Source organism: Chelonia mydas, chromosome 13 (assembly GCF_015237465.2).
Source record: "Chelonia mydas isolate rCheMyd1 chromosome 13, rCheMyd1.pri.v2, whole genome shotgun sequence".
Lineage (NCBI taxonomy): Eukaryota > Metazoa > Chordata > Testudines > Cheloniidae > Chelonia > Chelonia mydas.
In genome coordinates this window covers 21,545,588-21,617,676 of record NC_051253.2, presented here as the reverse complement: position 1 = coordinate 21,617,676, position 72,089 = coordinate 21,545,588, and the positions used below count along the sequence as shown (strand labels likewise).

At 43.5% G+C, this 72,089-nt stretch overlaps 1 long non-coding RNA gene across 1 annotated transcript; it reads left to right on the top strand.

The window, feature by feature from the left end:
* The first annotated feature begins 17,829 nt into the window (after positions 1-17,829).
* On the top strand, positions 17,830-43,112 carry LOC122462621. The gene is made up of 3 exons (XR_006285311.1): positions 17,830-18,258; positions 40,778-40,900; positions 42,927-43,112. It is a non-coding gene; the product is annotated as an uncharacterized LOC122462621 (long non-coding RNA).
* The last annotated feature ends 28,977 nt before the right edge of the window (positions 43,113-72,089 follow it).

Below are 72,089 nucleotides of genomic sequence, written 5' to 3'. Positions count from 1 at the left end.
TGATCTGGGAGCCATCTGGAGGGAATAAATAGAAAAGCCTACACCTCTTCTTCTAACATTTTACATTTTAAGTAAACTAATCAAAAGGGCAATAATAACCAATTGCAAACAAACAAAAATGTAATATACATGAATCTTAAAGGGTGTCACAGGTATAAAGAAAATTTAATGACATTAGCACAACAGGCCTGGGGTATTAGCTGGCCCAATGGGAGTTCTGGCATTGACTTCAATGGGGCTAGTATTTCTTCCAAGGTGATTAAATATCATGCTATTTACATTGTAATTAATGATGTTTGGTGGGTTAGTTAAGTAAGTTCCTGAAGATGCAATGTGTGAAGTAATAGGAAGAAAGTAGAGAGTGAGGAAAGAAGCAGGAGAAGAAAAGAAAACATCAGTTGAATTTCAGTCATTTTTCTGATTATAGCCTCCCTCTAATATCTGGTCTGTGTGTGACACCCCTACATCTTTCAGCAGTAAGATTGAATCAGATCAGGTTCTCTCATTCTTCTCTATTGCAAAATGGAAGTCAAAGAACCACATCCCAAACTCAGAGGTGACCAAAAGAAGACGTACTGTCCTCATAGAGGGAGTCTGGACTTTCCTCATGAGATTAGTTCCTTCCTTTTCTCAGTAACAGAAACTATTTCATTCTTCAAGAAGTGAAAATGAAATAGGGCACCATTGCTAAAGGGATTTTGCAGGATTCTTGGGGGGAAGGTCATTTATTTATGTGTTTATTTTGCAGGGTGTATGTGTGTGCACGCATGTGTGCACGTATAGTGAGGAAAATATTGAATTTCTCTTACATTTTTCTTTTTCTCTTTTGTACATCCAACTTTCCTGTCTTCCTCCAGTGAGAGAGAGTGAAAAAAAGAAAAGGGGAAGAACCTCAATGTCTCTTTCAAAATATCTCATGATGAGCAACAAATAAAATCCCCATAAAACAAAAGTGCCAGCTTACACCCAAATGAGCCGGCAGGGCGTAATGCACAGAGCTGTCAAAGTATCTCCAACTGCCTCCCATTTGCTAGATTTCCATGTTACAGCAGAGAGCACACCTTTATTAGGTATTACCAAATGTCTCACCTGGATACACTTTGGATCAGATACAAAGACCAATGAAGCCAATGAAAAGACTCTTGATGGCTTCGGTAATCTTTGGATCAGGCCTGTCTCTGCACATGTTACTTGTCCCTTATAACTTCCAGTGTTTGCATTACACAGATTTAGATGATGTGCCCAAACTGTCTAGGAGGGGGATCCAGCTTTCTATATCCCTTCCTCTCCCCACCCCTGAGATTTCTGGTGCTCAACTGCATCCCAGGAAGGTCCTATTGCTCTTAGCCCTTATCTTATAAAGAAAAATGTTATCTCCATCTTTCCCAGCCCTGTTGCTTTGACCATCAAGGGATGTGCGACAGAGCTCAAGACTCACCACTGTGGTGCCTCCTGCTGGCCATTCTGGAATTAGCTCAAGTTCTTCCTCAGGGCACCCTCCTCCAGTGGTGTCTTGCTCGCCATTACTCCTGCTTTGCTATCTCCACCACTCTGGGACCCGCAGCGCTTCCCAGACCATGGCATCCTCCAACTCTGCCCTGCTCTGCTGTCTCCTCACCTTTTAGGGGAACCGGCAGTCTATAGTCCAGCCACTAACCAAGTGGCCTGCTGCAGTCACCAGTCTAGTCTCTTGCTCCAGGGCAAACTGCATCCTGTGTTGGCCACTTCCAGCAAAGCAAGTGGGGGCAGCCCTAGAACCTTGTCTGCCCTTCCTCCAGGGCCTCAGTCTGGCAGTGGTCGGTCAGCCAGAAGCTCCTTCTGCTCTGCTACCCTGCCCAGCACTGCTCTAGCCATGGTGCTCCTCGGCAGCCAGTCCTTCCCCCTCACAGGCCAAGGAGAGACTCCCTCTGCTCTGTTGAGCCTCCCTTTACATATGGCCCCTGCTGGCCCTGATTGGCCGCTGCAACAAGCCACCTCCTGATTGGCTCGCATAGTGAGCCCTCCTCTAATTGGAGGGTTCTGCGCAGTCTCCCTCTGGACTGCTTTAACCCTTCCTCTTCCTGGTGTGGGACAAACACCCCACTACAGGATGCCATGGACTAAAGGACAGTACATGTTATCACACTTCACATGACATGAACCTACCATCTACTCTGCTAAATGCCCGTTTCAGAGTCCTGATTTGAGATTTGGACCCCCATTAATGTACCATGTTGATTAAAGACTACAGAGACAGAGAGTAAACTAAGCAGGTTGTCTGGCATTTTAGTGCATATAAATATGATTTATTATTTAAATTGCAGTAGCATGTAGTAGCTCCAGTCAGGGATCAGGACTCCATTGTGCTAGGTGCTGTACAAACACAGAACAAAAAGATGATTTTGCCTCAAAGAGCTTAGGCCCAGATCCACAAAGGATTTAGGCTCCTAACTGCCACTAAAATCAATTACTCTTTCCAAGATGCTGATGCCAATCGGTATTCAGAATTAGGGGGTGGGGCTGAGGGACAGGGTGGGAGCTGGCTCTGATAGTTGATCAGAAATGAGACAATCAGTTGACTCTAGTGGATACGTGATTAATTGTCAGGTTCCAAAACGGCATTAAAAGCTGCAAATGATGTGAAAATTTGAAGTGAATTTTAAACAAGTACACATTTCCTGACTTGAAGACACTATAGCATTACAGTCTAGAGACATCTATCTGGCTTTCCTCCTTCAATCAATACCATTAAAGCCCTTTAAAAAAACCCTTTCTCCATACAGTTATAAAATATCAATTACATACATTTTCATTAGCTGAATGCAGTGATCAGAGATGATTCATTAGTTGTTTGTTTCTGCGAGAGATATTGTTGGCTTCCTACCAGCCACAGAAAATTAACCAAAGGGAGCATCCTTCTAATCATGTTCAGGGGGACCTGAAACTGGCAAGAGACAAATACACCAATCCTCTGCCTATAGCATTATCACAAGTGGTTAGCCACAGAGTTTCCAAATGGGGATAGCTGAGCTCAGGTCTCTTCTGTGGATCAGCTATTCAGTACAGTAATAATCAGCACATATAGTACCAGCTATTGGAGGATTTCAAAGCTGTTTATAGATATGATGGGATGAAGCCACTAAACACTCGAGTGTGGTAACTACTTTAGTCTCCATTTTACTGATGTGGAAATTGGGGCACAGAAAAGGGACACAGTGAGTCAGTGTTAGAGGCCAATTAGACCGGTGAAGTCTCCTGGCTCTCAGTTCTGTGTTTGGATCACACCACCCTCCATCTTCTGCTGTAAGACAATTTCATTGCATCACTACGTTGAATTTGTAATCTCTTCTGTATTTAACCACTCACATGTCTTTAGCTATTATCTCTATGTCAACAGCACACAAATCTACTTCTCCATTCCACACCTGCCACCCTTCCTCCAGGCCTGTTTTTCACCCTGTCTCAGTTCTCCTCCAGGACGTATCTCTATCCACTTAAAGTTAACATGGCCTAACCTCAACTCCTGGTGTTTCCTCAAAAACTTTGGAAGAAAATCCCCCATATCTGTAAGTTTGAAATCCTTTCTAAACTGTAAACCTGACATAAATATTCACGGCCATATTGAATATGTGTAATAGTGTCCATGGAGGGACATAGCGTTGTGTTTCCATTCAGCGCTGCTTACTGTCAGGGAACGAAACAAGAAAGGTACTCAAATGTCTTTTATCCTTTGGACTGAGCACTTCAATGAAACCATTGATTTTTTTTTACTTTTGTCTTCCTCATCGCACACTAACTGCTAGTGAGATGCTCCGTGAGTGGCTTGAGATTTCTGGTCTTCTTTTTCCCAGAGTTCTTTCTAAAACAGAAACCACCTACCATGACCCTGATATTTTTGAATGGATTTATCAAAGAAAAAAGAGGAGGAAGAGGAGGGGGAAAGAAAGAAATATCCTGTAGAATTTAATAGGGATGAAAACAAACGAGACTGTATGCAAATTAAATAGAATGCTATAGAAATACTCTAAAAAGTCATAGGTCCGATCGTTCGTCCCCCAATCCAGCTGCTTAGTGTTGGCAAGCTCTTGTGTGCCAGCCCTTTTTCACAAAGTCTTTCCAAATCCTCTATGGCTCTGGAGGACTTCAGGGTCCTTCACCATTATCGGAAATAACATCCAGCAAACTACACTAGTGCTATTTATTTCTGGCCCCCAGCCACCTGATCTGGATCAGAGTTACAAATGATCAATACCTGTGTTACATGGCAGAAGGAAGTGGACACTGACTCCAGAGGCTACTGTGATATCTTTAAGGGTACCAAAAGCTAGCCTGCTGTATGGCATGATCTTACCTGGGAGGGATCTAGTTTGGGTTCCTAAATGAAATCCCAGAGTATTCCTGAGCCTTATGCATATTTCCCAGGCCTTATGGAAAGTAACAGATTCTATCTATCTATCTAATTGTAGCTGTGATGTGTGCCCCTCAGCTCCATCTCCCCCTACCTGTGACATATCTCAGACTATGGCAAACTCCTTGCCCTCCCCCGCCCCCCTTTTCACCTCTCTAGGTCCTCTGTTCATTAACTCCCCTCTTCCGTGATTTGGGAAGCCAGGAGGTGGAGCCAAAGGGCAAATTTCCAAGTGGGGAACTGAAGAAGACCACTGAGAGAAGCAGTCAGATAATATTGGGGGATGGGGAATAGCAGCTAGCAGGTTAAGAGTGTTTGCTTGACGTGAGGGAGAGCTCATTGGGATTTCTTTTTTCACTGTGAAAAATGTCTATGAAAACAAAACAAATCAAAAAAGGTTTTCGTGGAAAATGTTCTTTTTTTTTGTTGGCGTTGACATTTTTTCAGACAGCCAGAAACAGTTTGGCCGAGAGGGCTAGCAAACATGTTTGGTGTTGCAGAATACTTTTTGCCTGGCTGGCTGAAATTTTTCAGTTTTCAGTTGCCCAAAAACAAAACAAAACAAAATGGAGGAAAAAAAATAATTTTCAGCAGCTGAAACTAAACAGTTTTAACAACCCCTTCCCCTCCTACTCCCCAGAATAAAAAGGGACATTTTCATGTTGATGATAAAGCCAATTTTTGATAAAAGAAATCGAATGAAAAATTTCAACCAGTTCTAGTGTAGGCCCTTTTGTGGTTCCATAGATCCCATCGCTGTCAAGCCAAGTCGGAGAGAGCTGATCCCAGTAGGCCCCTGGGGTGCTTTCTCCCTTTGACACTGAATATCAGAACATCTGTGTAAGCATGTATGTGCCAGTGTGCCTGTGTTTGGGACATGCACAGTTCAGATTTAGGAGGGCACAGTGCCTGGGGTTCATGCACGACAGCTCAGAGGAATCCATTTTATGACACACCTGGGACCAATGCCCTAAAAGGAACTGTGGGGTATTTTAGCAATTGTATGACTTTGTGCTTTGAGGCAGCAAGCAGGAGGCAGGTAGTAATTATGCAGCAGTTTTTAAAAATTACATGCTGGAGGAAGGTGCTGGGTTGACAGTCCTGGAGACACAAGTTCTCCGTTCACTCACTGCATATGGATGACATAAGCAGGGGTAGAACATCCCTACCCTCAGCACCACTGCCTCTGTGCCTCAACTTTGTCAGCTTCTTTCAAGAGGAGAGAGTGCAGCTCAGTCTCCTTCATTTCTTGACCTCATTTTTGAGACTGCCAGCAAGTGCACATGTCTTGGTTATATTCACACCGACCAAGTATTATAAACATTTATAGGCAAGCCCGGTGCCTGCAGTCATACAGGAGAGTGACTCAGCTTTGTTCATTGGGTCTCACCTATCACTAGAAGGCTTGGAAGTCCTTCCAGGCCCAGGTCTCAATGGGGCTTTTTTGGCCAGCTCGGAAAAAGTCGATATTATAGTTATGAAAATGACACCATTTTTGATTAAGAAAATGTTAAAATTTCTCCCCAGAGCAAATATCTGTAAATTCTCCTGAAATAAATATCTCCAAGGTTAGAAATTTGCACAACATCAACCGGAGTTTTACAGAACTCTGTTTATCCAAGAACTACGCGGATGTTACTCATCTGCTCTCTCTGGGCCAAATTCTGGTTGATGTGTAGAAACAGGCAAACTCCTCCCCCTGGACACACTCATAAGATGCAATAGAAATGTTACTGTGGGTGCATACGAGCAACAATTTGTACGGGGGGGGGGCTGTGTTTTAGGGCCATTGCCTGGTCTGAGCAGCCACATCCATAAAGTTATACAGATGCTGATGATATCCCAACGTCACTGGCCATTTCAACCCTGTGTATACCTTTCTAGATCTGAGTCTTGAAGAACCTGCCACTTTTCACAGGAAACTGAACTCAGAGGGCTAACTGCAACCTTGCATTCCTGCCGCTGGTGGCAATTTTTCTGGTATGTGCATGTATTAATTATTATTTTGTTACATTTACCCTCACAGTCACAACTGGCCTCCTGGTGTTCCTGGGAGGGGTGTTGTTTGAGGGTGGAGGATGAAGGCATGTCCTACTCCAGGTCTGTACCTGGCATGTTGGAGAAGCAGAGCCAAGTCTCTGCCCCCTCCCCACCCTGTCCTATCCACTCCCTGCCTATTTGCATGGGGGAAATAGGGGAACAGATAAACTCCATGATGGCCATTCTCTTCCATGTTACTCCATGAGCTCTGGGTAGTAGGTACCTTATGCTTCCTTATTCCCTTACACAGCCACGCAACCTGGCCCTGAATCCAGCAGTTACAGCCTGGAAACAGAAGAGTTCCCAAGAGAAACAGAAATTACTCCTTGAGAAATGAGCAACTATGGCCCAACATATGGCAGGCTTAAACTGGAAAAGGGACTTTGCAGCCATTTCAGCAGCAAACCCAGATCCAGATCCTACAATGCCATATTTTTCAAATAATTTATCATGATTATGATTATTATTTTATAATTAGGAACAAATGTTTCATCAGCACGGAACCTTTTTTTAAATAGACTTAACCACAGAATTTTTAGTTGATCTTTGTGCTTTTGTGTTTCATGTTGCAAATGAGAAAATGCTTGTAAACTAAAGCCAGATATGTTTGAAAGATGAGTCAAAACAATAGTGATAATAATTAATAACAATATCACAAAACTTATATTTTTATCATGTTCATTTTTTATTTATGTAAATTTTGCCACACGTTGCCATGTATTCTCTTGCAAGTAGTTCTTGGCAATTTAAACATACAATAGATGCTGGACTATGGCTCGAAAGCAGCCTGATTCCCTAACATGACTGTAAGGTTAAAAGAAACGTAAAGCTTTTCCCATATGGTGAAAAATCCTGTTTCCTGTTACTTGTGTCACTTGTACATATATTTTACTCATAGCATAAGACACAGTTACAAAATTGTCATAAGGCTTGTCTACTCGGCACTGCAGTACACTCTACCTAGTTCGCATTGATGCATTCCCCTTTCAAACAATACTATGTTAATGTGCACTAGGCACCTTTTAGTTCGTACCAGCAGCGTCTACATGAGGCTGTTGAAGCACAACACTGTAGAGCAGTGCTACTCAAAGTGGTGGACCGTGGACCAGTGCCAGTCCGCGAGCCATCAGCTGCCGGTCTGTGCGCACATTGGAAAAAAAAAATGCCAGTCCCCCACATCAGATAGCTTGAGACGCACTGCTGTAGAGCACGCTGCAATTCATATCCTTGTAGAGCTCACTGCGGCTCCAGCTAGACAAGCCCTAAGGGCCATGGCTAGCTATGTTCCAGTGCAAAGGAGTGAAGGGGTGTAAGGAGATCCATTACACCCTTGCCAGGGATACCTGTATTGTAATGCAGGTGCAGAGCAGCCACCACTGGGTCACTTCTTCTCTTCTTGTGTAAGTGGGCAGGGAGTCATGGGCAGGGGTGGGGAGTAAGCAGAATTTTGGCTTCATCCCCCTGCCCCAAAATGTGCTAATCAAAATAGCTGAACTGACACAAAGGAGGAAGTGATCTCTGTCCAGTCACAATTCCGTCCCTGCTCTATTCCCGAGTCAATGCAACTGAATGCTGTTTTCCATCTTTGATTGCCGGGGGCCAATCCAGCTCATAATGAAGGATAGTTTAAAGCAATGTAATGGGACAAATTCTGTTCTTGTTTATACCAGTGTAAACCGGCAGGTTACTCTGGATTTACACTGGTGTAGATAAGAAGAGAATTTGGCCCATTGTGGACAATTTTATACCAGGTACAGACTGGTCCACATATGTAACCTGTGGACACGCAGGTGCAACCTCCCTGAAACACAGGCAACATTTAAACCATTCTGAGTAAGGGCAGCCAGACTGGGCCCTGAACATCATGTTTTACATAACTCTGCTTTGTTTTTGAAGCAATGTACATATGAGCCAAGTTCAAAGGGGAGGTATATGGTAATATAACTTCATAAGCGAGTGCAACTTAAATGCCAAGGGGGTGGAAGGTTGGAATTATAGCACTAAAAGCAACCAATACTAGGGTGTAAGAAGACAGAAGCTAAAGCAGAATAAAAAGGACAGGTATAAATAGTCACTTAAATTTACAGATCTGCTCCATAAGGTGCTTCACTGATGTTATATAAGAAATACATTCTATAAGGATCTCGTCACTCACTTGATGTAATGCAACCACCTTTCAGATTGCAAGCTCGTCAGAGCAGGGACTGTCTCTTACTTTGTGTTTGTACAAGACCCAGCACAATGAGGCCTCTGGGTTGTACCATAAATACAAACAGTATTTTCAGATAGGAGGGTTGCAAAATATAAGCAAAAAATTTCTGTTGGAAAATTTTAATTTCCAAAACAAAAGATCATTTTTTTCATTTGAAAATATTTTTCCACTGAAAACATAGACCAGCTCTTGTAAAAGTTACTTTCACAAGGAGAATATACATATATTGTAACATAAAATGATATATTTACTATATGATATCAAATACATTGTATGTGTCTGTGCATGAGTACATATTGTAGTGTGGCTTGAGCATCTATGTAAATGGACATTCGACATACAGATATTCACACAAACTATCCACTTAGCACAGGAATACCCATATCTGAATCCCACCCTGGCCAGGTCAACAATGGGGAATTGGCAGGTATTCATTCTGCTACAGAAATCCTGCCAGCCAATTTAGTATTCCATAAGTAAAGCCAAGCCACTGTACTGCAAATTACATACGGCTATTCTCCTGAACAAGAGAAATATATATCCCCGGTTAGTGTGTGAAGGCAGCATGTGTGCTAGCTAGATGAGGGAGTTGAGGTGTTGCCCACACAGCAGACTATGCCCTTTTAGGGACACAGGCCCTATTTAAGGTAAGAACTTTTGCATGTTCTGTCTTCACACATGGATAGTCCATTGACATCAGTGAGACTACTTAAATGTTTAAAGACAAGCACACACTTAAATACCTTTCTAAACGAGGGCCCATGTTGGACAGGCTGGTGCATTAGCTGGACCGGAGGCTGTCTCTTGAGAACAATGAAGGGCTCTTACCTAACCTCTTGAATGAGGAACATAGGTTCCTCTCCTGCAGTCTTGACAATGGCAGGTGAGGATTATAGCTGCAAAGAACCTTCCTCTTGAGAACAAACAAGTTCAGCACCTTCCTGACACTTGCGTGTATTTTTTTTCTCCCCACCCTGATGATGTGCAGACCACTTTCATGGAGGCAACAGATTCCACTTTAGCTGGTTACTGTGTGGATAATCTGAGGAAGCTCTCATCTTTAGAGTTTACTTTGGCCTCTGAAGGAGGGGCAGATGATGTTTTTGCATTTGACTCAGGCTCTCAATGGTCAGGTTTTGGTGACTCCAGAAGAAAAAAATCACTGATGGAGCAGTCGCTTGAATGGTGTAAAATTGTGTCCACTCTGCCATATTTATTCCTCTTTGCTTCCAAGGAGGCTTTTGCAGTCTGAATGCCTTGCGATGAGGAGTCCTGCCAGCTGTGACCCAGGAAAAGAATTTAAATTTGATGGCCTCAGCCTAGTCCTTGGTGAGATATTTGTCCACATAATAAAATAACCGGACATGATATGGAAATACAATTGACATTAAACCAAATGATATAATCCTGCCTAATGATATTATAATGAATCCCAAGTGAGCTAAACATGATTGGGAAACTATTTCAAAGTGTTACTGAAATAGTATTTATAGAGTAAAGATTTATGTTTTCCAATCAGTGGCCAGACACAGAAGAGACTTAAATCAATTGTCTAATTCTCACCCCCTAAATCTGTGATTCTTTCTCAGCTAAACATCTTTTTTTCATTAGTGTTTTTACTTTTTCAAGAATACAAAAGGAGTTTTCTGAAGTATGTTTTATTTTTAAATTAATCACCCTTACCCACAATTAACTATTTTCTAATTCTAGAAAAATTCCCTGGCGAGTAGAAAGAGGATTTCATTTCTGTAAATCAACAGTTTATGAACTTGTCGGTTGCTAAATGCAGCTGACCTCAGATCTCGTGCCTCATTGCACCCAAGGTGTCTGTATATATCTCCCCACCATTTACTCAGTCACATGTTGTTATAGTTGCTAACATCACGGAAGGTACATTTCTGGCAATGTTCTAAAAATCTGATCTAACTGGCACATGAACATTGGTAACCCTCTACTTCTTTGAACACCTTCCAAGCACAACTTTCACAGCACTGCCTTTCCTCTGGAGAAACAGAAAAAAAAAACCCAGGTCTTTCCTAGAACTGGCAATTCCTAAAATACTGATTTCACTTCTGCTTTTAACTGGCTAGTCCATCCCGACCTAAGCCCAAATCACCTCCTGTCCTCATATTGCTGGTATCTTGATTTTGTTTAGCCAATGTTGTGCCTTGCAAGTCTAGATCATAATTCACTGGCTGCTCCTGAAATCATCTCAGGGCCCATGAGACATCAGCATTTGAGGCCTGTTTCTTTATTGAACTGCACCTTGTGTTGACATTGCCAGAAGTACAAAGTACAAAAGGTTACTATTCTGACTGGGTAGCATTTTACACCTACTTTGCACTGATGTAAATGGCTGCACACTAGTATGTGGAGAATCAGGCCCTTTGTTTTGTATATAATACAGTATCATTGATTTTTTTAAAAAATTCATTATTATACTTATTTTTTAGAATTTGTCTAGGGATACTGATTGTCCAAAGCCACGTGGTGATTGACTGAGAAGGCATTTTTAATAATGTCACAGGCATATGCCAGCTTACAATAGTGAATATCTAGGATCTTGTCACTTACACACAGAAACTCAAGTCCCTGTGCCCATTAAGTTCATAAGGACAGAGAGCGCAAATGGGAGGTGATTGTTGGGGAAAAGTTGAGGTTTCCCACATGGACGTGTGGCTGCAACAATGTTTTTTTGATACACCATCATTACCTTGAAATGGAACATGCTACATCAACTTTGTGATGTCACAAGGTAAGTATCCCGAGAGCATAAGGCAGGAGTGTCCCATGAGACAAAGTAACAAAAACTCGAAACCTTTATCGTAGAAATTTTCACCAGCACAGTGAAAGTTTCAGGATTCTCAATTCAAAGAAAAGATGCAAAGAAAAGCACTTCCTCTCCTTGTCATGCTGGGAGGCAGAGACGCTTTAACATCCTTGACGTGTGAGCAGAGGCAGCTAGAAGCCTGGAACGCTGCCGCCACGTGACTTAATACTGAGGCCCTTAGGCAGTGCTAGTGGGTAGTTCCTGTTTCCAATCTGAGGGGTTAAAAAGTAACTAGGGGCTTTTCTGTGGGAGACATAAAAGCCTAGAGCATCTTTTCCTCCTGCGAGTACCCCCTTCAGCCTTGTCTCCCTGGAGAGCTGCTTACTGCTGTGGCTCCAAAGGCTAATCTCCCCCAGTTCATTTGTCCTCATCCCAAACGCCTTGAAATCCATTGTTATAATTCGTAGGCATTATTGGCTTATTCATGTTTAATAGAATTTTTTCAGCATTTTATAGCCTTCATATTAAGTTGTTTCTCTCTGCAGTCTGCTATTGCTTTCGGTTTGTCCATTGTCTCCAAAACCTCTCCCACTTTGGTATCTATGTGCTGTGACTATTGCAGTCATTGTTGTATTTGTCTATGAAACTATTTAGGGTTCGTCTACACTAGAAACAGATGCAGCTGTACCTCTGTAGCGCGTCTGGTGAAGATGCTCTATGCCAACGGAAGGGAGTTCTACTGTCGGCATAATTACTCCACCTCCATGAGAGGCAGCAGCTATGTTGGTGGGATAGGGTCTCCTGCCAAATTTGCTCAGTCCACACCGGCACTTAGGTCAGTGTAACTTGCGTCGCTCGGAGGGGGGGAGGGAGGCTTTTTCACACACTTGAGCAACGTAAGGTATATCAACAAAAGTGGTAGTGTAGACCTGCCCTGAGACTTTCAGAGCAAAGGAACAGATAGCAAAGAAGTTGCCTCAGCTACTTAGCAATTGTTTTTATCAGCTCACATATTTTGTACAGTGCTTCAGCCTTCTACCCCACCCCAAACATGACCCGTGACTTGGGAGAAAGGGGTTTGTGAAGATACGGGGTAACGTTCAAAAGTGCCTCCGTGACTTTTGAGCCTCCATGCCATAGACTTTAATGGGACTAAAGCATCACAGGCACATCGGTGCTTTTGAAATTTTTACCCAAAATGATTTAAGGCTGTAAAAGTTTATTGTTTATTAAAGCACTTCAGACCCAGTTCATTCCTGGCTGAACACTGTCTTCTGCTAAAGTAAACAAGGGGCAGGGCCCCAGTGATTCTGAGTCTGCTAGAGGAAGGCCACAGGGGTGTAGTGCACACCAACCTCCGTTGACTCTGCATTGGAACTGTATTAGTTCCTTCTGGCCTTAACATCTATGAAATCTATGGCCACATTTTTAGTAATTCCAAGAAAACTTGTTTTGGTCTTTGTGTTGCTGTTGCTGGCCATGGGTGAAAGTTTCTCTTGGCGTTAGCTCCCCTGTCACCGCTATGTATAGCAGCAGACAACTTGAGGTCTTCAACAGAGATTGCAGAAGCAGTTAGTTCCGAGCAGGCAGTTTAATAATAATACATATATGAAGAAGACTGGAACTCATTTGAATGCTGATGCTATTTATATGACTCTAGAAAACAAGGACTTCCCCAGATTGGAGAACATTAAAGATTATCCTGCCCAAAGAGATCTGGTTTATCTGTGAAATTAACCTAGAATAACTATAGAAAAAATTCTTAATGATTCTAAGCAATGGTAGGCCTGGTGTAGGGTTTTTCAGGATGCAGTGGGCCACGTATTTCTGGTCAGGTGTCTTGCAATGTGCTCAGATGTCGGTAATGGGTGTGGTATAATACCCCAGATAGATAGGCAGCTTTATCCTCCCTGGAGGTGAAATTCACCCTGATTCAGTGTTCTCGCAGAAGACCTAGATACCATTTAAGTAGTGAATTAAGTGATACATAGGCCTTTTTCTGGTACTATGCACAGGAGGAATATCTGGTATATCTATTCATATCTCCAGAGAAATACAGAGTAGTAGCTAAATACTCACACATATGTTATTTTGCACTAAGGTATTGTCCAGCCCAATGTCTCGGTCCTGTCCTAGTGCCAAAAGAAGCAACCTCCATAAATCTATGGCCTTGGCTGCACTTGTGGCAGTGGGTGCATATGAATAGCTACACGCCACAGTGAAAAGCAGGCTGTGTCCACACTGTGGTGGGTAGCTACACACACAGCAGTGAAAGGCTCTGTAAGGGGGGAGGCAGCAAGGAAAGACTCCAGCAGCAAGGAGCTGCTGGAGCCTTTCACTGCAGTGGGGAAAAGCTCTGGCAGTGGGACACTACACTGCTAGTTACACCAAGGATTACTGTATAGCTGTGAGAGGCATTGCTTGGGGGTGTACAGCCATATAAGATACATACTCTATGGTTCTGGTGTGTCTAGACTTTAGTCACCTAAGCAATGCCTCACTGTCTACACTGCTATTTAGACCCATGCTAGCTGAGCGTGCAGTGCCTGTACTCTGCATGCCGCTGTAAGTATAGACATCGCCTATATCCCGACTGTGCTTTAAAGCAAACACCTCGTGAAATGGCTTGTATTTGGGTGGCTTGGGTTCTTTTGTCATGAGCGTAAAGTCAGAAAGCATGCTACTGAGTGAAGCCTCTTTTATGGCATGAGCCCAAACCCTTGAAGTCAATGGAAAAAATCCCATTGACTTCAGCTGGCTTGAGGTCAGATTCTTAGCTCCTTCTGCAGTCCCACTGAAGACAATGAAGTCTTCCACCAGGTACCTATATATCAGTGGAAGGAAATCTCCAAGGTAGTAATTTTCTCATTGTCAGAGATGCATTATTGTAGGAACTAAGAAATGAGCCTTGGCTAACTCTGGTATAAAATTGCATTGTGTCATTTTATATTAAAGGGCATACACAACAATATAAAAGCTTTACGGTTATTTCTCATTTAAGTTTGTGCTATCAGGGGATTTTAAAATGTTAACTTTTATGTTAAGTCTTTTGTGCCTCACCAACTGATCTGCTTAAAAACAACATGCCACTTCCCCCTATTTATATATAGTAGAATATATAGTCACCACCTCTTAAAATGCAGTGATATTACCACAGGCCAGATTCTGACACCAACTCATGTTGGGGAGCTCCTGACTCTACCAGCAGTACCAGGCATTCCAATGGGACTAGTCCTGAAGGAAGGAAATACTCAATGTGTATCAGAATCTGGCCTTAATGTTGTAACATGTTGCTTTAATGAATGAAGAACATGTCCACTGAGTCTGAAGTATTTTGCAAGTGTGTCCCATGTGTTGCACCATCTTTATACTGCTTCCTAGGTCAATAATGTAGCTGCTTCACTTGGGCTTCATTCAGGAAGGGCTTCATTCAGTTGTTTGGCTCACCTGACCTTTAGTTACCAATGCAGTTGGAGTGAAATTCATTCAAATGCATGGGATTTAAGTGGTGATGGACCATGCCGGCAGGGTGAATTTCACCATTCCAGAATGTGGAGTGAAAGTGAAGTGAAATGTCACAGCGCATAGGTCCAATGAAAGGGTAGAAACCAAGATCACAATACTGTGCAATGTCAAATAAGAGACCTCAGTCACCCATGTCTATTCCCCGCATCCCTTCATTAAAAGCTAAGTTCAGAGACACTTTGTCTTATTGGCTTAATGGTTGAATAAAAGAGGTAGGACTTCAGGGTTTGGCCCTAAAAGCACAAGCCCCATTTATTTTCGTGGGAGGTTGAGCCTGGCTGAAGGGCACTCTACAGCCCTAAATATGGATGAAAGCTTATGGTTTTCACACAGATATATCATAACACTGAAATGTCTGCCACTGAAATGCCCTAGGCTGTTGACTCTCCCGTGCATTTCAGCTCTATACTGTGGGTTATTGAGGCTGTACATGAAGGGGAATCAGACTAGCTAACCACCCAATGGCACTACTCTGAAAAAGTCTATCTGCAAAAAGTCTGAGAGCAAAAATATAAACCAAGAGCTGGCCAGGTCAATGAGTTTTAAACTTTTTCCTGGTTAAAATGCTGTGGATACAGATTAACTTTCTTTGTTCAGTATGTACTGTATTATTCTTTCACCTGCTCTGAAATAGAAACTGGGAGCGCTTTGCTAAATGGATTGAAAGGTTATCTTAGCTTCACGGCATCTCTTGTAAGTGCCTCTTTTTGTAGCAACTTATACCAATATCCTTTAGTGAAATTTCCATAGATATTCCCTCATCTCCTGTGGCAAGAGCACACTGTCCCTTCTCAGGGCTGGAAGCCTATCCGGGTCAGAAAGGCTGGGCTACATTTGAACTCTAGCCCTCTCCACGCTTTCACCGACTGGTCCAACATACAAACTGAGACCTACAAAGGAGCAGCATTCCCTATGGGTTCCTGTCATCGCAATTCAAGCATTTTTCATGACAGGAGGCAGGAGGAATTAAAACTTAGACACTTCATTCATGTGGCAAAGACTCTCTGCAGTGGGAACAAGAAGTGGCACATCGCAAATCTCTTCATGTGACAATGACCATAACAAGTAGAGGAAAACAACACAGATAAATTCCATTCACAATGCTATCCTCAGTCAGGGACCTCCTTGTCCCAAATGAGGGCACAGCCGGACATTTTGGGAGCTGGGAAGGGTTAGAACACATATTTCAACCGGCAGTCCGTGCAAATGCTACTAATGGCAGGAGAACCAAAGTGACTGAACATCAGTCCATCTATTTGTTCTCTGATCCTAGGGATACATGCAGGAGGATTTGGCCAACAACTGGGAGTTAGTCTAGCCAGGCCTCCAAAAACATGCATCTTTTCACAGTCCTGCAATTGCAATGGTGTTTGAAATTGATGCAAGATCTCTTCTTTTGCTGGGTCTGGTCTCTCATCTGTTCACTACATTGCAAAGCACTACTGGGGTAGTGGGCCTTTGAATTTTTATCTTAGCTCTGCTGGAAAATAATCTGGATGCTAGGCTCTCTATTACATGTGCACTGTGCCAAATCATTTCTGATGTTTTCTAAGCCCCAGAACCTATAGAGCACCTAACTGTTCCATTAAAACAGCCACCCCACATACACTCTGCTTCTGATGCCATTGAAATCAATGGAAAAGTTCCTATTGATTTCAGTGGTGCAAGATCAGGCTGTGAGAGACCAAACCATTGTTACACCGGTTCCTTAACTTCCATGTGACATGTGTGGCTGCTGCACAATGTAGCGCCCACAGACGGGACAACTTTTGTGTTCACTGCATTGTAAGTCAGTGTGTGTAAATGTCTGTATATTTAGTGTTTCTCTTTAACATTATGTGGAGGGAAAAAGCCTGAGGCAAATACAGTACTTATGGCTATGGTACTACAGTAAATGTGTGGCCAACCAATCTAACACAGAACCAAGCTAGCATACCTACTGGCAAACTTCCTGAGGTTTTCTTTCTTTTTTTTTTCTTTTTTCTTTCCCCCAAGCTGCCTTGAGTTTGAAGTGAGTTGTGCTTGTTTATGGAATCAGAATCACTGATGAAGACAAATATTGAAAAGAGGAACTGGAAGAGCGCAGAGTTATCATCTTGCCATTCCCCTTGCATACACCTTCCTTCGACCTTCATGCCGTATTGATGGTTTCATAATGGACACCCAAGAATACAGAATCAAAGAGAATACATGAGTATTATTGGTTCTAACCTTCCAAGCTTATCCAAGCTTTTAACTTTAAAAGCCTTAGAGGAATGGCTTCTGTTTTGTTTTACATTTCACCCGATAGTGCTTGACATGGTAACCAATTAGCATTTCATGATTGCAATGAAATATTACAGCAAGCCGAAGCTACACTATGTTTCTCTGAATAACACGTTTGGGATGAATACTTGAAATGTCACATTGGGGTTTACCTTCCTAGCTCTATAACCTTCAAAACAAATTGCACTCGGTCACAAACATATCGTAAGCCTCCTGTTGACAGTGAGTTAGATACTAACCTAGCATTTATTTATTATTTATTGCTTTTAAAATTATCTATCTTTTTCAAATAATTTAATCTTTATTTAGTTTAATATTAAATGCAATATATAGATCCGAACACAGGCCAAATTTTTCTGTGGGATATAACTCCTTTGATGCCAAGAGCTCCGATACCTCTGTGATGACAGAGTGAGTGAGTGAGTGAGTTAGCTAGTTTAGTTTCTATGCTTGGATGTACACCCACACTGGCAATGACTGGGTTAAGGGGAGCTAGGGAGTCCGATGAGCCCATTCTGTGGCACTAAAGTGGAGACAGCTAATTAAGGATTACGCTCAGCTGGGGAGAACTAGCCTGGGTGGTTCTAATAAAGGAAGGCCTGCAGGGTAATAGGAAGAGGAGAATCAGGACAGAAGCAGTTGAGAGTTTCCTGATTCTGAGGGGCCTGCAGGAAGGTGTTTATGCCCTGATACTGTCTTGGAGGGAAAGTGTAGCTGGGGAGAAGCAGACTCATAAAGCAGGCCTGGGATATGAGAGACTCCAAGGAAGAAATTCCAAGGGTCAGTGGCTTGGGGGGAGCCAGGCCTTCAGAGAGGCAGGGCTCTGTAATAGAGTGAGGAAGAACTTTGCAGAGCCCAGGAGAGGGGTGAAAAGCCTGTGCAGCACTGGTGCCAGGTCATTGTTCCTTTGAGTTTGGATGATGTTACCCCAGATGGGATAGGACTCATAGTGTGACCCAGCTGGAGAGCCATGTTACTGCACAGACCACTGAAATCTGGAGGAGGGTAAGACGGAGAAGCTGCAACACCAGGTTTTCCACAAGGAGGTGCTCTGGGATGGTGAGTCTATGATAGTTAGTTACACCAAGGATTAATTTGTCCCCATATCTTTTAAGACCACTTTTTATGTAGCCATAAGAATAATGCTCAGTCGACAGGGTGTACATTGTTCCTCCTGTTAGTCACTCAATGCAAACTTTATATACTGACCATTGGGGTTACAATCTCTCTCAATTAACATAATTAGACTGTCAAATGCAAAGAACTGAGACAATGCAGAAAAAATACAACAAACAAAGGAATGAACAATGCTATTTGTCTTTAGTTAATTTCTTTCCCTTTTTATTAATTATGTAGAAAATATTGGTGGTGACCAGGGCACCATTTGTAGGGTGGGTGGTGGGAGCAATCCCCGGTGCAGAGTTTACAAGAGAGAGTATCTTTGCCCTCCTGTCGAGCTATGTTGGTTTGTTGCTGTCAGCTAGCCTGCAGCATCCCTTGTATCCCCAGAGCTCTGGATGCTGTTTACTTTCCATCCACTGCTTGCCCTCCAGCGCAGTTGCTAATGTGCCCCAGAAGGCTTTGCTCCTGTCACTTTGAGCAGGAGCATGGCTCAAAGACTTCTGGGTTGTATCGTAGTTGGGTTGGCAGTGGAAAGTATAGAGGTTTTTGAGGCTATGCAAACAAAGGCAGGTGATCTGCACTCGGCGGGGAGTGGGAATTCAGGACAATTCTACTTAGGAATAGAAGGGAAGCAGTTGTTTTTGAGTGGGGAAACAAGGGCAATACTAAAATGGTTGGAAAGGATGTAGCATTATCTGTAAAATGGGCTAATTAATCTGGGTGCTCTCTGTGGTAATTTACAACCATTAGCATCCATAGGCTGCAATCCTGCAAAGATTTACACACCTTTTAACTTTGAGCAGTCACAGGCACTTCAATGTGACAACTCATAGGATCTTTTCCAAAGCCTAATGACATCAGTGACAGTCTTCATACTGATTTCTACAGGGTTTGGATCAGGCCCATAATGCATACAGTTAAGCACATGCTTAAGTCTTTGCAGGATCAGGGCTTAGTCTGAATCTGCCTCCTTAGACAGCATTGTCATGGTTTCTTTATATTGGATTGTACCAACTAACTAGTGAACAGTTATGAATCATAAATAGATTCGTAATAATCTAAGACTGGACAATTTGCCAACAGCTAAAAGAGTTAACTTAGTTGAATATGTTATTTACAATTAGTAATTCAACCAGCCATAACCATATTCCTGTTAAACATGGTTGTTTAAAACGATGTTGTCGGTGCTTAGCTATTAAAAATAGCAACAATATGAACACTGCAATTTGAGCCATGCTGTATTTTTGCCTGTATGTTCTTTATTATGGATGCTTATTGAACAGCTAGTTTTTGGTCAACAACCGCAGAAGATATACATCCTCTACATTAATCCCTGCTTGTTTCATTAACAGTCACTGGGTGACCACCCACCTAAGTCATTTGCAATGAAATGAAGAAACCAAAAGGAACAGTGTTTGGATTTGAATGCTGAGGGGCTGTAAAATACAAATGATTTTAAGACACAATATTTATAAGTGGTCACTAGTAAGAGCCTTGCATGGTAAATAAATCAACTATAATAGTTTATTATAACTGAGACGTTATGACATTAAAATAGCGTATGTTAACTTCATTGACCATTTTGCTGCTATTTTGTGCAATGAAAACTGGTATTTCACTGGAACAAGGCAGCATTTCTTTGAAGCACTAATATTTTTCCATTAGCTAGGTGGCACTTGAGGTGTATTTTGCCCACAAGGAACATGCAGGAGGAATGTTGGCAGCCCATGTGTTGATATCCAGGGAAAGGACGAGACTACATACTACAGGGCTCATTACCTTCTCCATTACTGTAGCTAGGTTGTTTGAACCCTGTAGAGGAATCTTGTTTGGAATTATCCATGCTCTATAACTCAAGACAGCCTAGAACAGAAAATACCAGCCATACATGGAGCCGCATACCCAAGACAGTACTTGGAGACACACAGGTCATGTAAGATTTTTGTAAAGATGTCAGACAACATACTCCCAGGAATAGCATGTGCTTACTGTTAAGAATATCCCACAGAGTGTTCTTGCGGTCAGAACAAAGGACTGGGTTGAGAGCTTCTGCTACTAGCTTAGTATGCTGCTTGGTCAAGTCATTTAACTTCTCTGTCTATCTGTAAAAGGGATCTAATGCTTACTAATCAGGAGTGTTTACGTTTTTAACTGCTATGTGGATTTAATAGCTTTGGTATTTGGTATACTACTTTATGACAGACAATGTCTGCAAATAATCTTTTGAAACAGTACATGAAAAACCATGTAGACTAGTAGCTGCAATATGTTATCAAGGACCTGATTCCACCACCTTAATCTTAGTACCGTACTTTACCAATAACGTCACTGAAACAAATAGGACTGCTTGCAAGCGAAGGTGCTACTAGCTTTCAATAAAGGCTGGCAGAATTGGCCCTCAAGTGACTAATAATAAAAAAGTTGGAAAGAGGAAAATCCCAAACCTGCAAATTATATACCGGTACATAAGACCCACTATAAGAAAAGTCTCCGCTTTTGGTAAAGAAGGGCAACCCTATCTCTGTTTCTCTGCCTTCTATCCTGCAGTACTGTTCTTCTGTGGTCTCTCTCACCAAGCCAAAGATGAATGAATCCTCTGCCTTGTGCAGAGAAGTGTAAATGTATCCTTTGCAATCCCCTCTTCTTTGTTAATCTTCCACTTGTTTAAGCCCTGTGGTAAGCAGTTTCTTCAGACGAATCAAAGCCCAGTTCCTTTATTAATACTTTACAATTCCCCCTGACACTGAAGTGAAAGAGTTTTGAAACCTTTGAGGTATGCACCAAGAAGAATTGCAAAACTTCAGAAGACACCATGCTCCTTGCAGTATCGATTGCCTTGCCTCGCACAGCGAACATTTCCAGTTGTTGTGGGGTTTTTCAGATAATTAAAGTATAATATTTTACAGCCTGGTAAAATATACAGGGTTCTTTGGCAAGTAATTATAGTGCTTCTTTAAAAGAGACCCAGTAAAAGATGCATGATTAGAAAATTAAGGATCTGGATAGTATTGCAACAATGTGACAAATAATTTACAAGCAGTAAACCATACTAGGGTGGGAAAAAAAGAAACATTAAAATAACTGGTGATGAAGTCTCACAATTCAAATAATAAAATCCCCTTCTGTGCTAGTGTAAAATTTCTGTTCTAATAGTTCCTATGCTCTGGTTTAGGAAGTGACCCCCTCTTGCTAGGCAAGGTCTAGCTTAATGTTTGATATTTCTTTTCATCAGAAGTTCTTCTGAATTTGGTGTTGCTTTCATTTTATTGCATGCCTAAGACAAATGTTCTGCACAGGCATTTTGCAGTCCTAATGATCCTTAAGACTGTGGAACAGTAGCATGAAGGATTTTATCTGCTTCCAGATGTTGGCTGAATGTGTTCTTTGCAGAGTAAGTTTATTAGGCTTCCAGTGTTGAGGAAAAATCAAAATTAGTGATGGATTCTGGATCAAAACACCTCTGAATTTAGAGAAAAGTTTAAGTGCCAGTATAGATCTGAACTTTGCTCCTAGGACTTATCTTTAATAGAATGAAAGTGACTAAAAAAGATAAGGGAAGAAGATGGGATTCCTCCTCTAACCCTCTCTCCCCTCCCCATCCCACACACTACAAAGGTAGCAAGATCAAGAACTTTTGCATAGTTTCAACATTTGTCTAATACTATCATTTTGTGGACTATGGACCCAGTTTCTAGGATGTCCAGCTGCAGGATTTGGTCACCAATTTAGCACTAAGGCACACAAAATGATCATTAATGTGCCAAAGTCCTAAACTGAGCATCCAAATTAGGAAATGGTGCATCACAAAAGGTGCCTCTGGGTGCAAAAGAGAACTTAAAAGGCAATAAAGTTGGTTACTGAATCATGGGGGGATGCACAACAAAAACGTGGGCGTATCTCCAGGAAGAGAACTGGGCCACAATAGAGCCTTTGCCCACATTAAGGTCTTTTCGCAGCACTGGTACAGCATAAAGAGACTTTAAACCAACTTTAAATGAGCAGCTGGCGAGTCCCTTCTAGGGTTTCCACCATTCACCTCTTCCCCTCCAGTATTTGAGATATGGGAGGGGGGAAAAGAGGGGCAGGACCAAAGCCAAAAATTTTTAAGCTTCAAATTAATAATGTGTAATGTTTTGCTTCATTCATTTTTATTTCCATCTCCCCTTTTCTGCCAAGACCTTAAATGGAAATGCCAGAAAGCCTGTTCTGTGATTCCTAGCCCACTTTGCACACTAAAGAAGCCAGACTCAGAGCCAGAGTAAGCAGGTGCCACTCCATTGACTTTCAATAAGTCTGTATTTGGCCTTAACCTCCATTTGCAGGCATGCATCCAAACTCTGGACCTTGCTTTGGAGTACTACCCACCACTAGTGGGGCTATTGTGACCTAGGGAACCTTACCTCTAGGTGCACATGAAATAGCATGCAGATTATTTAAAACACTACATTTTTACTTTTCCTTGGTTTACAAATGCTCCAGCCCAAAATGGAAAAAAATTGAGGTAGGCTGATTCACATGGATTAATCCAAACTTCTCCAAGTTCATGGACATCAATGGGCAGGAAATGGGATCCAGGTTTGAACCCCGTTATATTACTTTTTGCAAACTAAAAATCAGAATCAGGCCTAGTTTTAATGCCTCAATACTACAGTGGTGGAGAACTAGAAATACAGCTCAAGAGACAGACATATAGCCAAATTCTGATCTGACACCAGTTTTACACCAGTTAAACTTCAGTAGTTACTCAGCAGCCGGGATGGGCAGGGATGGTGTCCCTAGCCTCTGTTTGCCGGAATCTGGGAATGGACGACAGGGGATGAATCACTTGATGATTACCTGCTCTGTTCATTCCCTCTGGGGCACCTGGCATTGGCCACTGTCAGAAGGCAGGATACTAGGCTAGATGGACCTTTGGTCTGATCCAGTATGGCCATTCTTATGTTCTACTCCCTATTTACACCAGAGTAAAGGATAGCAGAATAAAGCCCACAGATTAGTTTATGTATGTCACCTTTTTCATAGAGCAGATGCTCACTTGCAGAAAAGAGTCTGATTCTCCTTGCACTTACACTGGTGTAAATCAGTAGTAACTCTGTTAAATCAATGGAGTTATACTGGTTTTACACCAGGGTCAATTAGAGGAGAATCAGACCTAAGGTCTTCTGGTTCTTAAGAATTTTCACTTTATTATTCCTTAACCCAACTCTTCCCCTGATTTGTGTTTTATGGTGGGGGGGGGAGGAGGGGGAGGCATCTGTGTTGTGAGGCTCCAGCTATGGCCTGTTCTTCTGTTGCCCAGTGTTGAGAAGAATATTATAAGTCAATTCAATTCTTCTCCCTTCCAGCCCATTTTGTAGTTCCCCTGGAAACATATTCGTGGGGTGGGCTCTAACTTACTTGACAGTAACAATGGATTAAAGATGAATTGGAATAACTTGGATTTTTGCAAATAAAAAAAAAGAAATGCCTCTGTCTCTGGCACTAACGAAACATTGCAGGCTTAACGCCTCCCGAAGATGAGCTGTGGGAATGATTTAAAAGCTTTAGTTGTCACTTGCAATATCAATCAGACTTGCTTTCCCCATGGCCTGTGTGTAGTACAGTAGATGAATACAATCGGACAGAGCAGCTACAGGAGAATACAAAGATTTCCCAAAGAATTACCTTTCTGCTTTCTGCATTCTAGCCGTAGGATTCAGATGATGTAACCCTGTTGCCATATTCTTGTGGTTTGTTAAGTGGAAAATGCACATGTGTTCAAACAGCTGTATTGTTAGAGGCTCAATCCTAAATGCAGTGAAACATCTGTAGGACAAGAGAGAGGTGTCAACTGAAGTGTATAAACCTTGAGCTAATGATATGGTGCTGTGTTGACAAAGCCTTCTGTTGGAGTAAAGATTTTCTTCAGAGTAGTGTGGCAGACAGTGTGATGTAATCTGTACTTTTTAAGGGACACTTTCAATGTCCTTTTCTCTGCTGTGCTTGGTACTTTAGATATCAGTCTGCATTTTAGGGCTAGATCCTCAGCTGCTGTGAATTAGTGTAGGCCTATTGACTTTAGCTTGTGGTCTGTTTTGTATCAGGGCTTTTTAATCCTCTGAGAAGCATGTAAAGGAATGCTGTTTACGAATTATAGTAACGTGTCCTTTGTTTGTAGGTTTTAAGGTCAGAGGGGATCATTGTGATCAGCTAGTCTGATCACCTGCATAGTACAGGCCATAGAAACTCTTGCAGTAACTTCTGTGCCAAACCCATGACTTCTGTAACAAAAAGAGACATAGGCTTACTATTGGCAGCCAGGGCCTGACAGCACTTTGGGGCCAAAGGCCTGAGCCATAACCCTAGGCCACACAGACAGTTGCATTTCCAGTTATCAAACATCTAGTAAATTGCTCTTTCATCTAGCAAACATATTTTTTCTTGCCTTTCTCATATGTAGGAACTAGCAAGATCCCATTGCAGAATTAAAAAGGGACTAAATGGTTAAACATTCATCCACACAAGAAAATAGTACGTTAGCACAGTAAACTAAAACACTGGCTCTTCATTTCTGGAAACCTGAGCTTAAGCTAGAGATGGGCCTCAACAGCAAAGATCAGATCTGAATCGAGATCTGAGCTCTCCCATATTCTGGGAGTGTTTGGCTCCAGGGGTTTGGTTCAGTCCGTTATGTAGATTGGAGCCAGGCACTAAGTTCTGATTCAGACTGATCCTTCCCCAAAGTCTGAGGAAATTCAGATCCATGGTTTTGGCTTGAGCCCATCTCTAGTTCAAACTAAATCCTGATCTAGATTCCAAGTGGAAATGAGTCAGGAGGCCACATCATAGCATCTGGTGAGATGATCTGTCCACACAACAAAACCACCACATACAGTTTGGCATAGGCAAAGAATCCTGAGTCAGGAGTGAAGAGCTCTAATATACCTGTGTAAGGGGGAAGTTTTACATAGTGCCTAACTGTACCCAGCCTGGCTCCAGAAAGAGCAAAATTAACGTCCTGCACAGAGGGTCAGCACCAGATTCACACACCTCTTAAGTCATCCAGTTTTGACTGGACTTGCTCTACATTATGCTGATTTGGCTGTTTTTACTCCAACCTTCTCCCTCTTCCTCCTCAGCTTCACTCCCCCCTCTTTTCTCCCCTGCCCTCTTCCCCTCACCCCTCTTAATAAAACACACCCCTCCCAAAAATGTGGAACTAACATGACACTTGATGCCATAACACATCTGCTGATGTGTTCTATTCCCTCTCCCACCCTGTCTGTCTCGTTTAATCAGATAGTCCCTGCCCTGAAGATCTTACAATCTACCACTTGGTACTAGGCACAGTACAAACACCATGGGGTCCCATTCTTGTTTGATCCTTAGGCGTTAACATAATAACAACCTGACCCTCAAAGCAGGGCTCAAGTGTGTACAGGCCTTGGGTTGACACTCTGCACAGTGGCAAATCGCACCCAGAGAAATTAGAAGGTGCTGACTGTGTACAATAAATCCTGAAGCTTTTTAAAATGAGGATGCTTTGTAAAACAGAATACCCTTTTTTTGATAGGTATGTTTTGCTCTTATCAGTCTGCTCTCCATATCCCTAACTGCACGTTACTACCTTCTGACTAGTTCTGATTTCATTCCATCAGGAGACTTCTCTCTGAAACAACCTTCTAGAGAATTACATGTGTTCTGTTTAACTGGGAACACTGAATTAATGCATCAAGACTGTATCAATATAAAGAATGGCAAAATTCTCCTTTCAGATCTGCACAGCAGACCTCAGCTCAGCTATTCCGCTCTCCATGCACTGAGCTCCCACTGAAGCTATAATATTTGAGATCTGCAAGAAGAATTTTGGCCTGATACTGTAGCTCTTATTCACTCCATCCGTCCTAGTGGGGAGTCTATGTAGACTTAAGTAGGTACTTGCAAATTTCATCTCCTAACATGGAGTGGGTTTTATGTAAAATTTGGAATGAATTCTTCAAAGACTGTCTCTACGATAGTTGTTCCTGATGTAGAACTGGGAGGGGATCTCTTCTCGACTCTACACCATACACAGAACAGTGTTTCTCATCCCTGTCCCTACTCAGACTTTCCACAAGTTTGAAAGCCACAGCTGACTTCACCATTTTCCTGCAGGCACCCAGTAACTTTCTCTTCCTCCTTTCATTATTAGTGTCTGCACTGTGGTAGTACTCTGATCTGAATCAGAATTGGAGCCCCATTGTGCTAGATGCTGTGTAAGTACACACGTGTGCATACACACACACAGTCACTGATTTGAGTTGCTTACAGTCCAATTCCCCCTAACTCCTACAACTATACAGTGGTGACAAACAATGGTAGAACTGCTCACTCCCTATTCTCCAGATGGGTGTACAGCACCCCAGAGTGGGCAGGCAACAAAAAGGGCTATGGAGTGAGATCTGTGCACCCTATGGAGAGGTTTAGCAGTGGACAGGCGCTTCTTTGCTTTACCGCCCCCTGCATGTCAGGATATTTTGGGGGAAATTCTGTTCCTCCCCTATGAGCCACCAACACATGGCCTGGCCACACACTTCATCCCTAAATGAATGTAGTTGAATTGTTTTTGTGATAGATAACATGGGATTAAAAAAAACAGGACTGGCAGAGGTACCCTTGTGCAAGGTCATGGGAGACATTGTGTTCTTGGTAAAGCACTGGATAGGGAGTTAGGAAACCTGTGTTCTATTCCCAGCTTTGTCCCTGTCCTGATGCATGACTTTGGGCAGGTCTCTTCCCCCACTGTGCCTCTTTTTCCCTTCCCACCCTCTGTTTCCTTCATCTATTTAGACTATAATCTCTCTGGGGTGGGAATTCTCTCACTATGTATTTGAACAGCACAGTAGGTACCTATAGGCAATTATAATAAAACTTCTTCACACAGCTCAACAGTCCTGACCTGCAATAGTTAGAAGTAGGTCTTTCCTGAGCAGATAGACACTTGAGTTATGGTTTGGGATAACTGGAGGCCAGAATGGAATTACCCTATTGATTTCACAGTTCCTAGGGGAAGTGGAAAGGAAATGTCTTTGGTTTTGAAGTGTTTTCCTCCCAATGAAAGAGTTAATGAAAAGGAACTAGGCATAGAGTGGTGTTTCTTATGGAATCACATGCTGTTAGAAGAATGCAAGCTAGCTACTTTCGCAATGCTGAGGTCATTAAACCACAAACCTTCAATACTATTATATGCAAGAGAAACAATGGGAGAAAACTCTGGGGGGAAAAGTTCTCATTCATGGGAATCCTATCAAACCTGTACTGCCTGGACACCCAAAGAAACAGAAAAGTGAAGATTCTTTGCTAAGAGAAGGAATATCTTTTCCCCTCTGCCTAGCAAATGGCAGCAGCTTGTTGTGGTTTTACTCCACATGATTCCTTGAAGAGGAAACCGAGGACATTACTTAGGAGAGACAAAGCAGTGCTGTGTAACGTCCCCTCCAAGTGAATCATATAACTTGGAAATGACCTTGTTCGTAAGCTTTTTCCATTCACTCTAGTTCATGTGAGCATAAAAACAGCAGGGGGGTGGGGGAAATAGGCTCTGAGGTTTACTCTTTAAGTTGTACGAGCTTGTCCTTAGTCTTCCACCATAGATAGCTCAAGTCAGGTTAGAGGGTAACATATTTTAAAGTATCTAAGAGATTTTGTTTCAGAGTAGCAGCCGTGTTAGTCTGGGTACTTGGGGCACCTTAGAGACTAACAAATTTATTTGAGCATAAGCTTTCGTGAGCTACAGCTCACTTCATCAGCTGCAGCTCATGAAAGCTTATGCTCAAATAAATTTGTTAGTCTCTAAGGTGCCACAAGTACTCCTTTTCTTTTTAAGAGATTTTGGTGCTTACAGACTGTCTTTAATTAATTTGCAAAGGTGTCTAGGTACCTAGATATTCACCTAGTAAGATTTTTCAAAAGTACTTAAGCAGGTTAGGAACCTAATTCCCATTAAAATAAACAGAGGGATTAAGGGAGGAAAGCACATACCCAGCAGGAGTGCCTGACACACACAGCGCCCATAGGCTGACTGCAACCCAGTATGTTTGCAGGACATTAGAATTGCACCGTCTTGCAATTCTGCACATCGGAACAGACTATGACTCATCTGGCAACACCTTCACTCCTCAGAGGTGTGCTGGTTGGGGACTTGAGTAGCAGAGGGACCAAGAAGTGTCCTGCCACTACAAGCCAGCATGGCTCATGGGAACAATATGCTCTTCAGTTCTCCTAATTACTACTTTGAAAAATTAGCCACGTGAATCATCACTCACAGTGCCTGCAGCTGATCAGAGTCTGAGCAGGTAGGCTGTGGTCTGGCTGTGTCCCAAGTTAGTTGACCATTACCCCCTGGATTATGGAACTGCATTAATCATGGTAGCCAGGCTCCATATGTACACTCTCTCACTGCTTCCTTGAGTGCTACCTGGGCCAACTCCAGGATAAAATCCAAATTTCAAAATCCAATTCAGGCTTGTTTGTTTTTTTTCAAAAATTGAAAAATTTTGAATAGAAGTTCAAAAAACCAAGAACACAAAATGAGATTTCTTCAATATTTTCCCATATCCCACTCCCAAATTTTAAAATTCTGAATATTTTGTCCATGTATTGACATTCAAAACATTTTAAGCAGCTCTAGTATCTACTATTGTAGATGTTGAGGACCTATAATCAGTAAGGATAGAATAGCACTGACAACAGTCTGTGAATAGAGTTTGTTTTGTCATGACATGATATATGGAATCACAGTCCTTAAATGTTTGTTATAGGGCACAGCTACAAACCAAAGAACCAAACACTCAGTTGGAGGCCCAGCTTCGTCTCATGTGTTTACGAACCTAGCTCCTGAAACCTATGCAGCACACAGACACCTAGGATAACTTCTTGGCCTCATTGAAGTCAATGGGAGTTTCATCTCTATTGTCTGAATAACATACACATTGCAAGTAAATCTCTCATTATTGAGATTGTAAGTTCTTTGGGGGCAAGGACTGTCTCTGTTCTGTGTTTGTCCAGCCTATAGCACCATGGGGATCTAGTCTATAACTGGGGCTCTAGGTGTTACTCGAGATGTAACTAGCTGAACCACTCAGTAATAGTACTCATACTTTAATTAAATGTAAAATCCTTTTGGGGAATAATACAAAAAATCCCACCGTGTTAACATTAGCTTTAAGAAGGGGAACGACATAAGAATGAGGATTATAGTTAGATAGAAATTAAAAGGAGATATTGAAATGCCTTAAAGCAGCAAGAGGTCTTTTTAAAAATACCATAGTAGAGGCTCAGATAAATGTATACCCCAAATCAGAACAGCCGATAAGAGGACCAAAGAATGCCACCATAGCTAAACAGCAGAGTAATGGAGGCTGTTAGAGGCAAAAAGGCATCCTTTAAAAATTGGAAGTCAAATCCTAGTGAGAATAATAGGGTGCATAAACTCAGGCAGGTTAAGTGTAAGAGTATAGTGAGGAAGGCCAGGAAAGAAGGTGCAAAAACCAACAGGCAGTGGGGCCACTAGATGACCAACATGCTAAAGGAGCACTCGAAGAAGACGTAGCCATTGCAGAGAAGCTAAATGAACTCTTTGTATTGGTCTTCACCGCAGAGGATATGGGGGAGATACCCACAATAGAGCTATCTTTTTTGAATGACAGATCTGAAGTACTGCCCCACATTGATGTGTCAGAAAAGGTTTTAGAACAAATTGACAAACTGAACAGTAATGTCACCAGGACCAGACGGTATTATCCAACATTGCTAGAGGAACTCAAATATGAAATTGCAAAATTATTAAATGTAGTATGGAACCTATAGCTGAAACAAGCCTCTCTACCAGGAAGGTAGATAATGTATTGCTGATTTTTAAAAACCAATCCAGAGGCAGTCCTGTCAATTACAGGTCAGTGAACCTCACTTCCGTACCAAGGCAATTGGTGGAAACTACAGTAAAGAATGCAATGATCAGACTCCTAGATGAACATGACTTGCTGGGGAAGAGTCAACACAGCCTTTGTAAAAGGAAATCATTCCTCATCAGTGTATTGGAATTTTTTGAGGGTGTCAACAAGTATGTGGATAAGGGTGATCCAGGAGATATGGATTTTCCTGGACACTTGGATACTTGGATTTTCAAAAACCCTGTGACAAATTCTCTCACCAAAGACTCTTAAGGAAATTAAGTAGTCATGGGAGAAGAGGGAAGGTCCTCTCGTGGATTAGTAACTCTGATGTGCAGCAGCAGTCAAAAAGGCTATCAGAATGTTAAGAACTATTAGGAAAGGGGTAGAAAATAATACAGAAAATAACATAATGCCCCTGGAATACTGTGTCCAGTTCTGATCACTCCATCTCAAAAAGATATAGTGAAACTGCAGAAGGTTTGGAGAAGGGCAGCCAAGATCATCAATCGCACGGAATGGTTTCCATACAAGGAAAGACTAAAAAGATTAGGGCTGTTTGTGTTAGAAAAGAGATGACTAAGGGGGGAATATGATAGAGGTCTAGAAAATCATAAATGGCATGGAAAAAGTGAATAGAGAAGTGCTATTTACCCTTTCATAGAGTATAAAATCAAGGGGTCACCTGATGAAATTAATAGGCATTTTGTTTAATACAAACAAGAGGAAATACTCTTTCACACAAATACAAAATTAACCTGTGAAATTCACTGCCATGGAATGTTGTGATGGCCAAAAGTATAACTGGATTCAAAAAAGTACTTCATGGAGGATAGGTCCCTCAATAGCTATTAGCCAAGATGGTCAGGAATGCAATCCCATGGTCAGGGTAACCTACTACTAGAAGCTGGAGAGGAAGACTTGAGTGGATCACTCCAACGGCCATGTTCTGTATATTCCCACTGAAGCTCTGGTATTGGCCACTGTCAGCTAGATGGACCATTGGTCTGACCCATGTGGCAGTTGTCATGTACAATACATATGATAGCTGATGATGATACAGATATAAAATGAGAAGACCACTTCTAGAATAAGAAGTTAAGGGAGTCTGCCTGGAGGTGGAGCAGTTTGGTATGGTAGTTCTTGACTCAGATTAATAACCAAATCTTGGACCTATAGAAACCAACTGCAAAACTCCTATTATCTCCAAGGATCAGGAATTGGACACATGAAAGCAAAATGAAGATGTATCAGTCCCACAGTGGAACTGTTAGCTTCACACAGCAACTGTGTACTAGCTACTGGAGAAAGAGCAGGCATATTTCTGCCTTTGCTTAGCTTAATTTCAGTGGTTCACTTTGACTAAAATACAATAATTTTCAAAAAGCAGTGGGAGTTTCATGGCTGGCACAGAACGAGGCCTGAAGTGCCAGGTACTGCCAAGTTGCTCTTTTTATGGCTGATTGCATTCAGTTACACATGGGTGGGCCGGGAGGGGGGGGCAGACTTTCCTCCCCACTCCCCCAAATTAATTTTATATTTGTTGTTATATAACTTTGTTTTGGGTTTCCAAAGCTGTTGGCACTGGGTTCGGTAGCAGCCGTGCCTTCCTTCCATGGAAAAGCTAAGGGAGGCTTTTTTATTTTATTTTAAACTTCTTTCCTCTGAGATTTACCATGTGTTTTTAAGCAGTAATTGTTCCAGATGGGTTTGAACCAAAAATTTAGATCCAAATAATTCTGAAACTTGGATCCAGATCCAACTTTGCAGCCCATTTCTGAGTCTTGTCTTCCTTAGCTACCTCCAGTGGTGGAATAGTTGCCTTCTGGATTCAGCTGTCTGTGTGTAACAGAGGTCCTTTTCTAAAAGACCCAGATTATTATTATTTATAAGAGCACCAGCCAAGTTCAGGGTCCCATTGTGCTAGACATTCTACACACAATGAGACTGAAGAGCTTACAGTTTATAAAGACAAGGGGTCAGAAGGGAGGAAGAGAAGCAAAAGAAGGTCAAACAGCAGGTGGGGGGGCTCAGCTGGGAATGGAACTCAGCTATTCCGACACTCAAGTCCAGTGTCCTATGCACACTACCTCCCAGTTTAACTACTACTTTGTGTCACTAGCAGCTAGAATGTACCGGTGAATCTGGCCCTTTCTATACAAAGCAGCAGATTCTGCCCTCAGTTACACCAAATCACTGGGGTTGCATGGGTAGAACTGAGATGAGAATTTAGGCCAGAGTTTTGGTGCTACCCTATATTTGATACTTACCCTTTGAAATCTATTATGCACTGTGCATAGTCTTTTTTACTCTGCAATATTTTCTGGATATCCTTTGCTTTAAGACTACAAGGCCTTGTGTCTTTGAATCCTTGGATCTACATTTTCTATGATTCACTTGCTCCTTTGAAAAGTGAACTAATTTTTATTTAGTTTATTACATAGCCTCTCTGCATACATTATTTTCTAATGTGGGCACAGGGCTGAAGTTGGCTGTCTATTAAGAGCTTGCAGTCAGTGTGTGGTACTGCAGATAGCCCTCAAATGTGATATTCACTGCCTCCCAGAGAGACCACAATGATTATGGGCCATAGCTAGCATAACAGCGATTCTCATTCCACTCCAATGTCAATTGTATGTGGGATTCACTCCTGTGTCAAACTGGTGTAAGTGAAAAGAGGATCAGGCCCATAGATTATGTCTTCACTGAAGAGTTAGTTGGAGTGTGGATAACTTGAGTGAACACCTCCCGAGTGAGCCTAGTTCGAGTAAGAGTGGCCATAGTGTGAAATAACATTCAGGCTTCAGAGTAATAGAATTAGCAACACAGAATGATTGTGGTGGCAGCTGACCAGTTGTGCGAACTCAAGCTGTGACTTACACCTCCTGACTTGTCAGCCAACATGAGCTAAAAGCACCACCATGTTTCCATAAAAGGCTTGCGTGTGTAGACGGCACTCAAATTAGGGGCAGCACTCAAGTTACAACTCAAGTTAACTCTGCATTGCAGACAAGCCGTTGGAGAACACAGGTCTAAGAGAGAGAAACTAGAAATAACTGTGGGCCAGTTCCTCATCTGGAACAGGAAGGTAAGCAGCAGGATACGGACCCTGGACTTCAGGAAAGCAGACTTCGACTCCCTCAGGGAACAGATGGCCAGGATCCCCTGGGGGACTAACATGAAGGGGAAGGGAGTCCAGGAGAGCTGGCTGTATTTCAAGGAATCCCTGTTGAGGTTACAGGGACAAACCATCCCGATGAGTCGAAAGAATAGTAAATATGGCAGGCGACCGGCTTGGCTTAATGGTGAAATCCTAGCGGATCTTAAACATAAAAAAGAAGCTTACAAGAAGTGGAAGGTTGGACATATGACCAGGGAAGAGTATAAAAATATTGCTCGGGCATGTAGGAAAGATATCAGGAGGGCCAAATCGCACCTGGAGCTGCAGCTAGCAAGAGATGTCAAGAGTAACAAGAAGGGTTTCTTCAGGTATGTTGGCAACAAGAAGAAAGCCAAGGAAAGTGTGGGCCCCTTACTGAATGAGGGAGGCAACCTAGTGACAGAGGATGTGGAAAAAGCTAATGTACTCAATGCTTTTTTTGCCTCTGTTTTCACTAACAAGGTCAGCTCCCAGACTGCTGCGCTGGGCATCACAAAATGGGGAAGAGATGGCCAGCCCTCTGTAGAGATAGAGGTGGTTAGGGACTATTTAGAAAAGCTGGACGTGCACAAGTCCATGGGGCCGGACGAATTGCATCCGAGAGTGCTGAAGGAATTGGCGGCTGTGATTGCAGAGCCCTTGGCCATTATCTTTGAAAACTCGTGGCGAACGGGGGAAGTCCCGGATGACTGGAAAAAGGCTAATGTAGTGCCCATCTTTAAAAAAGGGAAGAAGGAGGATCCTGGGAACTACAGGCCAGTCAGCCTCACCTCAGTCCCTGGAAAAATCATGGAGCAGGTCCTCAAAGAATCAATCCTGAAGCACTTAGAGGAGAGGAAAGTGATCAGGAACAGTCAGCATGGATTCACCAAGGGAAGGTCATGCCTGACTAATCTAATCGCCTTTTATGATGAGATTACTGGTTCTGTGGATGAAGGGAAAGCAGTGGATGTATTGTTTCTTGACTTTAGCAAAGCTTTTGACACGGTCTCCCACAGCATTCTTGTCAGCAAGTTAAGGAAGTATGGGCTGGATGAATGCACTATAAGGTGGGTAGAAAGCTGGCTAGATTGTCGGGCTCAACGGGTAGTGATCAATGGCTCCATGTCTAGTTGGCAGCCGGTGTCAAGTGGAGTGCCCCAGGGGTCGGTCCTGGGGCCGGTTTTGTTCAATATCTTCATAAATGATCTGGAGGATGGTGTGGATTGCACTCTCAGCAAATTTGCGGATGATACTAAACTGGGAGGAGTGGTAGATACGCTGGAGGGGAGGGATAGGATACAGAAGGACCTAGACAAATTGGAGGATTGGGCCAAAAGAAATCTGATGAGGTTCAATAAGGATAAGTGCAGGGTCCTGCACTTAGGACGGAAGAACCCAATGCACCGCTACAGACTAGGGACCGAATGGCTAGGCAGCAGTTCTGCGGAAAAGGACCTAGGGGTGACAGTGGACGAGAAGCTGGATATGAGTCAGCAGTGTGCCCTTGTTGCCAAGAAGGCCAATGGCATTTTGGGATGTATAAGTAGGGGCATAGCGAGCAGATCGAGGGACGTGATCGTTCCCCTCTATTCGACACTGGTGAGGCCTCATCTGGAGTACTGTGTCCAGTTTTGGGCCCCACACTACAAGAAGGATGTGGATAAATTGGAAAGAGTCCAGCGAAGGGCAACAAAAATGATTAGGGGTCTAGAGCACATGACTTATGAGGAGAGGCTGAGGGAGCTGGGATTGTTTAGTCTGCAGAAGAGAAGAATGAGGGGGGATTTGATAGCTGCTTTCAACTACCTGAAAGGGGGTTCCAAAGAGGATGGCTCTAGACTGTTCTCAATGGTAGCAGATGACAGAACGAGGAGTAATGGTCTCAAGTTGCAATGGGGGAGGTTTAGATTGGATATTAGGAAAAACTTTTTCACTAAGAGGGTGGTGAAACACTGGAATGCGTTACCTAGGGAGGTGGTAGAATCTCCTTCCTTACAGGTTTTTAAGGTCAGGCTTGACAAAGCCCTGGCTGGGATGATTTAACTGGGACTTGGTCCTGCTTTGAGCAGGGGGTTGGACTAGATGACCTTCTGGGGTCCCTTCCAACCCTGATATTCTATGATTCTATGATTCTATGATCTGAAATGGAGCTAAGCTAATTTACACCAGCTGAGGATCTGGGTACTATTAGGGTAATCAGCCATGGCTTAGGGAGGAGAGAAGCTGCAACTAAGTACAGCTCCTCAGGGGCAACTATGCAACCTTCAGAACTTCCCCTCAAAAGCACCAGTGAATACAGGCAAATCATCAAGAGAGCATTGTAGGGACACTTAGATCCTGCAGCAGAAAGGAGTACAGGGTTGGCCTGTCTGTCCCTGCCAAACTGTGGCGCGCACAGCTTCTGGGGCTTGTATTTTTGTTTCAGGTATTTTTGTTGACAATTTTTTCCACATGCTTTTTGGAATCACTCAGGAAGTTATTTGTGGGGTTGAAATAATACAAGATTGGAACTTCTCACGGTTCTTTGGTTCCTGGGAAGTCGCAAAGACCTGCTCTCACACTATTGTAGCCCCACAAACTGTACTCTGGGGTAGGAGAGGAAGCCATGAATTACAATCGTAAATACAATCATGAAATAGTCCGGCTTATTTGGGTTCCTGTGGAGTCTGAAGGCTCAGCCTTATTAGCAAGGCTATGGGCCGGGGTCTGATTCCAATTGCTCTGGTGACTTTATTTATTTTTTAACAGTTACTCTGAATTTGCTTTATGTAACTGAGTGTAGCATCTGTCTCACTCTAAAACCAACTTTCGTGCTTCTGCTACCTTAGAGCTAGTTTGTGACTCTAGGCAAAGTGCTAGGCAAGGAGTGGTTCCCCGTCATGACTGAGGCACGCTTTCTCCTGTGCTTCACCCTTGCTCCAAGGTGGAAGTCAGCTGCTTCAGCTAACCAGTGCTGATTACTTCTGTCCTCCACCATCTGGGTACAATTCCTCTAGCTGCCTTGTTGAGGGTGAATAGGGGAGTCCGGGCTCCATGTACTCACTGCTCCTCTCCAGCACTTCATTACCTGTTCGCTCCTGGAAAGGAGTGGTGGTCTCTTCTTGAATAGGAAATGGCCATCTGGGGTGGCTGTGCAGGGAGACTGGGGTGGTATCTTACCCCCCCTTATATCCCTAAATGTCTGGGTCGCTATCTGGCCTTTAATATATAAACCAAGTGCATTAGTTATCTTAAAAAAACCCCCAAAACTGATGTATATTTTTTTTTTACTTGTTTCATTCTAAGGATCCTTCCCCTCATTTATCCCCACCCCTTCCAGTGCTTCGGTATCATGGTACATATTCAAAAGGAGCTGTTACTGCCCAAGCTTATAGAGAAGCTGCTAAAAGGGCCACCGAGAGCAGTAATTGTAGGAAAGATTTAATAGAGGTCTGGGACATGCAGAGCCATTTGGAACAGGTGTCTCCTAGCCCATCACTGAGGGGTCCATTTTCTGACCATGTCAGAATAAAAAAGGAGGGGATTCCCCTCCCCCCCCCCCTTGAAATAATATAACCTTTACTTGACTGGTCTTTAATCCTTTAAGTGACAAGCTGCTAAATGATAGCAGTAGGTATCTTTGCAGTGAGTGAGATGTGAGGGATGCCTTTCCATTCTCTTCTGGTTCACAGGTGCTCCCCTGTGGTGTTGCTATTTAAAGTGCCATAAGGGAGTGGAGGGGGAGTGGGGGGAGTAAAATAAAAATGACTTTCTTCTGCCTTTCTGCCACTGTAACTTAAACTGGTGAGTAACTGTGCCCAAGGAGCTGCCCCACCAATCAAAGCCAGTGGATCACCCTATGCTCTAGTCCACCCCCTCCTGTACTTCCCCACCCCTCCTGGAATGGCCCTTGCATGAGGAGCAGCTGGTCTAGGGATAGTACTATCAGTTCTACACCAGCTGAGGATTCCCCAGCTGCTGTCTTAAGGCAGCTTTATGCCGATCTGATCCACTGGCGGGGTGCAAAGAGGACACCAGGGTGGAGGGGATGAGGATGTGGCCCTAAATTTTGAATTAACAAAACTAAACATTTTGTAAAAGAAGACAGGAAAACTAAAGAAAGCAGAATAAACAAAAGTGGAAGTGGTAGGTTTAGAGGGGCAAAAAGAAGTAAAACAGGAAGGGAAAAGGAGAAAGGAAGGTTATTACCATACAGTAAAAACACATGCATAAATCTAATGGACTTTAAAATGTTTGGGGTTTTGTAAGTTTGGATATAGAAGGTAAATGGAAAATTAAGAGCTCAGAGGAGAGATTAAGGGGATGAGCAGACAGAATGACAGGTGATCATGAAAGAGAGAAAAGCGTGAGATACACCAGACTGAAGAGAGACAAAACTGGTGACCTACACAGTCAGTAGATAAAAGAAAACTGAAGTTTGCATAGCACCTCTCAGTATTTATGCTCTATAAGGATATTGGTCACGGGTCATGTGGTGACCTGTGAGCCCAATTTTTAAACTTGTCAGCCTAACTTAGGTTGCCTATTCTAAGACCCACATTCAGTGTGCCTGATCCTGAGAGATGCTGAGCAGCCACCATTCCCATTGTCTTCAGTGAGCATTTCAGGATCTGGACATTGGGCTCCTTGGCCCAGATTCTCAAAGTATTTAGGCACCTAACTCCCATGGGAGTTAGGGATCTGGGCCTCAGTTTTGTGTATTAACTTGTTTTAAATGTCAAACGAATGTTTGCAAGGGAACTGTGACTATCCTTTATTAATATCAGGTCTTTAATGTACAGCGGTACAGCCACCAGAGACCAGCAGAAAGCATCTTGGGGAAAATGCTTCATTTGAAGGATGAGAACTCTCAGGCCCCACTCACACTGTGTGAAAATAACTAAGATTAACAACTGCTGTTGAATTCAGGTTTTTTTCTTGTACCATCAATAGGAGCTAAGAATGTGGCACCAATCCCACCTTTCTTCTCTAGTCATTATTACATTGATCATCTAGTTCTGCATGGTAAGGACCGATGGAGTTATGTTATCTTTCTGGCTGCTGTCACCTCTCACTAAACAGAACATCAAAATACAACTTAGAATCTGTTCTTCCCGAAATCCAAATGAATGGCCTCTTGTGCCGCCCTTACTCCAACGAGCCCTTCTGTTGAAGTGAACTAGTCTGCTCCCATAATGGCTTCAGATACAGCCATAAATGCATTCCCAGGGTTAACTAAATTTACCAAAAAAGAAAGGGCTGGGGGTAGGGGGGGGAGAGATGAATTAAGAACAAAACTAACATGTCTTCTGATTGTCATGTGCTTAATGTCTCAAGTTGTGCACCCCAAATATGAGAGAACCAAAATCAGAGGCCCACTTTTGGAAAATATTAGCCTAACGCTATTCAGTGCTTGTGAATATTCCTGGAGACTGATGCTCTTTCGACTGAACATATGAATCGGCACAAGCTTTCCCTCATTTTATGAAAATCCTGACCTGAAGAGACTGTCTCCAAGGCCAAGAAGGTACTTCAGTTTTCTTGGGCTGGTCAGTTCAGAGTTTCAGTAAGGTGCCAATTAGTGAACCTTCTGTTTGTGTCAACAGAGATCTGGACTGAGGTAACCACTCAATCCACTGAACAGCCATCAGTTAGTAACTAATGGTTTTTATCCTTAACAGCCTGTACCACATTCAAATTGAGGGCTTAAAGGGGAAGGTTTAAGTAGCTGCTATGTCATTTCCCTAAGTCATTAAGTCCTCACCTATTTTCAGTGTTAATAACATTACAAGCCACTAACTTTTTATATGGTTAATAGCAGAAACAAAAATGCCCTGTGAAGCCACATGCTAAAAAGACAGTCCTCAAAACTGGAGAGATGTTATTTCATAACATTTGGTCACACAAACTTCAGATGCAGTAATGGCACCCTCTAATTTCCATTGGCAATTGACATCTTATGAATGGCTTATTAGGAATACTAAAGAACATGTGACCCAGACAAACCCAGATCAGGAGGGGAAGGTGAGAGAACAGAGCCTCCTTTGGGAAGTGTATTAAACATTGAATAAGATTCCTTACTTACAGAGCAGAAAATGACCTGCTTATCAGATTGAAGTAAATAAGGCTGTGATTTTTCATATGAACCTAAGGGACTTAGGTGCTCATCTCCCCTTTAAATTAGATGCCTAACTCCCTTAGGCTCCTTTGAAAATCCCAGTTTGAATAAAATAATTATTCCTTTGCACGAAACAGGCCTGTAAGTACTCGCTTCTCAGCCGAAGGACATGTTGTTTGGCCCTTGTTACTGCACCCAAAATAGAAGTTATTTGGCTGCAGTCTCTTGTGCGTTTCATGCGTATGGCTAATGATTTGCTGCTGTGCAATAGTATTTCAGATATGTGGATCAAAGCAGGAGGTCACTGTGGTCAGAAAGCAGCCTTGGTTACCGCCACACCCAGCCAGAGTGTTCTTCCTTCTCCTCTGCTGACAGTCAGAGCTGACTCCCTGCACATGACTTTCCGCCACCCGCTCCCCACCACAGCTTTCTGGTGTTGCACAACCGAAACCTATTGCATGTCACTTTGTGGGCTTGGAGAGCCAGTGCAAAGTAAACCCAAAAGGAGAATATTTCCCCTTTTTTCCCCCATCTCCTCCCATCTTCTCCTCCCACCACACACACACACACACACTGGAAAGACTGCACAGATGTTGGAAGCCTCCGTATGCATTGTCTCCTCTCGAGAGTTAAACAGCCAACATGCTGAGTAAGAAATATCTTGCTAAAGTTAGAAGGCCAGGGATTGGCTTTATAGCCTGTTCATGGGCAGCAAAGCATGAGTTTATTTTTCTTTAAGTATTGAGTCCTAAAATGACAGTATTTATATTTTTCGAAAAGAGTTGGTGTCGAGCAAATGCCTCTTTGGAAAATCTTCAGAATGCAATGGATAGCAACAGACTGTTTCTACCACTCTTGGGAAGAACTGCCAGCCCACATCTCTCGGCTAACTCCTAATGGGTCCATTAACTACTCCTGAATAATGATGGAAACCATATGGGTGCACAGGTGGTCTCTCAATAAATACCAAATGAATTCAATATGATCACAGTTAACACAATTAATACCCAGCCAATCTACAATGATGGAACTATTAAAATTATGTGCTACTATATTTCCTCGGTCCCATGGCAATTTTACAATGGGAACAAACAAAAGGCTAGAATTAACTTTTTTATTACAGTTATTTGATTTTATTTACTTGCGAGCAGTCTTTAGGCTTCTGTATAGTCTGAAGTGACTGTTCTGTGCTATGTGGCAGTGACACCCAGCACATGGGGATGGAATTCAATGCTAGGAAGGAATGTCTTGGGTGAAGAAACATTTAAAAATAACTAATTAAAAACTAATTTGCTTGTTCATTTTCAGGGGAAAATTACATGTCCAGTGAATTTGGGTGTTGGAGCAACATGCTTCCTTCTTCCTGCATGAGACTATAAACATGAGCAATGAATACGAGATTGCCACATCTGCTCTTTTATCATCTTCACCGTGAGTTCATTGCTTTTCCCTCACGCACTATTAGGATGGCTGGGGGTTTATTTTTTGTCAGTACTGCTCCATTGTATTCATAGTCTCTTGAATTGCTAAAGAAAGAGGAGCATGTTAGCAAGTAAAATTTTTCAGTGAAATGCCTAATCCTTGCAATGAATTGCCAACATCCGGCTGCTCCGCTGGGAATGGACTAAGGAGACAGTGTTTTCTGTTGGGTTTCCCTAAGCAGCATGAGTTGGGTTTTTACAAACCCTAGCCACACCTGGTGTTGGTTCAGATTCAGTTTCCAGTTTTTTTCCCCCCCAATAATGTTTCTATTGAAATCAGTAGTGAATCTCCTTTGAGTCTTTGTGAGCAGAATCACATCCAAAGTGTGTGGTGTGGGGTCAGATAGAAGGTTCTGGTTTTGGTCCATCTCTGTAATGGGCTAAAAAGGGGAGCTGTTGATTTTTGCAAAACTTTTTCAGTTTGGATCCAGAGGCCATGAACTACTAAAGTCTGGATTGGGGGCAGATATTCAGATCAAGATTTTGATTTTTGGTTCATGTTTAGGCTGAGTTGAGACCTCTCAGGGCCTGTCTACACTTCAGTAAAAGACTGGTGGCACAGCTGTGGCTGGCCCTGGAGAGCTGACTCAGGCTCGCAGGGCTCGGGCTGTGGCGCTGTAAAGTTGCAGTGTACACATTCAGGCCGGGACTCTGAGACTCAGAGCCACAGGTTTTTTATCTCTGTGTAGACATAGCCTTGGAATCCTTTCTGATGTCTCTGGATTCCAGTGACTGCAAAGAGGTAATGTGTCAAAAGGTCCATCCAAAATCAGAGCATTTATTCGCTAGGGTTTTGTCAGAAAACTAGCATTGTTTCCCTTTTATAGGGAAGGTATCAAGGCTTGCTGAAACCCATGCCAAGTGCAGCTAATTGGTTTCTCGCTGCTCTAGTGCACATCCTGTTCTGAGGAACTCAACAGTAGCTGATATGGGACAGATGACTGTATTCTCTAGCTGGAGAAACCCCAGAGCATCTTGAGGTGAAAGCTGGGATCTATTGCAGTCAATGGCAAAATTCCTATTGACTTCAGTGGGGCCAGGATTTCACCCCTTATCTTTGGGGTATATCATTTTTAATCACCCCCTACAATTCAAACTGGACTTAACTTGGAGTGTCAAAAGGACAATTTGGGCTGTATTTTTCCCTTTGTGTTTAATATTCTAACCAGATCCTTGTCCCCTCAAACAACTCTCCCCCAGTACTACCCACTGTTATGGGTTAGCTTTCATGAAAGCTAGTACTCTGAATAGGTTTCAGAGTAACAGCCGTGTTAGTCTGTATTCGCAAAAAGAAAAGGAGTACTTGTGGCACCTTAGAGACTAACCAATTTATTTGAGCATAAGCTTTCGTGAGCTACAGCTCAATGCATCCGATGAAGTGAGCTGTAGCTCACGAAAGCTTATGCTCAAATAAATTGGTTAGTCTCTAAGGTGCCACAAGTACTCCTTTTCTTTTTGCGAGTACTCTGAATAGTTTGCATGAGCTTTGGGTAAACTATGTACTGCTTTCAACTTCCCTAAAATAAAGTTTTACGGAAGGTGATACACATGATAGCACCCATTTCACAACTCCCTGCTGGCTATCCTTCAACGAATCAGACCTTGCCAGGTGATTTCAGATTCTCTCTGATTTACATTTCCAGTGCCTTCCTAAGTGCTGAATTTAATCTTACAGGACATCAGTCACCTCTGTCATTCCTAGATCCCTCCTTTTTAAACAAATGTATATTTATTGGCATGGAGCAAATGTCTGTACTGAAAAAAATAGAATATTCTGAATAGTGATTAGTGAACCTTAAAAGCCTACGATTTCTGATCAAGTTTGGATAAACACCCAACACTTTGTCTCCATCTCCAGACCTTATCCAAACCTCTTAGCTCTACCAGAATGGGCTTTGTTTTAGGATCTCTGATGCTTTCTGACTCTCATCAAAATGAAAGTGCAGGAACATACAGCCTTTCTTCTTGTGTTTCAGGACTTCCGCTTCTGATCCTACTTGGGGCCTGGAAGTACATTTCCCAGAAACGCAAAATAATAGCGGGAAAGGTTAACTGAACGCTTTTGAACTTCCAGAAATTCTGGTTTAGGCTCTGTGTAAGCTTTGGGTCAAATGTTTGGGGACCTCTGTATGTATTTTATCTGAAGTAGTCCAATGATTATGAATTGTGAACAAATTAAGAGTTAACAGATAAAACTACATGACAAAAATTCTCCTATTACATGCAATACAGAACTCTATGCCAAGAGATCATAAATATATCTAATCTGGTTCAGACCATTTGTTACAAAAAATACTTATTCATCCTATAGTGGTTACCTCCTTAAAGGGGAATTACAAAGGAAGGAAAAGATTTCTTATCCATATATTGTTCTTTTATGGTGTGTATAAAGTCACCTGTGTAAATTATATAAAAGGCTCCCTTTCCTCTCCATTCACTTGATCCCATGTGTTGCCTCCACTACTGTTCATGATCTTCTAGATGCATTCAGATGAAATACATCATCTTTACTCCTTCCCATATTGGTCTCACAGTCAGCCATGGATTTTAACTCTTGCATACATGTTCCTCCATCTCTTCATCTATAACCATATCTCTGTATTACTCAGTGCTAACTCATAAATTGCTTCCTTTCCACTTCCTTCCTTTGTATATTGTGTAAGGGGAGCAACCCTCTATGCCCATAGATGGGGATCCCAGTTTAATACCCTGCTGCTGTAGATCTGCATCAACACTGAACCTGTAAGGAATTTTTATACCCTCTGTGAAGGTGAAAATCTTTGCAGTTTTCAGCACTTGCAGGAGAGAGGCAATATCAATCAGACTTTCCCTTTAATTAATAAATATCCCCCTCAGAAAATCTTTAACTAATAAAACCATAATTACTAACAAATCTCTTGTAGGCATTGTTGTAGCCTTGTTGTTCCTGGATATTAGAGAGACACGGTGGGTGAGGTAATATCTTTTATTGGACTAACTTCTGTTGGAGAGAGAGAGAGAGACAAGCTTTTGGGCTTACACAGAACTCTTCTTCAGGAAGTTTGAAAGCTTGTCTCTCGGACCAACTTTTGTTGGTGAAATAAAAGAGATTACTTCACCCATCTTGTGTGTCTAACCAAACTCTTGAAATTTTGCAGATGCCTCTGGGATCCAAAATGTGGGTATGCACTTGTAGGTGCAGGCAGACAACCACTATTTGAATGTGACGATTTTATGGCTGCTAGAATTGAATATGGGCTAGGCTAGTTGGGATCCAGAAAGGGGTTAGGATGAGGCACAACAAATTAGCTTTGGGTGCAAGACTGAAGCAGGACTATAGTTAGGGTCTGTGTGTTACTGAAATCTCCTGATCTATTCTAAATGGTGGAATGATCCATCTGAATGGTGGCAGTAGGTTGTCCTTGTGAGATCTGTCATCTTGGGGACATATTCATGAAATCAGGTTTTCAAAAAATAGGTTCCTCTTCGGGATCACTTGAACCTGCTCCTGAGTCCCTAAATGCTCACAACATCTGTTGGGTGTATGTTTGAGGCTCTAGTTAGACTAGGAGGGAGGAGGTGGGTGTAACAGAGTCCAAAAGGAAGGGATAGACTGAAACCTTTGGCACTGAATTTCTTGCCCTAACTTGTACAGAAAAAACTCTTTATATTACTGCCTTGGATGGGGAAGAGGAAGACCCCCACACACTCTTGTGACTGCTAAGTCAAAGATAGCCTCCCCTTGTTCAGATGCCCAAGTTCCTACTAGTGTTTAAAAAAACACAAATTCACACTTCGAATGCAAATCAAACTCCTGCCAGCTACAGGATGCCTTTTGATATGATGATCTGTTTGGAGTTGGTGGTGGGTGTTCAGGAAGAGGAATTTATCATGTTGATACAGTATGTTGTTCACCTATTGTATGTTGTATCATTCTAGGGCCCCAACTAGACGGGGGGCCCATCAAACAAGGTCCTGCCCATACACATACACACATGCAGTCCTTGCTCCAAAGCTCTCAGTCTAATTCTAATTTCCCAGCTAACACACATAGCAAACTAAAGGATTGATGCCTCTGCATAAACTTGCTGTTATGTATCTCTTTCTGGCATTATTTATTTGTAGTGTCTTGCTTTAGAGACTTACTGCCATGCTATTTTAAGTAGATATGTATTACATGCATCCTTCATTTGCTTTTTGTTTTGAGTGATCTGATTCTCTGACTCGCATGCATTTTACACTAGTTCAATGCTATTGGCTACAATGGAGTTCCTCCTGATTTACATCAGTGTGAAAAGAGGGGAGAATCCACCCAACTATGCACTTCTAAAAAAAAAAGTGGGCCAAATCCTGAAGTCTGTTCTCAGCTTTCACTCAGTTCCTTGCACAGCTAAAATCCCCACGCAGGGTAGAACAAATGTTTGTTTGTGTAAAGACTGAATTAAAACTAAGTATCGAAGGATCTGGCCCAATCCGGATCAGCTGAATGTGAAGGGGAAAAGTCACTGTAGCAAACGTAATGCCAACAAGACCCTTTTTGGTCAAGAGCAAGCCATTTTCTCCCCCTACCCCCCTTAATTCTTTTCTACAATGTCTCCAAACCTATTAAGTGGTGAAAATAGCATCAATTCCTACCCTTGCCCCTGCCAATAAATAAATAAAAGGAGAGAGAGACTGAGAGAGACATAGCTGTTTGCTTCTCAAAGATCTCATCAGTGCAGAAATGGTTAAAGCTGTAGGAAGCTCTGTCGCAACAAGGGGCTTCGGGGGAGTCATCGATCTGTTGAAAAGCGGGAAGCGAGGGTATTCACTACTGGATAAAAATAATCAACTTGAGCAAGCAAATGGCACCAGTCTGTGGTTTGCCTGCACGTGATACCTTGAAGAGGAAATAGAGGATATTACTTAGAGGTAGGGAAGGGCATTGCCCCCTCAGAGTGAATCATATAACTTTGAAATGACCTTTTTCTGCAAATTTTCCATTCAGTTGCCTTGATTGAGCAAAAAAAAAAGGTGGGGAGCAGGAGGGGAAATACAAGCTCTGGTGTTTAGTCTTCACGTTGTTCAGTCACGTGCCGTTTTCCTCTGCACGGAGCCCTCAAGTCACAAGAGAGGGAAGGCTTGATTCTGAACTCATGTCTGTACACTGGTGTAGCACTAGCTTCGGTGGGATTACACTAGTGACAAATCAGGAGTACTATAAGATCCAAGTGGGGCTATATCCTCTTTGAAGGTATTTTCCACAGCAAGCTTTAAAGGCTGGTGTGTAGCATACTGTAGATGAATTCATGTGAAAAAGAGAGAGAGGGGTAGAGAAAGAAGTATGGGTAAGGATGAAAGTGGATCCAAGAAATGGAACTGTCTTCTAGTCAGAGCTGCCACAGTCTTCATGTGAAAGCTATATTTCCCTATCGGAGAAATCCCAGTTATAAACTCTCAGATCCTATCATTATCAAACTGTCGTTTTAGAAAATGTAAACCCTGTTGCCCTTATCCTGAAGCAACAAACTCTGAAGCCCAGTTTGAGCCTGTGGCCCCAACAGGAACTAGAATAGAGAATTAAACTACTGGACCCTGCTTACCAGTGTTCCCTCTGGGGCAGTGTTTATCTCTGCGATATCCTTTCTATACACTGTGCCTCAATGGCATAATCTAGCCATCAGAAAACAAAACACAGGGACTACGCCTAGCTCTGATTAAGAGGCCTGCAAGTCGTGTTGCTCCTTTTTAGTCCCAAACTGAATGAAAAAATCCAGGATGGTAGGTCATAGTGGTTTGCCAAGGTGCAGAGTAGTTGTCTCAGATGTGACTAATAACTTCAGATTTGCACAAAGTCCGGTTGAACTGTGGCACACACCTGCAGTATCACCATAACCTCCCAAAGTAGCCATGCTGTTGCTCACAATGGGTTGAATTCTGCTCCCCATTACACAAGTGTTGGTCCATTGAAGATAATACTGGTCCAAATTTTGCTCTCAGTTCTATCAGAAACTTAGGGCCTGATTCTGTGATCTTGACTCTCACCGAAAATATCGTCAACTCCAAACATTCAAAAATCACAAGTCAGGACCCCCAAAAATGATGAGATTGGCTTAACAATCATGAGATTTTTTTAAAATATTGGGCTCTTTTTTTATTTTTGTGCTGCTCTTTGAGCCTTTTAGAGTTGACATTTTTCAAGCTTTTCTCTACAACCACAAAGGCTAGCAACTTACTTTAAAAAAAAAAAAAAAAAGGCTGAGTCTCTCATAGTCACATGACTCCAGGAACTGGGGCTTTCAAAAAAAATCACCAAACATTGCAAGAGTTGGCAACATTGCATGGCGTAATCTTGAGCAGCATCCTTTACTCAAAAAAAAATCACTAAACATTGCAAGAGTTGGCAACATTGCATGGCGTAATCTTGAGCAGCACCCTTTACTCACGTGGGCTTCGACGGGATTACTCAGTTGAGTAGGTGCTACTTTATGCCTACGGGCTGCAGAATTGGACCCATAGAGGGGCTGCTGGAGAACAGTGTGTGATATAAAAGGCCTGCTACAGGTTAAACAAACCCTGCTAGTCAAGGCAAGAAATGTTGCCTCCAACACTCCTGAAAATGAAACCTTGCATTCTATGTGGCATGCTTGTCACTGTGCCAGTTGGTACCTATGGCGTGTCTCCAGGCCCTTGATAGCTGCTTGTCAGCTACTATACTCAGTATACTTTCCATCTAAGGAGAGAGAAAACTCTTCACTCTCCACCCCCAAGAATGAAAACTTGCCGGGTCTGCATCTTTTTTCCCCCCGAACTGCTTCCTCTTTTTAATGTTAAAAGCATATGCCGTACAGCTTAGTTTCATGCTGAGACTTTAACTCTTTTTCAATATTGGTTTTCATGTGGCTGTGTTAAGTGGCAGCAGCAGCTCAAGGAGTGCAACGTGACTTTGTGGCGTATAATCCTAGTCCCCAGGGGAAGGGGAAGCTTGTGCTAAGAGGTAAAACCAGGCGTGACTCCTCCACGCAGCTTGGTATAAACTCAGCACCTCAGGGAAAGCAACTATAAATATTCCCTCTGATGAGAGTGGCCCCGTTCTCTCTGTATTCATTAATGGTCCGCCGGCACTTCCATTCTGAATAGGTGTTTTGCTGGGATGTGCAAAAAAATGGTCATTCAGATGGAAAATTCTCAGCCTGAGCAACTACTGTTCCTGCAACTGAAAATGACACATTTCACCAGTGTTTATTTTATTCTCCCAAGCAATGCTGAGGCCCTCAGGTTACACATCACCTCTCCAGTCCCATCCACAACTCGTTCAGAACTGTGCTAGCCAGCATGGTGTTTGAATGCTATGGTACGATAGCTAGTGTAGCTCTGATCTCAGAGTGAAGAAAATTCTCACTGAGCAACTGTTCAAAAGAGGGCCAAGGGAGTTCCAGCTAGGAACAGGTCAAACCATGGCAATAGTTACAGAGCAATGACAGTACTGCTCTACCAGCTAAGGATCGAAGGCCTCTGTGAATATGACTTTTCTAAAATGGTTACTACAGCACCTCCTCAGCCAGTGGAGATGAGACCCTAAAGGCGTGTGAATGGAGCATATGACAACAAGAGGGAGAAAAGGCAGGTCCAGGAGCTTCTTGGGAATAGGAACTCTTCCCTTGACTTCAATAGGAGCTAGAACACCTCTCTGAAACATAGCAGATGAAGCACTCGAGCTGGGGAAGAAATGGATTGCATGTCCCAGGAAAACTTCCGAGTTTTTTTCCAGCCCAAATCAAGACTAAAAGTCAGAACCTTAAACTTTTGTAAACAGATAATTGGGGAGTGCGGGAAGGGATCAGTTTGGGTCAATTTAAATGGTTTTGTTAATGTCAAAACATTTTTGACTTTTAAATTTGTGTTTTAAAATATTTACTATAAATCATATTTTGAACTGAAAAATTGAACTTTTCATTTAAAAAATGTTGAAATTTCATAACTTTAATTTCCCTCGTTTCAAAAAATGTTGAAAAATCAAAACTGACTTTTTCCTGTGGAAAAACTTAAAATGCTGATGATTTTTCAATGGAAAAAAATGTTTTCATTGGGCGGCGGGGGGGGGGTGGGGATTCCTGACCAGCTCTGCGAAACACTCTGAAGAGTGTATGCTGCATTGAAAGCATGTTATGCAGACACAGTACAAGACAGATACCACTTGAGGAGAAACCTTTTGAGTGTTCATTTTCCAGGCCCATGGAGCAGAAGAAGCATCATGGGGTTGGTGCATTCAGGCCTTGGAATGGTAGGAGAGGGCAATACATTCTTTGAGTCTCTTTTGCCACCAGATTTATAGAGTGGAATTAGCTGCATTCATGGAAGAGCTGCACACTCCAGACACCTGCCAGGTAGCAAACCATCCCAGGGGAAATCCCATGTGGGGTAGGGAGTGTCCAGAGACTGAAGTAGACTGGAGGAAAACTTAAAAAGTTATCTAAATGAGCAATATTCCAGAGAAGAAGCTAGGTGAGGCAAAGGCCTACTATGGGAAGTCTAAGGGGGAGAGACTCAGCAGCAACAAGAGGAATCATGGTGATAGTAAGAGCACAGGGTTTGTAGTCAAGTACTCGGAGTTCCATTCCCACTGAGTCGCTTCATAACCCTGGGCAAATAAGTCACTTTCCGTGCCTTGGTTTCCCCACCTGTAAACTGAACGTAACAATGCTCTACCTTAAAGGGGTATTGCGAGGCTTTGCGTCATTGTTACAGAATCATGCTGGCAAAACGTTTCGGGATGAGGAAAATTAGCTTAAACAGAAAAAGAATGTAGAACACATTTTACACATGGAATGAATTATTTGAAGGAGCTGTTTGCCATTTCCAGAGTCAGGAACATTTGAAAAAATATATCATATTTTACCAAAATCTCATCAACTGTTCATGGGCTTTTTCTGTATTTCCTTTCCTGTCGTCTCTGGTTATGGAAGGATTTTGTTGCATGTCCAGAGAAGTTACTGTTTCCAATCAGCTGGCTGCTTTTCACTTTATTTACATCAGGATCTCTTAAATCCATCGTTTGTAACACTGCGTGCAAATTGGGAAATATCACATGCAAAGTGTCTAGCTATTTACTTACATCATGCCTGATCTGTGCATGTAATTGCAATAACTATGCATGGATATTGGGAGTGGGAGCAACTGTGTGTATATGGCCTGTGCAACTTAAAGGCCTACACTTTTCAATCAGACATATATCCATTAGCAGGTGCAGTTTGCACTTGTAACATTTGTACTCACAGAATGATGTTTGGGGAGAATTCTGAGTACACAGCAGTGGCTTTCAACCTTTCCAGACTACTGTACCCCTTTCAGGAGTCTGATTTGTCTTGTTTGCCCCCAAGTTACACCTCACTTAAAAACTACTTGGTTACAAAATCAGGCATAAAAATACAAAAAGTGTCACAGCACACTGTTACTGAAAAATTGTTTACGTTCTCATGTTTGCCATATAATTATAAAATCAGTTGGAATATAGATTATACTTGCATTTCAGTGTATAGTATATAGAGCAGTATAAACAAGTCATTGCCTTTATGAAATTTTAGTTTGTACTGACTGTGCTAGTGCTTTTTATGTAGCCTGTTGTAAAACGAGACAAATATCTCGAGGAGTTGATGTACCCCCCGGAAGATCTCTGTGTACCGCCAGAGGTACGCGTACCCCTGGATGAGACCCACTATACTAGAGCCTTTAGATGTTCAAGCCCAAAGTCAGGTCATTAGAGGCAAGTATTCACTCATGTGCCCTCAGTTTTAAATTTCAAACAGCTACCATGTCTGGAATTCTGGCCCTAACTGTGGCATTGTGAAAAGCAGGTGTGCAAAGCAGATTGTCAAAGAGAAATTTTCTTTCATACCTAACATCTTCCATAATCAACAGTGATAGGAAAAAATAATTCAAGAAAAGTCCAATGGCCAAATCCTGCTCATTTTATGTACGTGAGCAACCCCATGGAAATCAATAAGGCTATATACGTAAATAAGATGAATGGTGACCTGTGATGGCTGCAAAGGGTTTATTAGTATATATTGGGCCAGGTCCTCAGCTGGTGGAAATTGGCCTGGAGCTATGCTGACTTCCACCAGCTGATGTTGCCTTTTTAGTCTTAAGTCTTCCCTACATGCAGTTGGCGCTCCTTAATGCACATGTTTTATTAAGACTTTCCCCTAATACAGAAAAAAACAAATTATGATGGACTTTTTTAAAGAGGGAAATAAATTCCTAGTTTTATGTTAAAAAACATCTGTTGTATGTGGTGAGGTTTCTTATTGTGATTATTGGGCCAATGGCTTTTTTTCCCCGCATCCCTTAAATATGCATCTGCTTTGCACATGTAAAGACAATTGCCCACCTTCTTGAGGATGTGGTTGCACACACACTAGAGTTTTCAACAGGTGGTGCTCAAAAATTGTTTTGCATCCACGTGACAGAGCATTAAGGCATCTGACCTTTGGGGCATGCTCAACATTGAAATGTGCAGAGACACTGAAGATAACTAGTCACTTAACTGAGCACCCATTCTTAAACGGAGGCATTTGCATGGGTAAATCACTTTGATTATTTGTTTCTGAAGGCCTTGGGCCATATTCTGAGTAGGTATCTGCCTATGTGAATGTCAAAGGGGGAGTAATTTGGGATGCTGACAGTCACTTCACTATTAATATTGGCCGACAAAATACCACTGCGTATATCTGTTCTCTGACAAGTATTGCTCTTTGGAAAGACTGGTAAAGTTATACCCACAAGACTGAGCGATTGGAGATCTCCAGCTTTACGCCAGCATGGTTTCAATAGAATTAGTGGCATAAATCTAGTATAATGCAGTGAAGAACCAGGCCCCTAAATTGCACATGCAATTACCATGACAACTGTCACAAGAACATTAAATGTATGTGCAAGTGACTAGACAGATTGCTGGTCTTCTATGCATGTAATTATATTTGGTATTTCTAAGATCTCTCACCAGTTGTAAGTGTAATCATTGTAATTGTACATGCAGCTGTGAAAAGTGAGGATTAATGCTAAAGGAACTAAACGAAGGAAATAAGTTTAAACTTTCAAAATCAAATCAGTCTTTTCATAGTTTCCTGGTTTTCTTGACATAATACTGTGATAGCACAGCAGAAAATCAGATCCTCAGCATGCAGATGCATGCATGTTTGCTCATCAGGACCTACATTTTTGTATTTGAGGAAACAACTTAAGAAACACCTATCCAAAAAGGGGACAAGTGAGTGCAACAGCTGAAACACAGTATAAGACTTTGCATGATCACAACTTGTAAACGTGGGACCCAGTTTTCCATCGATGCTCCTGAGGTGAACCTCCCAATGAGAGGTTCAGTGGGAGTCCCTCTTGCACTTCTTGGAGCCAGAGTGGTCATGGACATTAGACTAAGAAACCTTCTGTGAACAGAAAGTCATAATGTTTGTATCCTGGACCATAGAAAAGAAAAAGCTTTACTAGGTCATCCCGCTCCCCCGGCAGGACTGTCTTCTCTGACAAATGATACCAGCATGGGAGAAACAGGAAAGAAACTTGGAGTCAATTCCCCCATACATCCAGGCTTAATGCAGGGCTGCGATTGGGAACATTAGGAAACTCCCTCATTCAGCCCTGCTCAGGCCAGCAGTACGTAGAGCAGCTGAGGGTCTGCTTTATGGTCCACTAGTGGAGGGTAGAGCTCTGTCACTCTTCTGCCTCACCCCGGCATGTCCCTATCCTCCTTGGCATGCCCCCTTCTCAGGGAATGGGGATGTGGCTAGCACAGGAACTGTCTCCAGCCTCTTTACTGCAGCTGGGAGTTGCCCTCTGAGAAGGGAATTCTTCACTAGCCACTTACAGCCAGAATCCAGCCCCTCAGCGTCCATGAATGGGGAGGTGACCACCAAAAAGTGGAAGGGTGAGGCCATTGTTATTGGGTTACTGTGAAATACCAGGAATCCCCAGGAATAACCTTTCGGGATGAACGGTGCATTCACTTGGCCTTGCTTTCACCCCACACAGACTAGAGGGCAGCACAATGGGACAAATCTGTTACGTAGCTATTCCCATCTACCAGGGACAGGATCTGAGCATGTTCCTTATCCAGCCTTCTTGAGCCTTCTTGTTCTTAATATAACTTTGAAAGTCTAATAGCTTGCAGCATATTAAGTGGGGCTCAAGAGGCCCATTGTTTCTTTTCTCTTTGAAATGAAAAATCTGGGATTTTTTTCTTCTACTCTTGTGCCTCAGGTGATGACTACTTGATTAATTCTGTTAGATGTTGGCTTTCAAAGGTGCATCAACTAACACAAGCTCAGGTCCTCTTGCTTCATGATGCCAGGTGGGATTCTTCCATTGCCATCCCCATCTCAGCCAGAACAGAAAGCCCCCAATGGTACCTTCAACTTCACCACTCTTGAAACCCAGCCCCTAGTGAACAAGATGAAGGTGCAACCTGTGTCGAGAATGCTGTACATGCAGGATGGATTCTGCTTGGTTCAGACCTACATATATATGTGGCACTCATTTATGCAGGGTTGGTATGGAAGAATTGGTCTCTGGGCTGGACAGTTTTGCTGTTTTTGCTAACTTGTTGGAGTTTTCTTAAAGAAACATGAGAAGAGAACACAGTCTCTCAGAAATGTTAATGTCTTCCCTCCCGTTGGCCCTCACTTTTGACATCTGCAGCCTCTGCACTTGTACAATGCCAACAGTCTGACCAGCTACCCCAGCACTTGAAATCATGAGCAAAGCTTCCCCAGATTCATGAGATTTGGCTTAAAATAGTACATTTTGCTTTCATTTTATTAGTCTTCTGAGTTTGCTTTTTAAAGCCTGTAGGCTTGAGGGTCATGTTTTCAAGCTTTTCTCTACAACCACGAGGGCCAGAAATTTACTTAAATGAGAATTGGAGCTGCTTTTTTTTTTTTAAATAACATAACTCCAGGAGCTGGGACTTCTCTTAAAAACCAGATCACAAGACTCATGATGAAGAGGTGGCATGATTGTCAGGCAAGGGCAGTTTTGTTCATTACTTTAAAGTCTTTCATTGTCCCATCAGTCTGTGCCTGTATTTCTGGGCCAGATTTGGGGGTCCTAGCTCTGCTCCTTGGTGGGACAAATGAAATGGAGAGTGTTCCTAGCAGGATAGTTGAGAGTTTCCTGACTGTAGATGAATCCCTGGGTAGCGTAAAACCAATATAACCAGCTGCTCCTCTCCACGGATATAAAGGAAGCTCCTGGGCAGGCAGGGAAGGCTCCAGAGTATGCTATAGTGATCCTCTGCCAACAGAGTTCAGGACACTGGGCTTGATGGTCCATGGGTCTCCTTCCATATGGCAATTACTGTGGTTTTTAACCTCAACAGGTTAATGAAGTGTTGTTATGGTCTTTATCTTCTGTGGCTATGGTTAGAGAAGTACCATAAACCCTGAAAGAAGAATGATCGTTGGGTTGTTACTACCATCCCCTTCTTCATGCATCATGTTCCTACTACCATCCCCTTCCTCAAATCACTTAACTGGATTTCATTCTCCTGCATAAAGTTCAAACTCTTTACCCTCACTTTCAAAGCTCTGTGTAGCTCCATCGTACCCACATTTCTCCCCTCCCCTCTTCCCACAACCCAGTCATTCCCTGTGCTGAGGCCTCGCTTCGATCCGGAATGCTCCCTTCGTGTCTCCTTCATGCACTCCTAACTTTATGCCTTCTTTCATGTCACCCCCTGCTTTTGGAACAACCTCTCAATTAATATTCAGCAAGAACCATCATTAAATAACCCAGGATGTACCCCTTCCAGGTTGGATTCCAAGTATAAGGACCACTCCCCCCTCTATTCGGAAGCTATTGTACTTTCTCACTGCAGGAGCCTCCGTGCAGGGTCTGTGCTAATTGCACAACAGGTGAAATGTGACAGTGCAACATTAAGTTCACTTAATGTGCTACCGAAATGATTTAAAGGGAACGTCACTTTAATGCAGCAACACAGGCATTTTATGGCAAAGGGTAGCCCAGCAATGAAGGGGTTACACTTATACACTGAGGGAACTGGTTTTGGTTTTGCTTGCACATAACTGAGAAATTGCAAAGTGTTGCACTTAACATGAATGCCACCCAGATTCAAAAGCACCCCCAGATTCAAAAGCACCAGCTGTTGCACCAAACCTTTCTATTCTATATACTAACGTACATAGGTTCATGTACCACTCTCATCGTTATAGTATCGGCCTGCCTTCCAGTAGTGCATGAAGCAATGTGACTAATATCTCTCGTGTTTGTTCTGTCCTGCTCTCCCAGGGTGGAAGTGTGTTCAGTGGAGTGTTCTCTGCAGCATGAATAAGTGGGCTGATTACACTTGATTTGTAAACTGAGATCTCTGTTTTAGAATGGCGGAAGATGCTCACACCCACCAAAAAGGAAAACATGAGAGGCATTCAGCCACCCAAGCTGTATGTGATTTCAAAGATACACCTGTTCATCCCGCAGTCTGATTGACTGCAATTGGAAGAACATGAGTCAATCCATGAAAGAGATGTAGAAATAGCTGGGGACATGCTTCATTTGCCACGGCAGTCATGGAAAGCCCTCAGCAGCAAGACATTATGAAATGTCAATTCAAGTACAACAAGAAAATGAAATGGGAGAGTTTTAACACATTGTATTGGATGTAAAATCAGAAATGTGCCAAGAGCTCCTAGTTAGCTTTCTAGCTGTAATGTGTTAGGGGAGCAGTGTGGAGTGGTCAGAGCAGGAGACAAGAAGTCTGAACCCATGAGTGCTAGTCTTACCTCCGCCACTGATGTGCTGTCTGACCTTGGGCAAAGCCCTTAACCTTTCTTTGCCTCTTTGTAATGTTCCCTAAAATGGACAGGATACTCACCTGCATGACGTTAATTAATTAGGGTGAGATTGAGCCCACCTGCTGTGTACATAGGGCAAGAGCAGAAGAGCCTTCCCCACATCCCACAAAGACCAAGCTGACCGGAAAGGGAATTTGGTCACAAAGTGGGTGCAGCTGCTATGTTCATCCTGGGCCCTCTGGAGCTCTGGCAGGCATTGGGCCCCCTCCAGCAACAAGACTTGCTAGAGCACCTCAGGCCACTTTACCTCTGTGGATGGGCTTCATCCTGCAAGGGGCAAAGCACCTTCGGTTCCTACTGAAGTCACAGGACGGAGCCTTAACAGCACAAAAGAGCTCTTAATGTCTGTAAAGTGCCCTTGCCTAGACTGAAGTGTTGAGTATTTACAGACAATGTTTATCTGGGGCAAAGCCAGCACCAATCCATGTGCAGCTTTGGAACAGGCCATTGTCAAAACCTCCCGGAGATCTTTACAGTTATTGGGAGGAATTCATAATGCCCAGCATCCTGGCACCTAGCTTTTAGGCCCTAGAAGATCACAGGAACAACACTGTGATCCACATAGCTGAGTTAGGCGCCAAGGCACCTTACCCAATGAATGGGGAAAGAGAGACATCTACAAAATGCAATCCGCAAAAGCGAGCACCCCAGGTAGGGACCCACCTACACTAGCCAATGGGAGATGCTGACAAGAGGAGGGCGTGTTTAAGCCCCACTCCACTCTTGGCAATAAGCACCTAAGTGGGCTACAGGGAGGCAATACACATATGGGAACCCCTGCCTGCTGTCAGGGGCCTAAGCTGTGTCTTGTGGGAATAAAATGGGCAGCTGCCTGGCTCCACACAAAATGGGGGCAGCAGAAGAGGTGGTGGGGGTGCTCACCTTTTTAACTCTTAGGTGGTTAGAGCAATCGCCTGGGATCCGGTAGGTGTGCTCAGAGGCCACCTCTCAGGGCACCTGCACCTGACTTAAGTGGACAGATGCTTGTCTTCTGCCTCTTCTGGAGCTTAGGTGGGAGAGAGGGATCTAGGTTTTAGAGTGATGGCAGTGCTCATGCTCATAGACACCTAAAACCCTAAATAACTTAGGCTCCAAGTGAGTTTAGATGCCTACTGGGCTCAGCAGGAGTTTTGTGGATCACAGTGGAGCCTACAGCTGGGATTTGGGTGCCGAAACCCAACACCTAGGCCCCTTTGTGGATCCTACTCTTTTCCTTTTGGCAAACACTTAGCTTATCTTTGCCCTGAGGAGGCAAAAAGCTAGCGTGGATCTGACTTGTTTGCTTCTTCACTGGAACAGGGTAAAGGGGCATTGCCTGGCTCCTGGTGCACAAGGAGTTAAATTTATTTTCCTCCTTACTCTCCCCACCCTGCACAGGTGCACTGCATAAATTGGCTGTTTGCAGAGGCAGAAAGTAGGGAGGGTTTTATGCCCAGGGTTACAGAGCTAGGCTGTATCTCAGGCTGTGGGAATTTTCTGTCCCTTCGTTTGTCAGTTGTTGATTTCAGCTTCTAAACATCCTCCTTCAAAGAGACTCTCCAGTGTGCGTTTCCATCCAGTCCCCCTGCTTGCATTTATTTGAGCATCAGTTTTGTTGATTATATGAGCAACAGGGTTTATTATATTATAGACCCTACAGTAAACCAAACAAAGGGAAAATTCTGTAGGGCTGCTCATGTGCATAAAGTTACGCATGTGCATAAATGTTTGCAGGATTAAGGACTGAAGACTGAGCTGGAAGATTAGATATAGTCATGCATTTTCCTGATAGATTTTAAAAAAAGAGATATGCAAGTGTCTCTTTGCAGCAAGTATGTAAAGATTATATTTCATGCGAATGGGCCCACAGTCCATTCTACTTTCAGTTGAATGTTAATGGGACTTATTCTCATACTTCAAGGTAAGAATAGACCCATTAGAGATGTATAATACTGTTTCACCCTTGACTACATGGAGTGATGAGGGGAGAGAGAGAGAGAAGCAATCTTATGCCAGTTTCTTGTAGGGTTATCACCTTTCTGACTTTGCCCTCAGGAATACATTTTGCTGCATTATGAGGCTATTATACTGCCACCGTGTTGCATCAGCCCTCAAGAGTTTTTCTGAGAATGTTCTAATGCCCTGAATGATACAGGACACACCTGTCAAAATCAGCCTGTTTGCTAAAAAAAGGGATGATTGGCAAAGTAAGATTGACTTCAATGCCAAACAGGTAAGGATAAGCCCAACGATCTAGCCAGCTTTCTATCCACCTTATAGTCCATTAATCCAATCCATACTTTTTAAACTTGCTGGCAAGAATACTGTGAGAGACTGTATCAAAAGCTTTGCTAAAGTTCTCTGAAAACATCTCCTCAATGTGCAGTGGCAGTCAAAAAAGCTAACAGACTGTTAGGAATCATTAAGAAAGGGATAAGTAATAAGACAGAAAATATCATAATGTCACTATATAAATTCATGGTACACCCACACCTTGAATAGCGCATGAAGTTCTGGTCACTTCATCTCAGAAAAGATATATTTGAATTGGGAAAAGTACAGAGAAGGGCAACAAAAATGATTGGGTTATGGAACAGCTTCCATAGGAGGAGAGATTAAAAAGCTGGAACTGTTCATCTTAGAAAAGAGATTACTAAAAGGGCCTGGTCTACACTACGGGGTTAGGTTGAATTTGGCTGCATTAGGTTGATTTAAAAATGACTGCATCCACACAACCAAACCCATTCTGTCGACCTAAAGGGCTCTTAAAATCGACTTCTGTATTTCTCCCTGACGAGGGGAGTAGCACTAAAATTGACCTTTCTGGGTCGAATTTTGCGTAGTGCGGACGCAAATTGACGGTACTGGCCTCCGGGAGCTATCCCAGAGTGCTCCATTGTGACCGCTCTGGACAGCACTTTGAACTCTGATGCACTAGCCAGCTACACAGGAAAAGCCCTGGGAACTTTTGAATTTCATTTCCTGTTTGGTCAGCGTGGCGAGCTCAGCAGCACTCAGCAGCACAGGTGACCATGCAGTCCCCCCAGAAAAGAGCGTAGAATGTTTCTATGCTTCCCCTATCATCTCCGTCCCTGAGGTTATCGCAGATTAGAAGGCGAAAAAACCGCACTCGCGATGACATGTTTTCCGAGCTCATGCAGTTCTTCCCCACTGATAGGGCACAGCTTAATGCATGGAGACATTCAATGGCAGAGGCCAGGAAAGAATTAAGTGAGCACAAAGAGTGGAGACAGGATGCGATGCTGACGCTAACGGGGGAGCAAACGGACATGATGAAACATCTGTTGGAGCTGCAGGAAAGCCAACAAGAGCACAGACCCCGGCTGCATCCACTGTATAACCGCCTCCCCTCCTCCCATGTTCCATAGCCTCCTCACCCAGATGCCCAAGAATGTGCGGGGGGGAGGGCTCCAGGACCTAGCCACCCCACTCCAGAGGATGGCCCAAGCAACCGAAGGCTGTCATTCAAACAGTTTCATTTTTATTGTGGTTACAATAAGCAATGTGGCCTTGTCCTTCCCTCCTCCTCCACCCCACCCAGGCTACCTTGTCCGTTATCTCATTTTTATTTTAATGAATAAAGAAAGAATGCATGGTTTCAAAACAATAGTTACTTTATTTCGAAGAGGGGAGGGTGGTTGGCTTACACAATGGCTTACACAAATCAACAAATGGGACAGGTTTGCATCATGGAGAAACACACACAACTGTCACACCGAAGCCTGGTCAGTCATTAAACTAGTTTGCAAAGCCTCTCTGATGCGCAGCGCACCTTGCTATGCTTTTCTAATCACCCTAGTGTCTGGCTGCTCAAAATCAGACGCCAGGCAATTTGCCTCAACCTCCCACCCCACCATAAACATCTCCCCCTTACTCTCTCAGATATTATGGAGCATACAGCAAGCAGCAATAACAATGGGAATGTTGGTTGCGCTGAGGTCTGACCTAGTCAGCAAACAGCACCAGCGAGCTTTTAAACATCCAAAGGCACATTCTACCATCATTCTGCACTTGCTCAGCCTATAGTTGAACTGCTCCTTCCTGCAGTCCAGGCTTCATGAGCCATGGGAGCAAGGGGTAGGCTGGGGTAGGCGTGACCGCATAGTGTTGCTGGCTGGGAGAGCAGCCTGAAGCAGAAGCCTCCAGCTCGCATGATATTCCAGGCAGGACTGAATCTCCATGAGACGAAACTTAAAGAAGAGAATGACCTGGAGTCTCTGGCTCCTATTCAGTGCTCTAAGAGGAGGATAGTCGTGTCTGTCCAGGCGCCCCTGATCGACCTCACCGAGGTCTGCCAGGAGCACCCAGGAGATGTACGATGGCTATCAGTACTACTGCACTGTCTTCCATGAAGGCAAGGAGATGCTGCTCTGTAGCAATGCAGTACCGCTTCTGCCAGCATCACCCAGGAGACATCCGGTGACGGTGAGCTGAGCGGGCTCCATGCTTGCCGTGGTATGGCGTCTGCACGGGTAACCCAGGAAAAAAAGCACAAAACAATTGTCTGCCGTTGCTTTCACGGACGGAGGGAGGGAGGGGGATCTGACGACATGTACCCAAAACCATCCGCGACAATGTTTTTGCCCCATCAGGCATTGGGAGCTTAACCCAGAATTCCAATGGGCAGCGGAGACTGCAGGAACTGTGGGATAGCTACCCACAGTGCACCGCTCTGTAAGTCGATGCTAGCCACGGTAGTGAGGATGCACTCCGCCGACTTAATGCACTTAGTGTAGACATATGCAATCAACTGTATAAAATCGGTTTCTAAAAATCGACTTCTATAAAATCGACCTAATTTCATAGTGTAGACATACTAAGGGGGGAGATAACAGAGGTCTAATAAATCACAAATGGTATGGATAAGTGAATAGGGATGTGTTATTTATCTCATCACGTAATACAAGAACCAGGGGTCACCAAATAAAATTTATAGGAAGCAGGTTTAAAACAAATATAAAGAAATACTACTTCACACAACACCCACAGGATGTTGTGAAGGCCAAAAATATAAGTGGGCTCAAAAAAGAATTAGAGAAGTTCATGGAGGATAGATCCATCAATGGCTATTAGCCAAGATGGTCAGGGATGCAACCCTATGCTCTGGGTGTCCCTAAACCTCTGACTGCCAGGAGCTGGGACTAGATAACAGGGGATGGATCACTCGACAATTGTCCTGTTCTGTTCATTCCTTCTGAAGCACCTGGCACCGGCCACTGTCAGAAGACAGGATATTGGGCTAGATGGGCTAACCCAGTATGGCCGTTCTTATGTTCTTATATAACATGTCACTGGACCAGGAGCCAGAACTCCTCACTTCTTTTCTTGTCTCTGTCACTGACTCACTATGGAACCTTGGGCAAGTTACTTAGGGTGGATAAATACTTAAATAGTCATTTGGGCGAGAGAAGGAGAATGACTGCCTAGTCCACTGGTTAGGACACCTACCTGGGAGGTGGGAGACACTGGGTCCAGTCCTCCTGCTCCAATCACTTTTCTTATTAAACCACTGTGAACAGCTTCAACAGCGGAGATTGAAGGAACCCTGCATCAGAGTATCCCACGGCTCCATGGTTAGAGAATGCTCCTGAGAGGTGGGAGACAACTGTTCAAACCCCTTTTCTGCCTCTGGGAAATTGTGGGGAATTGACTTGGGGTCTCCCACATCCCTGGTGTGTGCTGTAACCATTGGGATAAAAGTTATATGGTGTCCATCACCCTCCCCCCACACCTCCTCCTTTATTTTGAATGAGACCCAATCCAGTAGGTGGGCTCAGAGGTCCCCTACCAGATCCGGTTCTGTCCATGACTTAGACGGCTGAATGCCTGTCTGTCCCTGGGTTGTGAATCACTCTGGGGCTTAGGTGCGGAGACAGGCATTCAGATACCTAGAGGGAGGTAGCAGTGCATGTGCCCGTCACCAAAAACTTAAGCATATAGGGAAATTTTACACTGAAAATTTAGGCACCAAGTGAGTTTAGGCACCTAGGGGATTTGGTGGGAGCTTTGTGGATCATACTGGAGCCAAAACTGGGACTGAGGCACTTAAACCTTAGGTGCCTACGTGTGCAGTTCTGGCACCTAGGGACCTTTTGTGGATGTGGGCCTTAATCTCTCTGTGTCTCAGTTTCTCCTTCTGTGAAATGGGGATGATTTTGCAAGGCCTAATTAATTAATGAGCTCCTCAGATGACAGATACTGGAGAGTGTAGATAGGAGGGAGATATAGGGAAAAAAATGGCTTGAGGACCAGGAACATATGTTAGGACTTGAAGTGGAAGGATATATAATAAGATGATGGGTAAATCAGAATAGGGGTGAGGATCACAGCAGACAAAGGTGGAGTTTAAGCTCAGCACAGCAGAGGTTAGAATCATAGAATATCAGAGTTGGAAGAGATCTCAGGAGGTCATCTAGTCCAACCCCTGCTCAAAGCAGGACCAATCCCCAACTAAATCATCCCAGCCAGGGCTTTATCAAGCCTGACCTTAAATACCTCTAAGGAAGGAGATTCCACCACCACCCTAGGTAACCCATTCCAGTGCTTTACCACCCTCCTAGTGAAAAAGGTTTTCCTAATATCCAACCTAAACCTCCCCCACTGCAACTTGAGACCATTACTCCTTATTCTGTCATCTGCTACCTCTGAGAAAGAGTCTAGATCCATCTTCTTTGGAACCCCCTTTCAGGGAGTTGAAAACAGCTATCAAATCCCCCCTCATTCTTCTCTTCTGCAGACTAAAAATCCCATTTCCCTCAGCCTCTCCTCATAAGTCATGTGCTCCAGCACCCTAATCATTTTTGTTGCACAAACTAGGTTGTGCCTGGTTAGGGGCTGAAGCCATGTGATACCACTGACTATTGTCCTTTCCACACAGAATCACACATTGGCCCCTACATAGTACCATAAAACTCAGGCACCCTCAAAAATCAGGCCCAACTGGATCCAATCCAAACTTCTCTCCAGGAGACATTGATCCCATTTTTAACAGTGGCTCTGCACAGAGAAGGACGGTTAATTAAAGGGGAGGAAATGATGGCCCCATAGGCATTGTAAAGACCATTCAGTATAGATAAGGTGCCTATATTTAACTATATACAATTAAAACATCTTTCTAACTACCAAGTAATGGTGTGCTTAAAGAGAGACCAGTTACAGAAACCAAGAAGATGATAAACTCCCTAAGATCCAAAGGGATCATTTCAAATTATATAGAGAGTTTATTAAATATGATATAGAAGACAAATGCAATTACATGAATAAATGTGAAAATTCCCCTAGATAACTGGTTCCTCATTAGGTGCATGGCAGCTTCCTCTTGCATATATGTAACAGAATATAGTTATAAATGGCTATTTTCAATGGCTTCTGATCCCTGTCTCCTTTAAAGAAAACCCACAAAAATGTATAAGATGACTGCTGGAGTGAAGGGGGAGAAAGGGTATTTTTATCCATATTCTGGGAGAATGTCCCAAAGCACAGGAGTAATAGACAAAAATTTTAAACCTCAAAATGGATATAACAAAAGTAAAATTACTAGTGGATTCAGTGGTAGTACTTTTGGGTCTCCAAGATTAAAAGACATATCCACTGCGTGATACAAAATTGTAGCCCTCCCTTCTGATAGCATTGAACTGTCTGCTGGCAGGATTTGGAAGGGGAAAAAGCCCCCTTAATACATTTTGTGGTTCAACAGATAGTTGTTCCTCATAGATCAGAAGCCAATGACTCAATCTTTCACAGTAAAAGAATTTTCTGTATATCCCAGGTCTCTCTGCTCCATTTGTCTTGCCTTTTTCCTGTTCTAAAAATGATGGCCAAGGGCTCAATCCAATTCCCAAGTAAGTCAGTGGGAGCTCATCTGTAAGACATTCCTATCCCCATGTCTAAGGTCAGCTGTTAACTTTTCCATAATAAAAATTCTCCACACTCTGTTGAACCACGAAATGTTGTTAGGGACTCACAATTCTATAGATTTGATGGCATATTATATGGTATATTCAGGGCCAGATCCTAAACTTGTGTGAATTGGTGCAGCTCCTTTGTAGTCATGGGGGCTACATCTATTTACACCTATTGAGAATTTGACCCTGGATATTCATGGCTGAAGAAGTATTTATAAGACTACTTGTGTCAGGGTGAGAACTGCCAGTAACTATTTTCTCATTAACTTTTTCACTCGTCTTTTGTTTCCCTGGGCCTACAGTATGTTTCACCTTTGGCACAGGTACAAATACTATTTTTTTAATGTGGTTCAATGAAAAGAATGATTTTGATCACTTTAAAAAAAATATTTCGAGCAAAATTCCCAACCTTCCTCTGCATTCATGTATCTTTCTATTGCTTCCTTAAAGTCCTGCCTGTTTACTTTGTGTTCTAGCTGTGTTTCACCATATTATCAGAAGCAACAATACATGACTGGGGCCAAAATCTAGCCTTAGTTGCATGATAGCTGGGCAAAATTCAATGGTATGGATTCCACAGAGGGCAGAAATATGCCCCGTGATATCAGAGAGAGCCTCAGCCCAGATCCTGAAAGGTATATAGGCACTTAACTTCCGTTGATTTCAATAGGAGTTAGGTGCCTAAATATTTTTGAGGATCTGAGCCCTTGTGCTCACATCCAACTGTGGGCATGTCACAGGATGGCTGGCCCTTTGGGAGTTGGCTCCAGCCTCACTTGTAATGACCAGCTACTTCCCTGCGGAGACTGATCAGCTAGGGATCAGGTAATTATAAAAGCCAGCAAACGTCTCAGTTGGGCTAGTGAACTGCTGGAGCAGGAGGACTGTGACAGGAAGCCCCTGGGACAAGCAGGTTGACTTCTGTGGCAGGCCCTGGAGTGGAGTATGATTCTCCAACAAGAGACCTATAAAGTGAAAACCTGTAGGGAGTAGGTAGGCTCCCGTGAAACGCCTTGAGTTAAGGGGGAAGGGATAATTGATGTGGAATTTGGGTTGTCCGTTCTCATGTGGAAAATGTAAAGCTGAGGCCCTGAGGGAAAAAAGGTCCTGGACAAGACTCTGAATGCAGTGTCAACCCTTCCTGGGCAGCAGCCTATCAGACAAATTTAACTCTAGATGTACACTAGGCTCTAAATAATGAATACCCGCATACCTTGAACATATTTTGAGTCACTAGACGGAAGGTGTAATGTCCTTCTTCATATTCTTATTCAGGACTTTGGAACAACCAGAGAAAAGACTGGCCACCAGATAACCTATCACCAGTACTTGATGGGACTGGACTTTGGGAGTTGAATCAGCACTGTGTAACTATACTGATCAAGAGTAGGAACATTTAATAACGCTTTATATACCTTGGTGTCTAGTCTCAGTGCCTTGTGTGACAAAGTTCCTGCTCTACCTTGGTGGGTCTTGCGCTTATTGGCGGATTTGCTCACCTTGGAGCTTCACGGCAGCCCTCAGCTTGGCCGTTTTTCTGAACCCACAGTCCAGGTCGACTCCTCCGGTGTCTGACCAGGAGTTGGGATGTTTGTGGGGAACCCGGGCCCGCCCTCTACTCCGGGTTCCAGCCCAGGGCCCTGTTGAAATGCAGCTGTTTAGAGTGCCTCCTGGAACAGCTGTGCGACAGCTACAACTCCCTGGGGTACTTCCCCCTGGCCTCCTCCCAACACCTTCTTTATCCTCACCATAGGACCTTCCTCCTGGTGTCTGATAATGCTTGTACACCTCAGTCCTCCAACAGTCCGTGTTCTCACTCTCAGCTCCTAGTGCCTCTTGCTCTCAGCTCCTTACATGCGCACCACAAACTGAAGTGAGCTCCTTTTTAAAACCCAGGTGCCCTGATTAGCCTGCCTTAACTGATTCTAGCAGCTTCTTGATTGGCTGCAGGTATTCCAATCAGCCTGTCTTAATTGTCTCCAGAAGGTTCCTGATTGTTCTGGAAGCTTCCCTGTTACCTTACCCAAGGAAAAGGGACCTACTTAGCTGGGGGCTAATATATCTGCCTTCTATTACTCTCCTATAGACACCTGGTCTGACCCTGTCACATATCCCCCCCCTCTGCTCAACACTATGGGGTTGGGCAACTTGGGACGTCAGGCAGTGTACTCGTGACAAGCCATCTGCATTGCCATGGTGGCTTCCAGCTTGGTGTTGTATGGTGAATTGGAAAGGTTGTAGGGACAGGAACCATCTGGTCACCCTTGCGTTCTTCTCTTTATTTCGCTGCATCCACTGGAGGGGTGCGTGGTCAGTCACAAGGGTAAACCGTCATCCCAGAAGGTAATAACATAGTGTTTCCATGGCCCATTTCACAGCTAGGCACTCTCTTTCAACCACGGCATACTTCTGCTCTCTCGGGAGGAGTTTCCTGCTGAGGTAGAGGATTGGGTGTTCTTCATCTCCGACCATCTTTCAAAAATTAAGGAAATTAGTTAGGGAAGTGGATTGGACTGAAGCATTTATAGATCTAAAGGTAGAGGAGGCCTGGGATTATTTTAAATCAAAGCTGCAGAAGCTATCAGAAGCCTGCATCCCAAGAAAGGGGAAAAAATTCATAGGCAGGAGTTGTAGACCAAGCTGGATGAGCAAGCATCTCAGAGAGGTAATTAAGAAAAAGCAGAAAGCATACAGGGAGTGGAAGAAGGGAGGGATCAGCAAGGAAAGTTACCTTATTGAGGTCAGAACATGTAGGGATAAAGTGAGACAGGCTAAAAGTCAAGTAGAGTTGGACCTTGCAAAGGGAATTAAAACCAATAGTGAAAGGTTCTATAGTCATATAAATAAGAAGAAAACAAAGAAAGAAGAAGTGGGACCGCTAAACACTGAGGATGGAGTGGAGGTTAAGGATAATCTAGGCATGGCACAATATTTAAACAAATACTTTGCCTCAGTCTTTAATAAGACTAAAGAGGATCTTAGGGATCACGGTAGCATGACAAATGGGAATGAGGATACGGAGGTAGATATTACCATATTTGAGGTAGAAGCAAAACTCAAACAGCTTAATGGGGCTAAATCGGGGGGCCCAGATAATCTTCATCCAAGAATATTAAAGGAATTGGCACATGAAATTGCAAGCCCATTAGCAAGAATTTTTAATGAATCTGTAAACTCAGGGGTTGTACCGTATGATTGGAGAATTGCTAACATAGTTCCTATTTTTAAGAAAGGGAAAAAAAGTGATCCGGGTAATTATAGGCCTGTTAGTTTGACATCTGTAGTATGCAAGGTCTTGGAAAAAATTTTGAAGGAGAAGGTAGTTAAGGACATTGAAGTCAATGGTAAATGGGACAAAATACAACATGGTTTTACAAAAGGTAGATCGTGCCAAACCAACCTGATCTCCTTCTTTGAGAAAGTAACAGATTTTTTAGACAAAGGAAACGCAGTGGATCTAATTTACCTAGATTTTAGTAAGGCATTTGATACCGTGCCACATGGGGAATTATTAGTTAAATTGGATAAGATGGGGATCAATAGGAAAATTGAAAGGTGGATAAGGAATTGGTTAAAGGAGAGACTACAACGGGTCCTACTGAAAGGTGAACTGTCAGGCCGGAGGGAGGTTACCAGTGGAGTTCCTCAAGGATCGGTTTGGGGACCAATCTTATTTAATCTTTTTATTACTGACCTTGGCACAAAAAGTGGGAGTGTGCTAATAAAGTTTGCAGATGATACAAAGCTGGGAGGTATTGCCAATTTAGAGAAGGACAGGGATATCCTACAGGAGGATCTGGATGACCTTGTAAACTGGAGTAATAGTAATAGGATGAAATTTAATAGTGAGAAGTGTAAGGTCATGCATTTAGGGATTAATAACAAGAATTTTAGTTATAAGCTGGGGACGCATCAATTAGAAGTAACGGAGGAGGAGAAGGACCTTGGAGTATTGGTTGATCATAGGATGACTATGAGCTGCCAATGTGATATGGCCGTGAAAAAAGCTAATGCAGTCTTGGGATGCATCAGGAGAGGTATTTCCAGTAGGGATAAGGAGGTTTTAGTACCGTTATACAAGGCACTGGTGAGACCTCACCTGGAATACTGTGTGCAGTTCTGGTCTCCCATGTTTAAGAAGGATGAATTCAAACTGGAACAGGTACAGAGAAGGGCTACTAGGATGATCCGAGGAATGGAAAACTTGTCTTATGAAAGGAGACTCAAGGAGCTTGGCTTGTTTAGCCTAACTAAAACAAGGTTGAGGCGAGATATGATTGCTCTCTATAAATATATCAGAGGGATAAATACCGGAGAGGGAGAGGAATTATTTAAGCTCAGTACCAATGTGGACACAAGAACAAATGGATATAAACTGGCCACCAGGAAACTTAGACTAGAAATTAGACGAAGGTTTCTAACCATCAGAGGAGTGAAGTTTTGGAATAGCCTTCCAAGGGAAGCAGTGGGGGCAAAAGATCTATCTGGCTTTAAGATTAAACTCGATAAGTTTATGGAGGAGATGGTATGATGGGATAACATGGTTTTGGTAATTAAATATTCATGGTAAATAGGCCCAATGGCCTGTGATGGGATATTAGATGGGGTGGGATCCGAGTTACTCAAGATAGAATTTTCTGTACTATCTGGCTGATGAATCTTGCCCATATGCTCAGGGTTTAGCTGATCACCATATTTGGGGTCGGGAAGGAATTTTCCTCCAGGGCAGATTGGAAGAGGCCCTGGAGGTTTTTCGCCTTCCTCTGTAGCATGGGGCACGGGTCACTTGCTGGAGGATTCTCTGCACCTTGAAGTCTTTAAACTACGATTTGAGGACTTCAATAGCACAGATATAGGTGTGAGGTTTTTTGCAGGAGTGGTGGGTGAAATTCTGTGGCCTGCGTTGTGCAGGAGGTCAGACTAGATGATCATAATGGTCCCTTCTGACCTAAATATCTATGAATCTATGAATCTATGAATCTGTGATAGGACAGCTCCCAATCCTACGTCAGATGCATCTGTTTGTAAAATGAATTCTTCGTTGAAGTCTGGGGCTATAAGCACGGGGTTACTGCAGAGGGCTGTCTGTAGATCCATGAATGCTTTCTCTGCGGCATCTGTCCACTTCACCATGTCTGGACCCCAGGCTTTTATCAGGTCTGTCAGGAGACTCGCTCTGGTAGCAAAATGGGGAATAAATCGTCGGTAGTACCCCACCACACCCAGGAATGCCCGGACTTGCTTTTTCTGATTCGGCCGGGACCAATTTTGGATAGCCTCTAGTTTGTTTAGTTGGGGCTTGACCATGCCTCTTCCTACAATGTAGCCAAGGTATTTAGCCTCAGCTAGCCCAATAGCACACTTGGCCGGGTTGGCTGTGAGGCCAGCCTGTCTTAGCATGTCCAGAACCGCTTCCACCTTTCCTAAGTGGGTCTCCCAGTCAGGGGTGTGAATAATCACATCAACCAGGTATGCGGCTGCATAACTGGTATGGTGCTGTAGGAGCTCATCCATAAGACACTGGAAGGTGGCAGGTGCCCCATGCAGTCCAAAAGGAAGAACAGTATATTGAAACAGATCCTCTGGGGTAGAGAATGCCATCTTTTCTTTCGCATCTTTGGCAAAGGGAATCTGCCAGTATCCCTTTGTTAAATCAAGGGTGGTCAACTAACTCATCGATACGGGGTATGGGGTATGCATCAAATTTGGATATCTCATTCAGCCAGTGAAAGTCATTACAAAACCTAGTGGTGCCATCGGGTTTGGGCACCAACACAATCGGGCTTGACCACTGACTGTGGGACTCTTCGATGACTCCCAGCTCCAACATCCTTTTTACCTCTGCCTTGATCTCCTCCCTTTTTGCTGCTGGGACCCGATAGGGCCTTAAAGTTACCTTTGCCCCAGGGTCTGTGATAATGTGGTGATATGCTTCAGTGGTCCAGCCTGGTTTGCTTGAAAACACGTCCTGGTATCGGTTGATCATCTCAGTTACCTCCTTCTTCTGGTTTGGTGTCAGATCAGTGGATATCCTGATCTGCTCCTGCATATTATTTCCCTGGATCGGGGTCTCTTGGGCCACTACACACGCCTCTCGTTGGTGCCAAGGCTTTAAGAGGTTAATGTGATAAATTTGTTCTTGTTTCCGGTGTCCTGGCTGCTGCACCTTGTAGGTTACTTCTCCCATGGGTTCAACCACCTCATAGGGCCCCTGCTATTGGGCCAAAAGCTTGCTTTCTGCCGTGGGTACCAACACTATCACCCGATCCCCTGGTTGGAACTGTCGGACTTTTGCCTGGCAATTGTAATGGGTTCGCTGGGCCTCCTGCGCCTTTTCCAAATGTTCCTGTACAATAGGGGTGACCCGGGCTATCCATTCTCACATCTGCAACACATGGTCAATTATATTTCTCCCCCATTGGGTTCCTCTTCCCAGATTTCTTTTGCAATATCTAGTATGCCACGGGGCTGGTGTCCGTATAATAATTCAAAGAGGGAAACCCCAGTTGAGGCCTGAGGTACCTCCCGGATTGCAAACATAAGGTAGGGTAGAAGGGTGTCCCAATCCTTCCCATCTCGACTTATCACTTTCCTTATCATTGCCTTGAGGGTTCAGTTAAACCTTTCTATCAGCCCATCGGTTTGCAGATGATAGACTGAAGTTCTCAGGGTATGTATATGGAGTAGCGTACAGAGGTCCTTCATTAGCTTTGACATAAATGGGGTACCTTGGTCTGTTAATATCTCCTTTGGCAGCCCCACTCGGGCAAAGATCCCCACCAACTCTTTAGCTATCGTTTTAGAGGCCGTGTTCCGCAGGGGGACGGCTTCTGGGTAGCAAGTAGCATAATCCAGAATGACAAGTATATATTGGTGGACCTGGGCTGTCTTCTCCAGGGGTCCCACTAGATCCATGGCTATTTGCTCGAAGGGGACCTCTATGATGGGAAGGGGTACTAAAGGTGCCCTCAAGTGGGGACGGGGACTGTGCATCTGACACTCCGGGCAGGATGCACAGTACCTCCGCGCTTCTTCATGTACTCCGGGCCAGAAGAATCGTCGCAGGACCCGTGCCAGGGTCTTCTCTACCCCCAAATACCCCCCAAAAAGATGACTATGGGCCAGACTTAATACAGCATTCTGGTGTTTTTGAGGTACTAGGATCTGCTGTACCTTCTGCCCATGTACTGGTGCAACCCGGTATAAGAGGTTCTTCTTCATTATGAAGTAGGGTCCTGGTCACTGGGTTTTCCTTCCACGGGGACCCCATCTATTTCGGTCACCTCCTTCCTAATGTTGTCGTACCTTGGGTCTTCAGCCTGATCCCATCCAAAATTTCGTCTTCCGGGGCTAACCTGCCTGAGATCTAGGGGGCCAGTCTCTGTTGCCTCTACTGGTTCAGAGGCATTAGGGTGTGGGTCAGACTCGGGTACTTCTCCCTCCTGGGTGGCCTCCTTTTCAGCTGCTCAGGTCCACCTACCTACGAGAGCGACCCTCTGGCTTTGGGCCAGTATTCGGGTTCCCAAGGCCTTAGCTGCCCTTCTTTCTCTTTTCGTCTTTCTACGCTGTCTGGGAGTGGAGAACAAATCTGGGGATATTTCAGAGAAGGTTGGGGGTTGACAGTCTACTGTGGATGCCTCACTACTTTCAGGGCTTCCCCCTTTCTCCAATTCCCCTACCGGGAGTAAGTCTCCAAACCCTGGGAAGTCCCTCCCTATGAGGAGTACTGGGTATGGGAGTTTAGGGACTACACCTGCTGCTACCTCAGTAGTGTTCCCCTGAATCCCGATTTTTACTGGGATGGTGGGGTAATAACTAACTGTCCCGTGGACGCATGTTATCCCTGTACGCTTAGCCCACAGCAGCTGACAACGCTTCACGAGCTTCCCCGAGACAAGTGTGATAGCACTCCCCAAATCAACCAGTGCTGTGGTCTCTACCCCATTTAGCTTCACTGGTCTAGTGTACATATGTGGGGTTAGTGAGACCCCCACAAGGTGGATTAGGGAGCATGGATCTGCCCAGTTCCCCAGGTCACACTGCATAGGCTCCTCGGCGTTGGGACACTGTGCAGCTATGTGTCCCCACTCCCCGGAGGCGTAACATCTGTATGGAGCCCTAGGCATTCCCCGGTCTCTTGGTTTGGGTAGTCTAACATCACGATCCTCTTCCACCTCAGTGCTCCTACTCTTTGTGGCTACTGGTGGGCCTTCAGCCCCTTTCTTTTTCCACCTGGGTTCTCCCGGTGGCCCAGTCACCCGAGCTCTAGGGCTTGGTGCTGCTAGTTTAACCCGGGGTGCTTCTTCCTTAACTGGTCGGGTCAGCTCCCTCGCCGTCCTTCCCCTTTCTACCAGTGCGACAACCTCGTCGTAGGTGGAGGGTTCGTTCTGGCTTA